Source organism: Petromyzon marinus, chromosome 37, assembly GCF_048934315.1.
Source record: "Petromyzon marinus isolate PM22_M1 ecotype Great Lakes invasive population chromosome 37, UKy_Petmar_22M1.pri1.0, whole genome shotgun sequence".
Classification (NCBI taxonomy): domain Eukaryota; kingdom Metazoa; phylum Chordata; class Hyperoartia; order Petromyzontiformes; family Petromyzontidae; genus Petromyzon; species Petromyzon marinus.
This window is the reverse complement of record NC_133703.1, coordinates 8,396,481-8,468,569: the sequence shown is the minus strand read 5'-3', so window position 1 is coordinate 8,468,569 and position 72,089 is coordinate 8,396,481. Positions and strand designations below refer to the sequence as shown.

General features: G+C 45.2%; 1 protein-coding gene across 48 annotated transcripts; it reads right to left on the bottom strand.

The window, feature by feature from the left end:
- Positions 1-46,973: 46,973 nt before the first annotated feature.
- LOC142930157 (uncharacterized) lies at positions 46,974-71,495 on the bottom strand. Of its 48 annotated transcripts, none has more exons than XR_012946201.1 (13): positions 69,150-69,227; positions 67,509-68,622; positions 65,948-66,050; positions 65,084-65,241; positions 56,253-56,384; positions 53,522-53,598; positions 52,471-52,544; positions 51,835-51,939; positions 51,378-51,595; positions 50,989-51,061; positions 49,944-50,098; positions 48,779-48,898; positions 48,081-48,115 (listed from the first exon to the last, which is right to left on the bottom strand). XR_012946201.1 is itself a non-coding variant. In XM_076072265.1 (11 exons), exons 2-11 carry the CDS (start codon positions 69,216-69,218, stop codon positions 47,943-47,945), a joined length of 1,011 nt encoding a protein of 336 aa, XP_075928380.1. In that variant the 5' UTR covers positions 69,219-69,227; positions 71,210-71,495; the 3' UTR covers positions 46,974-47,942. The 48 variants fall into 48 exon arrangements, 18 of the variants coding, with proteins under 18 accessions (XP_075928380.1, XP_075928382.1, XP_075928376.1 ...); XR_012946203.1 differs by having other exon boundaries at positions 51,835-51,896; XR_012946210.1 differs by lacking the exon at positions 53,522-53,598 and adding an exon at positions 53,206-53,258.
- Positions 71,496-72,089: the final 594 nt, after the last annotated feature.

Genomic DNA, 72,089 nt, shown 5'->3' with positions numbered 1-72,089 from the left:
TCTTTTTTAACCGGTCACTTTTTTTGATGGCCAGCCAGCCAATTTTTTTCACTTTTTTCATGACCATTTTTTTTTTACCAGTCAAATTTATTCATTAATGGCCACTCTTTTTTAACCAGTCACTTTTTTTGATGGCCAATTATCTTTTTTAGTGGCCAATTTTTCAGTTTGACTTTTTTTACCATTTTGAATTAAAGCTTTCGTGACTGCAGGGATTCATATTCTTGGTTCCTTCGGTAAAGTCACGTAGAAGGGAATTTAATTGTATTATGTTTTCATTATTTTTTTTTTTTTACCAGTCAAATTTTTTTATGGCCACTCATCTGTTTTTTACTGGCAATTCTTTTACTGGTCTCTTTTTTTACGGGCCACCTACCTCTTCCGCCTCCTCCTCCTCCTCCGCCTCCTTCTCCGCCTCCTCCTCAGCCTCCTCCTCCTCCGCCTCCTCGTCCGCCTCCTCCTCCGCCTCCTCCTCCTCCTCCGCCTCCTCCTCCGCCTCCTCCTCCGCCTCCTCCTCCAACTCCTCCTCCGCCTCCTCCACCTCACTGTGTGATGAGCAATACATTTTTTTACTGACCAATTTTATTTGACTTGTCTTTCCTTTTTACGGGCCAATTTTTTGTAGTCACCTTTTTTAATGGGCAATTTTTTTAACGGGTCACTTTTTTTGATGGCCACTTATCTTTTTTACTTGCCAATTTTTTTCGACTGCTCTTTTTTAACAGGCCAATTATTTTTTGGTAGGCCACTGTTTTTTTAATGGCCGCTCTTTTTTAACCGGTCGCTTTTTTGGATGGCCATTCATCTTTTTTACCGGCCAATTTTTTTCGACTGGTCTTTTTTTTATGGGCCAATTCTTTTTTGATCGGCCACTTTTTTTTAATGGCCACTCTTTTTTAACCGGTCACTTTTTTTGATGGCCATTTATCTTTTTTGCCAGCCAATTTTTTTCACTTTTTTCATGACCATTTTTTTTTTACCAGTCAAATTTTTTCATTAATGGCCACTCTTTTTTAAGCAGTTACTTTTTTTGATGGCCAATTATCTTTTTTAGTGGCCAATTTTTTCAGTTTGACTTTTTTTACCATTTTGAATTAAAGCTTTCGTGACTGCAGGGATTCATATTCTTGGTTCCTTCGGTAAAGTCACGTAGAAGGGAATTTAATTGTATTATGTTTTCATTATTTTATTTTTTTTACCAGTCAAATTTTTTTATGGCCACTCATCTGTTTTTTACTGGCAATTCTTTTACTGGTCTCTTTTTTTACGGGCCACCTACCTCTTCCGCCTCCTCCTCCTCCTCCGCCTCCTCCTCCGCCTCCTCCTCAGCCTCCTCCTCCTCCGCCTCCTCCTCTGCCTCCTCCTCCGCCTCCTCCTCCGCCTCCTCCTCCAACTCCTCCTCCGCCTCCTCCACCTCACTGTGTGATGAGCAATACATTTTTTTACTGACCAATTTTGTTTGACTTGTCTTTCCTTTTTACGGGCCAATTTTTTGTAGTCACCTTTTTTAATGGGCAATTTTTTTAACGGGTCACTTTTTTTGATGGCCACTTATCTTTTTTACTTGCCAATTTTTTTCGACTGCTCTTTTTTAACAGGCCAATTATTTTTTGGTAGGCCACTGTTTTTTTAATGGCCACTCTTTTTTAACCGGTCACTTTTTTGGATGGCCATTCATCTCTTTTACCGGCCAATTTTTTTCGACTGGTCTTTTTTTTTATGGGCCAATTCTTTTTTGATCGGCCACATTTTTTTAATGGCCACTCTTTTTTAACCGGTCACTTTTTTTGATGGCCATTTATCTTTTTTACCGGCCAATTTTTTTCACTTTTTTCATGGCCATTTTTTTTTTACCAGTGAAATTTTTTCATTAATGGCCACTCTTTTTTAACCAGTCACTTTTTTTGATGGCCAATTATCTTTTTTAGTGGCCAATTTTTTCAGTTTGACTTTTTTACCATTTTGAATTAAAGCTTTCGTGACTGCAGGGATTCATATTCTTGGTTCTTTCGGTAAAGTCACGTAGAAGGGAATTTAATTGTTTTATGTTTTTATTATTTTATTTTTTTTACCAGTCAAATTTTTTTATGGCCACTCATCTTTTTTTACTGGCAATTCTTTTACTGGTCTCTTTTTTTATGGGCCACCTACCTCTTCCGCCTCCTCCTCCGCCTCCTCCTCCGCCTCCGCCTCCTTCTCCGCCTCCTCCTCCTCCGCCTCCTCGTCCGCCTCCTCCTCCGCCTCCTCCTCCGCCTCCTCCTCCTCCTCCGCCTCCTCCTCCACCTCCTCCGCCTCCTCCTCCGCCTCCTCCGCCTACTCCTCCGCCTCCGCCACCTCACTGTGTGATGAGCAATACATTTTTTTACTGACCAATTTTGTTTGACTTGTCTTTCCTTTTTACGGGCCAATTTTTTGTAGTCACCTTTTTTAATGGGCAATTTTTTTTAACGGGTCACTTTTTTTGATGGCCACTTATCTTTTTTACTTGCCAATTTTTTTCGACTGCTCTTTTTTAACAGGCCAATTATTTTTTGGTAGGCCACTGTTTTTTTAATGGCCACTCTTTTTTAACCGGTCACTTTTTTGGATGGCCATTCATCTCTTTTACCGGCCAATTTTTTTCGACTGGTCTTTTTTTTATGGGCCAATTCTTTTTTGATCGGCCACATTTTTTTAATGGCCACTCTTTTTTAACCGGTCACTTTTTTTGATTGCCATTTATCTTTTTTACCGGCCAATTTTTTTCACTTTTTTCATGGCCATTTTTTTTTTACCAGTGAAATTTTTTCATTAATGGCCACTCTTTTTTAACCAGTCACTTTTTTTGATGGCCAATTATCTTTTTTAGTGGCCAATTTTTTCAGTTTGACTTTTTTTACCATTTTGAATTAAAGCTTTCGTGACTGCAGGGATTCATATTCTTGGTTCCTTCGGTAAAGTCACGTAGAAGGGAATTTAATCGTTTTATGTTTTTATTATTATTATTATTATTTTTACCAGTCAAATTTTTTTATGGCCACTCATCTTTTTTTACTGGCAATTCTTTTACTGGTCTCTTTTTTTACGGGCCACCTACCTCTTCCGCCTCCTCCTCCTCCGCCTCCTTCTCCGCTTCCTCCTCAGCCTCCTCCGCCTCCTCGTCCGCCTCCTCCTCCGCCTCCTCGTCCGCCTCCTCCTCCGCCTCCTCCTCCGCCTCCTCCGCCTCCTCCGCCTCCTCCGCCTCCTCCGCCTCCTCCTCCGCCTCCTCCACCTCACTGTGTGATGGCCAATACATTTTTTTACTGACCAATTTTGTTTGACTTGTCTTTCCTTTTTACGGGCCAATTTTTTGTAGTCACTTTTTTTAATGGGCAATTTTTTTAACCGGTCACTTTTTTTGATGGCCACTTATCTTTTTTACTTGCCAATTTTTTTCGACTGCTCTTTTTTTATGGGCCAATTATTTTTTGGTAGGCCACTGTTTTTTTAATGGCCACTCTTTTTTAACCAGTCACTTTTTTGGATGGCCATTCATCTTTTTTACCGGCCAATTTTTTTCGACTGGTCTTTTTTTTATGGGCCAATTCTTTTTTGATCGGCCACTTTTTTTTAATGGCCACTCTTTTTTAACCGGTCACTTTTTTTGATGGCCAATTATCTTTTTTAGTGGCCAATTTTTTCAGTTTGACTTTTTTTACCATTTTGAATTAAAGCTTTCGTGACTGCAGGGATTCATATTCTTGGTTCTTTCGGTAAAGTCACGTAGAAGGGAATTTAATTGTTTTTTTGTTTTTTTTTTACCAGTCAAATTTTTTTATGGCCACTCATCTTTTTTTACTGGCAATTCTTTTACTGGTTTCTTTTTTTACGGGCCACCTACCTCTTCCGCCTCCTCCTCCTCCGCCTCCTCCTCCAACTCCTCCTCCGCCTCCTCCGCCGCCTCCTCCTCCGCCTCCTCCTCCGCCTCCTCTTCCGCCTCCTCCGCCTCCTCCTCCGCCTCCTCCACCTCACTGTGTGATGGCCAATACATTTTTTTACTGACCAATTTTGTTTGACTGGTCTTTCGTTTTTACAGGCCAATTTTTTGTAGTCACTTTTTTAATGGGCAATTTTTTTAACCGTTCACTTTTTTTGATGGCCACTTATCTTTTTTACTGGCCAATTTTTTTCGACTGGTCTTTTTTTACGGGCCAATTATTTTTTGGTAGGCCACTGTTTTTTTAATGGCCACTCTTTTTTAACTGGTCACTTTTTTGGATGGCCATTCATCTTTTTTACCGGCCAATTTTTTTCGACTGGTCTTTTTTTTATGGGCCAATTCTTTTTTGATCGGCCGCTTTTTTTTAATGGCCACTCTTTTTTAACCGGTCACTTTTTTTGATGGCCATTTATCTTTTTTGCCAGCCAATTTTTTTCACTTTTTTCATGACCATTTTTTTTCACCAGTCAAATTTTTTCATTAATGGCCACTCTTTTTTAAGCAGTTACTTTTTTTGATGGCCAATTATCTTTTTTAGTGGCCAATTTTTTCAGTTTGACTTTTTTACCATTTTGAATTAAAGCTTTCGTGACTGCAGGGATTCATATTCTTGGTTCCTTCGGTAAAGTCACGTAGAAGGGAATTTAATTGTTTTATTATTTTTTTTTTTTTACCTTTTACCAGTCAAATTTTTTTATGGCCACTCATCTTTTTTTACTGGCAATTCTTTTACTGGTCTCTTTTTTTACGGGCCACCTACCTCTTCTGCCACCTCCTCCTCTGCCTCCTTCTCCGCCTCCTCCTCAGCGTCCTCCTCGTCCGCCTCCTCCTCCGCCTCCTCCACCTCACTGTGTGATGGCCAATACATTTTTTTACTGACCAATTTTGTTTGACTTGTCTTTCCTTTTTACGGGCCAATTTTTTGTAGTCACTTTTTTTAATGGGCAATTTTTTTAACCGGTCACTTTTTTTGATGGCCACTTATCTTTTTTACTTGCCAATTTTTTTCGACTGGTCTTTTTTTACGGGCCAATTATTTTTTGGTAGGCCACTGTTTTTTTAATGGCCACTCTTTTTTAACCGGTCACTTTTTTGGATGGCCATTCATCTTTTTTACCGGCCAATTTTTTTCAACTGGTCTTTTTTTTATGGGCCAATTCTTTTTTGATCGGCCACATTTTTTTAATGGCCACTCATTTTTAACCGGTCACTTTTTTTGATGGCCATTTATCTTTTTTACCGGCCAATTTTTTTCACTTTTTTCATGACCATTTTTTTTTTACCAGTGAAATTTTTTCATTAATGGCCACTCTTTTTTAACCAATCACTTTTTTTGATGGCCAATTATCTTTTTTAGTGGCCAATTTTTTCAGTTTGACTTTTTTTACCATTTTGAATTAAAGCTTTCGTGACTGCAGAGATTCATATTCTTGGTTCCTTCGGTAAAGTCACGTAGAAGGGAATTTAATCGTTTTATGTTTTTATTATTATTATTATTATTTTTACCAGTCAAATTTTTTTATGGCCACTCATCTTTTTTTACTGGCAATTCTTTTACTGGTCTCTTTTTTTACGGGCCACCTACCTCTTCCGCCTCCTCCTCCTCCGCCTCCTTCTCCGCTTCCTCCTCAGCCTCCTCCGCCTCCTCGTCCGCCTCCTCCTCCGCCTCCTCGTCCGCCTCCTCCTCCGCCTCCTCCTCCGCCTCCTCCTCCGCCTCCTCCGCCTCCTCCGCCTCCTCCGCCTCCTCCGCCTCCTCCTCCGCCTCCTCCACCTCACTGTGTGATGGCCAATACATTTTTTTACTGACCAATTTTGTTTGACTTGTCTTTCCTTTTTACGGGCCAATTTTTTGTAGTCACTTTTTTTAATGGGCAATTTTTTTAACCGGTCACTTTTTTTGATGGCCACTTATCTTTTTTACTTGCCAATTTTTTTCGACTGCTCTTTTTTTATGGGCCAATTATTTTTTGGTAGGCCACTGTTTTTTTAATGGCCACTCTTTTTTAACCAGTCACTTTTTTGGATGGCCATTCATCTTTTTTACCGGCCAATTTTTTTCGACTGGTCTTTTTTTTATGGGCCAATTCTTTTTTGATCGGCCACTTTTTTTTAATGGCCACTCTTTTTTAACCGGTCACTTTTTTTGATGGCCAATTATCTTTTTTAGTGGCCAATTTTTTCAGTTTGACTTTTTTTACCATTTTGAATTAAAGCTTTCGTGACTGCAGGGATTCATATTCTTGGTTCTTTCGGTAAAGTCACGTAGAAGGGAATTTAATTGTTTTTTTGTTTTTTTTTTACCAGTCAAATTTTTTTATGGCCACTCATCTTTTTTTACTGGCAATTCTTTTACTGGTTTCTTTTTTTACGGGCCACCTACCTCTTCCGCCTCCTCCTCCTCCGCCTCCTCCTCCAACTCCTCCTCCGCCTCCTCCGCCGCCTCCTCCTCCGCCTCCTCCTCCGCCTCCTCTTCCGCCTCCTCCGCCTCCTCCTCCGCCTCCTCCACCTCACTGTGTGATGGCCAATACATTTTTTTACTGACCAATTTTGTTTGACTGGTCTTTCGTTTTTACAGGCCAATTTTTTGTAGTCACTTTTTTAATGGGCAATTTTTTTAACCGTTCACTTTTTTTGATGGCCACTTATCTTTTTTACTGGCCAATTTTTTTCGACTGGTCTTTTTTTACGGGCCAATTATTTTTTGGTAGGCCACTGTTTTTTTAATGGCCACTCTTTTTTAACTGGTCACTTTTTTGGATGGCCATTCATCTTTTTTACCGGCCAATTTTTTTCGACTGGTCTTTTTTTTATGGGCCAATTCTTTTTTGATCGGCCGCTTTTTTTTAATGGCCACTCTTTTTTAACCGGTCACTTTTTTTGATGGCCATTTATCTTTTTTGCCAGCCAATTTTTTTCACTTTTTTCATGACCATTTTTTTTCACCAGTCAAATTTTTTCATTAATGGCCACTCTTTTTTAAGCAGTTACTTTTTTTGATGGCCAATTATCTTTTTTAGTGGCCAATTTTTTCAGTTTGACTTTTTTACCATTTTGAATTAAAGCTTTCGTGACTGCAGGGATTCATATTCTTGGTTCCTTCGGTAAAGTCACGTAGAAGGGAATTTAATTGTTTTATTATTTTTTTTTTTTTACCTTTTACCAGTCAAATTTTTTTATGGCCACTCATCTTTTTTTACTGGCAATTCTTTTACTGGTCTCTTTTTTTACGGGCCACCTACCTCTTCTGCCACCTCCTCCTCTGCCTCCTTCTCCGCCTCCTCCTCAGCGTCCTCCTCGTCCGCCTCCTCCTCCGCCTCCTCCACCTCACTGTGTGATGGCCAATACATTTTTTTACTGACCAATTTTGTTTGACTTGTCTTTCCTTTTTACGGGCCAATTTTTTGTAGTCACTTTTTTTAATGGGCAATTTTTTTAACCGGTCACTTTTTTTGATGGCCACTTATCTTTTTTACTTGCCAATTTTTTTCGACTGGTCTTTTTTTACGGGCCAATTATTTTTTGGTAGGCCACTGTTTTTTTAATGGCCACTCTTTTTTAACCGGTCACTTTTTTGGATGGCCATTCATCTTTTTTACCGGCCAATTTTTTTCAACTGGTCTTTTTTTTATGGGCCAATTCTTTTTTGATCGGCCACATTTTTTTAATGGCCACTCATTTTTAACCGGTCACTTTTTTTGATGGCCATTTATCTTTTTTACCGGCCAATTTTTTTCACTTTTTTCATGACCATTTTTTTTTTACCAGTGAAATTTTTTCATTAATGGCCACTCTTTTTTAACCAATCACTTTTTTTGATGGCCAATTATCTTTTTTAGTGGCCAATTTTTTCAGTTTGACTTTTTTTACCATTTTGAATTAAAGCTTTCGTGACTGCAGAGATTCATATTCTTGGTTCCTTCGGTTAAGTCACGTAGAAGGGAATTTAATTGTTTTATGTTTTTATTATATTTTTTTTTTTACCAGTCAAATTTTTTTATGGCCACTCATCTTTTTTTACTGGCAATTCTTTTACTGGTCTCTTTTTTTACGGGCCACCTACCTCTTCCGCCTCCTCCTCCGCCTCCTCCTCCGACTCCTCCTCCGCCTCCTCCGCCGCCTCCGCCTCCTCCTCCGCCTCCTCCTCCTCCGCCTCCTCCGCCTCCTCAGCCTCCTCCACCTCACTGTGTGATGGCCAATACATTTTTTTACTGACCAATTTTGTTTGACTGGTCTTTCGTTTTTACAGGCCAATTTTTTGTAGTAACTTTTTTTATTGGGCAATTTTTTTAACCGGTCACTTTTTTTGATGGCCACTTATCTTTTTAACTGGCCAATTTTTTTCGACTGGTCTTTTTTTACGGGCCAATTATTTTTTGGTAGGCCACTGTTTTTTTAATGGCCATTCTTTTTTAACTGGTCACTTTTTTGGATGGCCATTCATCTTTTTTACCGGCCAATTTTTTTCGACTGGTCTTTTTTTTATGGGCCAATTCTTTTTTGATCGGCCACTTTTTTTTAATGGCCACTCTTTTTTAACCGGTCACTTTTTTTGATGGCCATTTATCTTTTTTGCCAGCCAATTTTTTTCACTTTTTTCATGACCATTTTTTTTCACCAGTCAAATTTTTTCATTAATGGCCACTCTTTTTTAAGCAGTTACTTTTTTTGATGGCCAATTATCTTTTTTAGTGGCCAATTTTTTCAGTTTGACTTTTTTACCATTTTGAATTAAAGCTTTCATGACTGCAGGGATTCATATTCTTGGTTCCTTCGGTAAAGTCACGTAGAAGGGAATTTAATTGTTTTATTATTTTATTTTTTTTACCAGTCAAATTTTTTTATGGCCACTCATCTTTTTTTACTGGCAATTCTTTTACTGGTCTCTTTTTTTACGGGCCACCTACCTCTTCTGCCACCTCCTCCTCCGCCTCCTTCTCCGCCTCCTCCTCAGCCTCCTCCTCGTCCGCCTCCTCCTCCGCCTCCTCCACCTCACTGTGTGATGGCCAATACATTTTTTTACTGACCAATTTTGTTTGACTTGTCTTTCCTTTTTACGGGCCAATTTTTTGTAGTCACTTTTTTTAATGGGCAATTTTTTTAACCGGTCACTTTTTTTGATGGCCACTTATCTTTTTTACTTGCCAATTTTTTTCGACTGGTCTTTTTTTACGGGCCAATTATTTTTTGGTAGGCCACTGTTTTTTTAATGGCCACTCTTTTTTAACTGGTCACTTTTTTGGATGGCCATTCATCTTTTTTACCGGCCAATTTTTTTCGACTGGTCTTTTTTTTATGGGCCAATTCTTTTTTGATCGGCCGCTTTTTTTTAATGGCCACTCTTTTTTAACCGGTCACTTTTTTTGATGGCCATTTATCTTTTTTGCCAGCCAATTTTTTTCACTTTTTTCATGACCATTTTTTTTCACCAGTCAAATTTTTTCATTAATGGCCACTCTTTTTTAAGCAGTTACTTTTTTTGATGGCCAATTATCTTTTTTAGTGGCCAATTTTTTCAGTTTGACTTTTTTTACCATTTTGAATTAAAGCTTTCGTGACTGCAGAGATTCATATTCTTGGTTCCTTCGGTTAAGTCACGTAGAAGGGAATTTAATTGTTTTATGTTTTTATTATTATTTTTTTTACCAGTCAAATTTTTTTATGGCCACTCATCTTTTTTTACTGGCAATTCTTTTACTGGTCTCTTTTTTTACGGGCCACCTACCTCTTCCGCCTCCTCCTCCGCCTCCTCCTCCGACTCCTCCTCCGCCTCCTCCGCCGCCTCCTCCTCCGCCTCCTCCTCCGCCTCCGCCTCCTCCGCCTCCTCCTCCGCCTCCTCCTCCAACTCCTCCTCCGCCTCCTCCACCTCACTGTGTGATGAGCAATACATTTTTTTACTGACCAATTTTGTTTGACTTGTCTTTCCTTTTTACGGGCCAATTTTTTGTAGTCACCTTTTTTAATGGGCAATTTTTTTAACGGGTCACTTTTTTTGATGGCCACTTATCTTTTTTACTTGCCAAGTTTTTTTCGACTGCTCTTTTTTTATGGGCCAATTATTTTTTGGTAGGCCACTGTTTTTTTTAATGGCCACTCTTTTTTAACCGGTCACTTTTTTGGATGGCCATTCATCTTTTTTACCGGCCAATTTTTTTCGACTGGTCTGTTTTTTTATGGGCCAATTCTTTTTTGATCGGCCACTTTTTTTTAATGGCCACTCTTTTTTAACCGGTCACTTTTTTTGATGGCCAGCCAGCCAATTTTTTTCACTTTTTTCATGACCATTTTTTTTTTACCAGTGAAATTTTTTCATTAATGGCCACTCTTTTTTAACCAGTCACTTTTTTTGATGGCCAATTATCTTTTTTAGTGGCCAATTTTTTCAGTTTGACTTTTTTTACCATTTTGAATTAAAGCTTTCGTGACTGCAGGGATTCATATTCTTGGTTCTTTCGGTAAAGTCACGTAGAAGGGAATTTAATTGTTTTATGTTTTTATTATTTTATTTTTTTTACCAGTCAAATTTTTTTATGGCCACTCATCTTTTTTTACTGGCAATTCTTTTACTGGTCTCTTTTTTTATGGGCCACCTACCTCTTCCGCCTCCTCCTCCGCCTCCTCCTCCGCCTCCTTCTCCGCCTCCTCCTCCTCCGCCTCCTCGTCCGCCTCCTCCTCCGCCTCCTCCTCCGCCTCCTCCTCCTCCTCCGCCTCCTCCTCCACCTCCTCCGCCTCCTCCTCCGCCTCCTCCGCCTACTCCTCCGCCTACTCCACCTCACTGTGTGATGAGCAATACATTTTTTTACTGACCAATTTTGTTTGACTTGTCTTTCCTTTTTACGGGCCAATTTTTTGTAGTCACCTTTTTTAATGGGCAATTTTTTTTAACGGGTCACATTTTTTGATGGCCACTTATCTTTTTTACTTGCCAATTTTTTTCGACTGCTCTTTTTTAACAGGCCAATTATTTTTTGGTAGGCCACTGTTTTTTTAATGGCCACTCTTTTTTAACCGGTCACTTTTTTGGATGGCCATACATCTCTTTTACCGGCCAATTTTTTTCGACTGGTCTTTTTTTTTATGGGCCAATTCTTTTTTGATCGGCCACATTTTTTTAATGGCCACTCTTTTTTAACCGGTCACTTTTTTTGATGGCCATTTATCTTTTTTACCGGCCAATTTTTTTCACTTTTTTCATGGCCATTTTTTTTTTACCAGTCAAATTTTTTTATGGCCACTCATCTTTTTTTACTGGCAATTCTTTTACTGGTCTCTTTTTTTATGGGCCACCTACCTCTTCCGCCTCCTCCTCCTCCGCCTCCTTCTCCGCCTCCTCCTCAGCCTCCTCCTCCTCCGCCTCCTCGTCCGCCTCCTCCTCCGCCTCCTCCTCCGCCTCCTCCTCCTCCTCCTCCGCCTCCTCCTCCACCTCCTCCGCCTCCTCCTCCGCCTCCTCCACCTCACTGTGTGATGGCCAATACATTTTTTTACTGACCAATTTTGTTTGACTTGTCTTTCCTTTTTACGGGCCAATTTTTTGTAGTCACTTTTTTTAATGGGCATTTTTTTTTACTGGTCACTTTTTTTGATGGCCACTTATCTTTTTTACTTGCCAAGTTTTTTTCGACTGCTCTTTTTTTATGGGCCAATTATTTTTTGGTAGGCCACTGTTTTTTTTAATGGCCACTCTTTTTTAACCGGTCACTTTTTTGGATGGCCATTCATCTTTTTTACCGGCCAATTTTTTTCGACTGGTCTGTTTTTTTATGGGCCAATTCTTTTTTGATCGGCCACTTTTTTTTAATGGCCACTCTTTTTTAACCGGTCACTTTTTTTGATGGCCAGCCAGCCAATTTTTTTCACTTTTTTCATGACCATTTTTTTTTTACCAGTCAAATTTATTCATTAATGGCCACTCTTTTTTAACCAGTCACTTTTTTTGATGGCCAATTATCTTTTTTAGTGGCCAATTTTTCAGTTTGACTTTTTTTACCATTTTGAATTAAAGCTTTCGTGACTGCAGGGATTCATATTCTTGGTTCCTTCGGTAAAGTCACGTAGAAGGGAATTTAATTGTATTATGTTTTCATTATTTTTTTTTTTTTACCAGTCAAATTTTTTTATGGCCACTCATCTGTTTTTTACTGGCAATTCTTTTACTGGTCTCTTTTTTTACGGGCCACCTACCTCTTCCGCCTCCTCCTCCTCCTCCGCCTCCTTCTCCGCCTCCTCCTCAGCCTCCTCCTCCTCCGCCTCCTCGTCCGCCTCCTCCTCCGCCTCCTCCTCCTCCTCCGCCTCCTCCTCCGCCTCCTCCTCCGCCTCCTCCTCCAACTCCTCCTCCGCCTCCTCCACCTCACTGTGTGATGAGCAATACATTTTTTTACTGACCAATTTTATTTGACTTGTCTTTCCTTTTTACGGGCCAATTTTTTGTAGTCACCTTTTTTAATGGGCAATTTTTTTAACGGGTCACTTTTTTTGATGGCCACTTATCTTTTTTACTTGCCAATTTTTTTCGACTGCTCTTTTTTAACAGGCCAATTATTTTTTGGTAGGCCACTGTTTTTTTAATGGCCGCTCTTTTTTAACCGGTCGCTTTTTTGGATGGCCATTCATCTTTTTTACCGGCCAATTTTTTTCGACTGGTCTTTTTTTTATGGGCCAATTCTTTTTTGATCGGCCACTTTTTTTTAATGGCCACTCTTTTTTAACCGGTCACTTTTTTTGATGGCCATTTATCTTTTTTGCCAGCCAATTTTTTTCACTTTTTTCATGACCATTTTTTTTTTACCAGTCAAATTTTTTCATTAATGGCCACTCTTTTTTAAGCAGTTACTTTTTTTGATGGCCAATTATCTTTTTTAGTGGCCAATTTTTTCAGTTTGACTTTTTTTACCATTTTGAATTAAAGCTTTCGTGACTGCAGGGATTCATATTCTTGGTTCCTTCGGTAAAGTCACGTAGAAGGGAATTTAATTGTATTATGTTTTCATTATTTTATTTTTTTTACCAGTCAAATTTTTTTATGGCCACTCATCTGTTTTTTACTGGCAATTCTTTTACTGGTCTCTTTTTTTACGGGCCACCTACCTCTTCCGCCTCCTCCTCCTCCTCCGCCTCCTCCTCCGCCTCCTCCTCAGCCTCCTCCTCCTCCGCCTCCTCCTCTGCCTCCTCCTCCGCCTCCTCCTCCGCCTCCTCCTCCAACTCCTCCTCCGCCTCCTCCACCTCACTGTGTGATGAGCAATACATTTTTTTACTGACCAATTTTGTTTGACTTGTCTTTCCTTTTTACGGGCCAATTTTTTGTAGTCACCTTTTTTAATGGGCAATTTTTTTAACGGGTCACTTTTTTTGATGGCCACTTATCTTTTTTACTTGCCAATTTTTTTCGACTGCTCTTTTTTAACAGGCCAATTATTTTTTGGTAGGCCACTGTTTTTTTAATGGCCACTCTTTTTTAACCGGTCACTTTTTTGGATGGCCATTCATCTCTTTTACCGGCCAATTTTTTTCGACTGGTCTTTTTTTTTATGGGCCAATTCTTTTTTGATCGGCCACATTTTTTTAATGGCCACTCTTTTTTAACCGGTCACTTTTTTTGATGGCCATTTATCTTTTTTACCGGCCAATTTTTTTCACTTTTTTCATGGCCATTTTTTTTTTACCAGTGAAATTTTTTCATTAATGGCCACTCTTTTTTAACCAGTCACTTTTTTTGATGGCCAATTATCTTTTTTAGTGGCCAATTTTTTCAGTTTGACTTTTTTACCATTTTGAATTAAAGCTTTCGTGACTGCAGGGATTCATATTCTTGGTTCTTTCGGTAAAGTCACGTAGAAGGGAATTTAATTGTTTTATGTTTTTATTATTTTATTTTTTTTACCAGTCAAATTTTTTTATGGCCACTCATCTTTTTTTACTGGCAATTCTTTTACTGGTCTCTTTTTTTATGGGCCACCTACCTCTTCCGCCTCCTCCTCCGCCTCCTCCTCCGCCTCCGCCTCCTTCTCCGCCTCCTCCTCCTCCGCCTCCTCGTCCGCCTCCTCCTCCGCCTCCTCCTCCGCCTCCTCCTCCTCCTCCGCCTCCTCCTCCACCTCCTCCGCCTCCTCCTCCGCCTCCTCCGCCTACTCCTCCGCCTCCTCCACCTCACTGTGTGATGAGCAATACATTTTTTTACTGACCAATTTTGTTTGACTTGTCTTTCCTTTTTACGGGCCAATTTTTTGTAGTCACCTTTTTTAATGGGCAATTTTTTTTAACGGGTCACTTTTTTTGATGGCCACTTATCTTTTTTACTTGCCAATTTTTTTCGACTGCTCTTTTTTAACAGGCCAATTATTTTTTGGTAGGCCACTGTTTTTTTAATGGCCACTCTTTTTTAACCGGTCACTTTTTTGGATGGCCATTCATCTCTTTTACCGGCCAATTTTTTTCGACTGGTCTTTTTTTTATGGGCCAATTCTTTTTTGATCGGCCACATTTTTTTAATGGCCACTCTTTTTTAACCGGTCACTTTTTTTGATTGCCATTTATCTTTTTTACCGGCCAATTTTTTTCACTTTTTTCATGGCCATTTTTTTTTTACCAGTGAAATTTTTTCATTAATGGCCACTCTTTTTTAACCAGTCACTTTTTTTGATGGCCAATTATCTTTTTTAGTGGCCAATTTTTTCAGTTTGACTTTTTTTACCATTTTGAATTAAAGCTTTCGTGACTGCAGGGATTCATATTCTTGGTTCTTTCCGTAAAGTCACGTAGAAGGGAATTTAATTGTTTTATGTTTTTATTATTTTTTTTTTTTACCAGTCAAATTTTTTTATGGCCACTCATCTTTTTATACTGGCAATTCTTTTACTGGTCTCTTTTTTTATGGGCCACCTACCTCTTCCGCCTCCTCCTCCTCCGCCTCCTTCTCCGCCTCCTCCTCAGCCTCCTCCTCCTCTGCCTCCTCGTCCGCCTCCTCCTCCGCCTCCTCCTCCACCTCCTCCTCCTCCGCCTCCTCCTCCACCTCCTCCACCTCCTCCTCCGCCTCCTCCTCCGCCTCCTCCACCTCACTGTGTGATGGCCAATACATTTTTTTACTGACCAATTTTGTTTGACTTGTCTTTCCTTTTTACGGGCCAATTTTTTGTAGTCACTTTTTTAATGGGCAATTTTTTTTACTGGTCACTTTTTTTGATGGCCACTTATCTTTTTTACTTGCCAATTTTTTTCGACTGCTCTTTTTTTATGGGCCAATTATTTTTTGGTAGGCCACTGTTTTTTTAATGGCCACTCTTTTTTAACCGGTCACTTTTTTGGATGGCCATTCATCTTTTTTACCGGCCAATTTTTTTCGACTGGTCTTTTTTTTATGGGCCAATTCTTTTTTGATCGGCCACTTTTTTTTAATGGCCACTCTTTTTTAACCGGTCACTTTTTTTGATGGCCATTTATGTTTTTTGCCAGCCAATTTTTTTCACTTTTTTCATGACCATTTTTTTTTTACCAGTCAAATTTTTTCATTAATGGCCACTCTTTTTTAAGCAGTTACTTTTTTGGATGGCCAATTATCTTTTTTAGTGGCCAATTTTTTCAGTTTGACTTTTTTTACCATTTTGAATTAAAGCTTTCGTGACTGCAGGGATTCATATTCTTGGTTCCTTCGGTAAAGTCACGTAGAAGGGAATTTAATTGTATTATGTTTTCATTTTTTTTTTTTTTTACCAGTCAAATTTTTTTATGGCCACTCATCTGTTTTTTACTGGCAATTCTTTTACTGGTCTCTTTTTTTACGGGCCACCTACCTCTTCCGCCTCCTCCTCCTCCTCCGCCTCCTTCTCCGCCTCCTCCTCAGCCTCCTCCTCCTCCGCCTCCTCGTCCGCCTCCTCCTCCGCCTCCTCCTCCTCCGACTCCTCCTCCGCCTCTTCCACCTCACTGTGTGATGAGCAATACATTTTTTTACTGACCAATTTTGTTTGACTTGTCTTTCCTTTTTACGGGCCAATTTTTTGTAGTCACCTTTTTTAATGGGCAATTTTTTTAACGGGTCACTTTTTTTGATGGCCACTTATCTTTTTTACTTGCCAATTTTTTTCGACTGCTCTTTTTTAACAGGCCAATTATTTTTTGGTAGGCCACTGTTTTTTTAATGGCCACTCTTTTTTAACCGGTCACTTTTTTGGATGGCCATTCATCTCTTTTACCGGCCAATTTTTTTCGACTGGTCTTTTTTTTTATGGGCCAATTCTTTTTTGATCGGCCACATTTTTTTAATGGCCACTCTTTTTTAACCGGTCACTTTTTTTGATGGCCATTTATCTTTTTTACCGGCCAATTTTTTTCACTTTTTTCATGGCCATTTTTTTTTTACCAGTGAAATTTTTTCATTAATGGCCACTCTTTTTTAACCAGTCACTTTTTTTGATGGCCAATTATCTTTTTTAGTGGCCAATTTTTTCAGTTTGACTTTTTTTACCATTTTGAATTAAAGCTTTCGTGACTGCAAGGATTCATATTCTTGGTTCTTTCGGTAAAGTCACGTAGAAGGGAATTTAATTGTTTTATGTTTTTATTATTTTATTTTTTTTACCAGTCAAATTTTTTTATGGCCACTCATCTTTTTTTACTGGCAATTCTTTTACTGGTCTCTTTTTTTATGGGCCACCTACCTCTTCCGCCTCCTCCTCCGCCTCCTTCTCCGCCTCCTCCTCAGCCTCCTCCACCTCCTCGTCCGCCTCCTCCTCTGCCTCCTCCTCCTCCGCCTCCTCCTCCACCTCCTCCGCCTCCTCCTCCGCCTACTCCTCCGCCTACTCCTCCGCCTCCTCCACCTCACTGTGTGATGGCCAATACATTTTTTTTACTGACCAATTTTGTTTGACTTGTCTTTCCTTTTTACGGGCCAATTTTTTGTAGTCACTTTTTTTAATGGGCAATTTTTTTTACCGGTCACTTTTTTTGATAACCACTTATCTTTTTTACTTGCCAATTTTTTTCGACTGCTCTTTTTTATGGGCCAATTATTTTTTGGTAGGCCACTGTTTTTTTAATGGCCACTCTTTTTTAACCGGTCACTTTTTTGGATGGCCATTCATCTTTTTTACCGGCCAATTTTTTTCGACTGGTCTTTTTTTTATGGGCCAATTCTTTTTTGATCGGCCACTTTTTTTTAATGGCCACTCTTTTTTAACCGGTCACTTTTTTTGATGGCCATTTATCTTTTTTGCCAGCCAATTTTTTTCACTTTTTTCATGACCATTTTTTTTTTACCAGTCAAATTTTTTCATTAATGGCCACTCTTTTTTAAGCAGTTACTTTTTTTGATGGCCAATTATCTTTTTTAGTGGCCAATTTTTTCAGTTTGACTTTTTTTACCATTTTGAATTAAAGCTTTCGTGACTGCAGGGATTCATATTCTTGGTTCCTTCAGTAAAGTCACGTAGAAGGGAATTTAATTGTATTATGTTTTCATTATTTTATTTTTTTTACCAGTCAAATTTTTTCATGGCCACTCATCTGTTTTTTACTGGCAATTCTTTTACTGGTCTCTTTTTTTATGGGCCACCTACCTCTTCCGCCTCCTCCTCCTCCACCTCCTTCTCCGCCTCCTCCTCAGCCTCCTCCTCCTCCGCCTCCTCGTCCGCCTCCTCCTCCGCCTCCTCCTCCTCCGCCTCCTCCTCCACCTCCTCCACCTCCTCCTCCGCCTCCTCCGCCTACTCCTCCGCCTCCTCCACCTCACTGTGTGATGGCCAATACATTTTTTTACTGACCAATTTTGTTTGACTTGTCTTTCCTTTTTACGGGCCAATTTTTTGTAGTCACTTTTTTTAATGGGCAATTTTTTTTACCGGTCACTTTTTTTGATGGCCACTTATCTTTTTTACTTGCCAATTTTTTTCGACTGCTCTTTTTTTATGGGCCAATTATTTTTTGGTAGGCCACTGTTTTTTTAATGGCCACTCTTTTTTAACCGGTCACTTTTTTGGATGGCCATTCATCTTTTTTACCGGCCAATTTTTTTCGACTGGTCTTTTTTTTTTATGGGCCAATTCTTTTTTGATCGGCCACTTTTTTTTAATGGCCACTCTTTTTTAACCGGTCACTTTTTTTGATGGCCATTTATCTTTTTTGCCAGCCAATTTTTTTCACTTTTTTCATGACCATTTTTTTTTTACCAGTCAAATTTTTTCATTAATGTCCACTCTTTTTTAACCAGTCACTTTTTTTGATGGCCAATTATCTTTTTTACTGGCCAATTTTTTCAGTTTGACTTTCTTTACCATTTTGAATTAAAGCTTTCGTGACTGCAAGGATTCATATTCTTGGTTCTTTCGGTAAAGCCACGTAGAAGGGAATTTAATTGTTTTGTATATATATATTTTTACCAGTCAAACTTTTTCATGGCCACTCATCTTTTTTTACTGGCCAATTATTTTACTGGTCTCTTTTTTTACAGGCCACCTACCTCTTCCGCCTCCTCCTCCTCCTCCTCCTCCTCCGCCTCCTCCGCCTCCTCCACCTCACTGTGTGATGGCCAATACATTTTTTTACTGACCAATTTTGCTTGACTGGTCTTTCCTTTTTTACGGGCCAATTTTTTGTAGTCATTTTTTTTAATGGGCAATTTTTTTAACCGGTCACTTTTTTTGATGGCCACTTATCTTTTTTACTGGCCAATTTTTTTCGACTGGTCTTTTTTTACGGGCCAATTATTTTTTGGTAGGTCACTGTTTTTTTAATGGCCACTCTTTTTTAACCGGTCACTTTTTTGGATGGCCTTTCATCTTTTTTACCGGCCAATTTTTTTCGATTGGTATTTTTTTTATGGGCCAATTCTTTTTTGATCGGCCACTTTTTTAATGGCCACTGATTTTTTAACCGGTCACTTTTATTGATGGCCATTTATCTTTTTACCGGCCAAATTTTTTCACTTTTTTCATGACCATTTTTTTTTACCAGTCAGATTTTTTCAATAATGGCCACTCTTTTTTAACCAGTCACTTTTTTTGATGGCCAATTATCTTTTTTACTGGCCAATTTTTTCAGTTTAACTTTTTTACCATTTTGAATTAAAGCTTTCGTGACTGCAGGGATTCATATTCTTGGTTCTTTCGGTAAAGTCACGTAGAAGGGAATTTAATTGTTTTATATATATATTTTTTACCAGTCAAACTTTTTTTATGGCCACTCATCTTTTTTTTCCTGGCAATTATTTTACTGGTCTCTTTTTTTATGGGCCACCTACCTCTTCCGCCTCATCCTCCTCCTGCGCCTCCTCCTCCGCCTCCGCCTTCTCCTCCGCCGCCTCCTCCTCCGCCTCCTCCGCCTCCTCCGCCTCCTCCACCTCACTGTGTGATGGCCAATACATTTTTCTACTGACCAATTTTGTTTGACTGGTTTTTCCTTTTTACGGGCCAATTTTTTGTAGTCACTTTTTTTAATGGGCAATTTTTTTAACCGGTCACTTTTTTTGATGGCCACATATCTTTTTAACTGGCCAATTTTTTTCGACTGGTCTCTTTTTTACGGGCCAATTATTTTTTGGTAGGCCACTGTTTTTTTAATGGCCACTCTTTTTTAACCGGTCACTTTTTTGGATGGCCATTCATCTTTTTTACCGGCCAATTTTTTTTCGACTGGTCTTTTTTTTATGGGCCAATTCTTTTCTGATCGGCCACTTTTTTAATGGCCACTGATTTTTTAACCGGTCACTTTCATTGATGGCCATTTATCTTTTTTACCGGCCAAATTTTTTCACTTTTTTCATGACCATTTTTTTTTACCAGTCAGATTTTTTCAATAATGGCCACTCTTTTTTAACCAGTCACTTTTTTTGATGGCCAATTATCTTTTTTACTGGCCAATTTTTTCAGTTTAACTTTTTTACCATTTTGAATTAAAGCTTTCGTGACTGCAGGGATTCATATTCTTGGTTCTTTCGGTAAAGTCACGTAGAAGGGAATTTAATTGTTTTATATATATATTTTTTACCAGTCAAATTTTTTTTATGGCCACTCATCTTTTTTTTCCTGGCAATTATTTTACTGGTCTCTTTTTTTATGGGCCACCTACCTCTTCCGCCTCATCCTCCTCCTCCGCCTCCGCCTCCTCCTCCGCCGCCTCCTCCTCCGCCTCCTCCGCCTCCTCCTCCGCCTCCTCCACCTCACTGTGTGATGGCCAATACATTTTTCTACTGACCAATTTTGTTTGACTGGTTTTTCCTTTTTACGGGCCAATTTTTTGTAGTCACTTTTTTTAATGGGCAATTTTTTTAACCGGTCACTTTTTTTGATGGCCACATATCTTTTTAACTGGCCAATTTTTTTCGACTGGTCTTTTTTTACGGGCCAATTATTTTTTGGTAGGCCACTTTTTTAATCGCCACTGTGGCCAATTTTTTTCAACTGGTCTTTTTTTACGGGCCAATTATTTTTTGGTAGGCCACTGTTTTTTTAATGGCCACTCTTTTTTAACTGGTCACTTTTTTGGATGGCCATTCATCTTTTTTATCGTCCAATTTTTTTCGACTGGTCTTTTTTTTATGGGTCAATTCTTTTTTGATCGGCCACTTTTTTTAATGGTCACCCTTTTTTAGCCAGTCACTTTTTTTGATGGCCAATTATCTTTTTTACTGGCCAATTTTTTCAGTTTGACCTTCTTTACCATTTTGAATTAAAGCTTTCGTGACTGCAAGGATTCATATTCTTGGTTCTTTCGGTAAAGTAACGCGTGTAACACTCACACGAGTGTAACACTCACACGAGTGAAACACTCGCACGAGTTTAACACTCGCACGAGCGTAACACTCGCACGAGTGAAACACTCACAATAGTGTAACACTCACACGAGTGTAGCACTCACACGAGTGTAGCACTCACACGAATGAAACACTCACACTAGTGTTACACTCACACGAGTGTAGCACTCACACGAGTGTAGCACTCACACGAGTGTAGCACTTACACGAGTGTTACACTCACACGAGTGTTACACTCACACGAGTGTTACACTCACACGAGTATTACACTCACACGAGTGTAACACTCACACTAGTGAAACACTCACACGAGTGTAACACTAACACTAGTGTAACACTCACACGAGTGAAACGCTCACACGAGTGAAACACTCACTCGAATGTAACACTCACTCGAGTGAAACACTCACACGAGCGAAACACTAACTCGAGTGAAACACTCACACGAGTGTAACACTCACACGAGTGAACGTGACACTCACACGACTGAAACACTCACTCGACTGACACACTCACACGAGTGAAACACTCACTCGACTGAAACACTCACATGAGTGTAACACTCACTCGAGTGAAACACTCACACGAGTGAAACACTCACTCGATTGTAACACTCACACGAGTGAAACACTCACTCGAAAGAAACACTCACACGAGCGAAACACTAACTCGAGTGAAACACTCAAACGAGTGTAACACTCACACGAGTGAACGTGACACTCACACGAGTGAAACACTCACACGAGTGTAGCACTCACTCGAGTGAAACACTCACTCGACTGAAACAATCACACGAGTGAAACACTCACACGAGTGAAACTCACACGAGTCGCTCTAACACTCAGATGAGTGAAACACTCACTCGAGTGAACCTCACACGAGTCGCTCAAACACTCACATGAGTGAAACACTCACTCGAGTGAAACACTCACTCGAGTGTAACACTCACTCGACTGTAACACTCACTCGACTGTAACACTCACTCGACTGTAACACTCACACGAGTCGCTCTAACACTCACACGAGTGAAACACTCACACGAGTGAAACACTCACACGAGTAAAACACTCACACGAGTGTAACACTCGCACAAGTGTAACACTCGCACGAGTGTAACACTCGCACGAGTGAAACACTCGCACTAGTGTAACACTCGCACTAGTGTAACACTCACACGAGTGTAACACTCGCACGAGTGAAACACTCGCACGAGTGTAACACTCGCACGAGTGTTACACTCGCACGAGTGTAACACTCGCACGAGTGTAACACTCACTAGTGAAACACTCAAAATAGTGAAACACTCACACAAGTGTAACATTCACTCGACTGAAACACTCACACGAGTGAAACACTCACTCGACTGAAACACTCACACGAGTGTAACACTCACACGAGTGAAACACTCACACGAGTCGCTCTAACACTCACATGAGTGAAACACTCACACAAGTGAAACACTCACACGAGTGTAACACTCACACGAGTCGCTCTAACACTCACACGAGTGAAACACTCACACTAGTGTTACACTCTCACGAGTGTTACACTCATACGAGTGAAACACTCACACTAGTGTAACACTCACACGAGTGTAACACTCGCACGAGTGTAACACTCACACTAGTGAAAGTGATACAAACACGAGTGAAACACTCACACGAGTGTTACACTCACACGAGTGTAACACTCACACGAGTGTTACACTCACACGAGTGAAACACTCACACGAGTGTTACACTCACACGAGTGAAACACTCGCGCAAGTGAAACACTTACACGAGTGTTACACTCACACGAGTGTAGCACTCACACGAGTGTTACACTCACACGAGTGAAACACTCACACGAGTAAAACACTCACACTAGTGTTACACTCACCCTAGTGTTACACTCCCACTAGTGTTACACTCACACGAGTGTAGCACTCACACGAGTGTTACACTCACACTAGTGTTACACTCACACGAGTGTTACACTCACACGAGTGTTACACTCACACGAGTGTAGCACTCACACGAATGAAACACTCACACTAGTGTTACACTCACACGAGTGTAGCACTCACACGAGTGTTACACTCACACGAGTGTTACACTCACACGAGGGTAGCACTCACACGAGTGAAACACTCACACGAGTGTTACACTCATATGAGTGTTACACTCACACGAGTGAAACACTCAAACGAGTGTTACACTCACACGAGTGTAACACTCACACTAGTGTAACACTCACACGAGTGTAGCACTTACACGAATGTTACACTCACACGAGTGTAGCACTCACACGAGTGTTACTCACACGAGTGTTACACTCACACTAGTGTAACACTCACACTAGTTTTACACTCACACGAGTATTACACTCACACGAGTGTAGCACTCGCACGAGTGTAACACTCACTAGTGAAACACTCACACTAGTGTTACACTCACCCTAGTGTTACACTCATACTAGTGTTACACTCATACGTGTGTAGCACTCACACGAGTGAAACACTCACACGAGTGTAACACTCACACGAGTGAAACACTCACACGAGTGTTACACTCACACGAGTGTAACACTCACACTAGTGTAACACTCACACGAGTGTTACACTCACACGAGTGTTACACTCACACGAGTGTAGCACTCACACGAGTGTTACACTCACACGAGTGTAGCACTCACACGAATGAAACACTCACACTAGTGTTACACTCACACGAGTGTAGCACTCACACGAATGAAACACTCACACTAGTGTTACACTCACACGAGTGTAGCGCTCACACGAGTGTTACACTCACACGAGTGTTACACTCACACGAGTGTTACACTCACACGAGTGTAGCAATCACACGAGCATTACACTCACACGAGTGTTACACTCACACGATTGAAACACTCGCGCAAGTTAAACACTTACACGAGTGTTACACTCACACGAGTGTAGCACTCACACGAGTGTTACACTCACACGAGTGAAACACTCACACGAGTGAAACACTCACACTAGTGTTACACTCACCCTAGTGTTACACTCACACTAGTGTTACACTCACACGAGTGTTACACTCACACGAGTGTAGCACTCGCACGAGTGTAACACTCACTAGTGAAACACTCACACGAGTGAAACACTCACTCGACTGAAACACTCACACGAGTGTAACACTCACACGAGTGAAACACTCACACGAGTAGCTCTAACACTCACATGAGTGAAACACTCACACAAGTGAAACACACACAAGTGAAACACTCACACGAGTGTAACACTCACACGAGTCGCTCTAAAACTCACACGAGTGAAACACTCACACTAGTGTTACACTCACCCTAGTGTTACACTCACACTAGTGTTACACTCACACGAGTGTAGCACTCACACGAGTGAAACACTCACACTAGTGTTACACTCACACGAGTGTAGCACTCACACGAGAGTTACTCACACGAGTGTTACACTCACACGAGTGTTACACTCACACGAGTGTAGCACTCACACGAGTGTTACACTCACACGAGTGTAGCACTCACACGAGTGTAGCACTCACACGAATGAAACACTCACACTAGTGTTACACTCACACGAGTGTAGCACTCACACGAATGAAACACTCACACTAGTGTTACACTCACACGAGTGTAGCACTCACACGAGTGTTACACTCACACGAGTGTTACACTCACACGAGTGCAGCACTCACACGAGTGAAACACTCACACGAGTGTTACACTCATATGAGTGTTACACTCACACGAGTGAAACACTCACACGAGTGTTACACTCACACGAGTGTAACACTCACACTAGTGTAACACTCACACTAGTGTTACACTCACACGAGTGTTACACTCACACGAGTGTAGCACTCACACGAGTGTTACACTCACATGAGTGTAACACTCACGAGTGAAAAACTCACACGAGTGTTACAATCACACGAGTGTAACACTCACACTAGTGTAACACTCACACTAGTTTTACACTCACACGAGTGTTACACTCACACGAGTGTAGCAATCACACGAGTGTAACACTCACTAGTGAAACACTCACACTAGTGTTACACTCACCCTAGTGTTACACTCATACTAGTGTTACACTCACACGAGTGTAGCACTCACACGAGTGAAACACTCACACGAGTGTAACACTCACACTAGTGAAACACTCACACGAGTGTTACTCACACGAGTGTTACACTCACACGAGTGTTACACTCACACGAGTGTTACACTCACACGAGTGTAGCACTCACACGAGTGTAGCACTCACACGAATGAAACACTCACACTAGTGTTACACTTACACGAGTGTAGCACTCACACGAGTGTAGCACTCACACGAGTGTAGCACTCACACGAATGAAACACTCACACTAGTGTTTCACTCACACGAGTGTAGCACTCACACGAGTGTTACACTCACACGAGTGTTACACTCACACGAGTGTTACACTCACACGAGTGTAGCACTCACACGAGTGTTACACTCACACGAGTGTTACACTCACACGAGTGTTACACTCACACGAGTGAAACACTCACACGAGTGTTACACTCACACGAGTGTAACACTCACACTAGTGTAACACTCACACTAGTGTTACACTCACACGAGTGTAGCACTCACACGAGTGTTACACTCACACGAGTGTAGCACTCACACGAGTGTTACCCTCACACGAGTGTAGCACTCACACGAGTGTTACACTCACACGAGTGTAACACTCACACTAGTGTAACACTCACACTAGTGTTACACTCACACGAGTGTTACACTCACACGAGTGTAGCACTCACACGAGTGTTACTTTCACACGAGTGTAACACTCACTAGTGAAACACTCATACCAGTGTAACACTCACACCAGTGTAACACTTACACCAGTGTAACACTCACACCAGTGTAACACTCACACTAGTGTAACACTCACACTAGTGCTACACTCACACTAGTGTTACACTCACACGAGTGTAGCACTAACACGAGTGTTACACTCACACGAGTGTAGCACTCACACGAGTCTAGCACTCACACGAGTGAAACACTCACACTAGTGTTACACTCACACGAGTGTAGCACTCACACGAGTGTTACTCACACGAGTGTTACACTCACACGAGTGTAGCACTCACACGAGTGTTACACTCACACGAGTGTAGCACTCACACGAATGAAACACTCACACTAGTGTTACACTCACACGAGTGTAGCACTCACACGAGTGTTACACTCACACGAGTGTTACACTCACACGAGTGTAGCAATCACACGAGCATTACACTCACACGAGTATTACACTCACACGAGTGTTACACTCACACGAGTGTTACACTCACACGAGTGAAACACTCACACGAGTGTTACACTCACACGAGTGTAACACTCGCACGAGTGTAACACTCACTAGTGAAACACTCACGATAGTGAAACACTCACTCGACTGAAACACTCACACGAGTGTAACACTCACACGAGTCGCTCTAACACTCACATGAGTGAAACACTCACACAAGTGAAACACTCACACAAGTGAAACACTCACACGAGTCGCTCTAACACTCACACGAGTGAAACACTCACACTAGTGTTACACTCACACGAGTGTTACACTCATACGAGTGAAACACTCACACTAGTGTAACACTCACACGAGTGTAACACTCGCACGAGTGTAACACTCACACTAATGAACGTGACACAAACACGAGTGAAACACTCACACGAGTGTTACACTCACACGAGTGTAGCACTCACACGAGTGTTACACTCACACGAGTGTAGCAATCACACGAGCATTACACTCACACGAGTATTACACTCACACGAGTGAAACACTCACACGAGTGTTACACTCACACGAGTGAAACACTCACACGAGTGTTACACTCACACGAGTGTAACACTCACACTAGTGTAACACTCACACTAGTTTTACACTCACACGAGTGTTACACTCACACGAGTGTAGCACTCGCACGAGTGTAACACTCACTAGTGAAACACTCACGATAGTGAAACACTCACACAAGTGTAACACTCACTCGACTGAAACACTCACACGAGTGAAACACTCACTCGACTGAAACACTCACACGAGTGTAACACTCACACGAGTGAAACACTCACACGAGTCGCTCTAACACTCACATGAGTGAAACACTCACACTAGTGTTACACTCACACGAGTGTAGCACTCACACGAATGAAACACTCACACTAGTGTTACACTCACACGAGTGTAGCACTCACACGAGTGTTACACTCACACGAGTGTTACACTCACACGAGTGTTACACTCACACGAGTGAAACACTCACACGAGTGTTACACTCACACGAGTGTTACACTCACACGAGTGTAGCACTCACACGAGTGTTACACTCACACGAGTGTAACACTCACACTAGTTTTACACTCACACGAGTGTTACACTCACACGAGTGTAGCAATCACACGAGTGTAACACTCACTAGTGAAACACTCACACTAGTGTTACACTCACCCTAGTGTTACACTCATACTAGTGTTACACTCACACGAGTGTAGCACTCACACGAGTGAAACACTCACACGAGTGTAACACTCACACTAGTGAAACACTCACACGAGTGTTACTCACACGAGTGTTACACTCACACGAGTGTTACACTCACACGAGTGTTACACTCACACGAGTGTAGCACTCACACGAGTGTAGCACTCACACGAATGAAACACTCACACTAGTGTTACACTTACACGAGTGTAGCACTCACACGAGTGTAGCACTCACACGAGTGTAGCACTCACACGAATGAAACACTCACACTAGTGTTTCACTCACACGAGTGTAGCACTCACACGAGTGTTACACTCACACGAGTGTTACACTCACACGAGTGTTACACTCACACGAGTGTAGCACTCACACGAGTGTTACACTCACACGAGTGTTACACTCACACGAGTGTTACACTCACACGAGTGAAACACTCACACGAGTGTTACACTCACACGAGTGTAACACTCACACTAGTGTAACACTCACACTAGTGTTACACTCACACGAGTGTAGCACTCACACGAGTGTTACACTCACACGAGTGTAGCACTCACACGAGTGTTACCCTCACACGAGTGTAGCACTCACACGAGTGTTACACTCACACGAGTGTAACACTCACACTAGTGTAACACTCACACTAGTGTTACACTCACACGAGTGTTACACTCACACGAGTGTAGCACTCACACGAGTGTTACTTTCACACGAGTGTAACACTCACTAGTGAAACACTCATACCAGTGTAACACTCACACCAGTGTAACACTTACACCAGTGTAACACTCACACCAGTGTAACACTCACACTAGTGTAACACTCACACTAGTGCTACACTCACACTAGTGTTACACTCACACGAGTGTAGCACTAACACGAGTGTTACACTCACACGAGTGTAGCACTCACACGAGTCTAGCACTCACACGAGTGAAACACTCACACTAGTGTTACACTCACACGAGTGTAGCACTCACACGAGTGTTACTCACACGAGTGTTACACTCACACGAGTGTAGCACTCACACGAGTGTTACACTCACACGAGTGTAGCACTCACACGAATGAAACACTCACACTAGTGTTACACTCACACGAGTGTAGCACTCACACGAGTGTTACACTCACACGAGTGTTACACTCACACGAGTGTAGCAATCACACGAGCATTACACTCACACGAGTATTACACTCACACGAGTGTTACACTCACACGAGTGTTACACTCACACGAGTGAAACACTCACACGAGTGTTACACTCACACGAGTGTAACACTCGCACGAGTGTAACACTCACTAGTGAAACACTCACGATAGTGAAACACTCACTCGACTGAAACACTCACACGAGTGTAACACTCACACGAGTCGCTCTAACACTCACATGAGTGAAACACTCACACAAGTGAAACACTCACACAAGTGAAACACTCACACGAGTCGCTCTAACACTCACACGAGTGAAACACTCACACTAGTGTTACACTCACACGAGTGTTACACTCATACGAGTGAAACACTCACACTAGTGTAACACTCACACGAGTGTAACACTCGCACGAGTGTAACACTCACACTAATGAACGTGACACAAACACGAGTGAAACACTCACACGAGTGTTACACTCACACGAGTGTAGCACTCACACGAGTGTTACACTCACACGAGTGTAGCAATCACACGAGCATTACACTCACACGAGTATTACACTCACACGAGTGAAACACTCACACGAGTGTTACACTCACACGAGTGAAACACTCACACGAGTGTTACACTCACACGAGTGTAACACTCACACTAGTGTAACACTCACACTAGTTTTACACTCACACGAGTGTTACACTCACACGAGTGTAGCACTCGCACGAGTGTAACACTCACTAGTGAAACACTCACGATAGTGAAACACTCACACAAGTGTAACACTCACTCGACTGAAACACTCACACGAGTGAAACACTCACTCGACTGAAACACTCACACGAGTGTAACACTCACACGAGTGAAACACTCACACGAGTCGCTCTAACACTCACATGAGTGAAACACTCACACTAGTGTTACACTCACACGAGTGTAGCACTCACACGAATGAAACACTCACACTAGTGTTACACTCACACGAGTGTAGCACTCACACGAGTGTTACACTCACACGAGTGTTACACTCACACGAGTGTTACACTCACACGAGTGAAACACTCACACGAGTGTTACACTCACACGAGTGTTACACTCACACGAGTGTAGCACTCACACGAGTGTTACACTCACACGAGTGTAACACTCACACTAGTTTTACACTCACACGAGTGTTACACTCACACGAGTGTAGCACTCGCACGAGTGTAACACTCACTAGTGAAACACTCACGATAGTGAAACACTCACTCGACTGAAACACTCACACGAGTGTAACACTCACACGAGTGAAACACTCACACGAGTCGCTCTAACACTCACATGAGTGAAACACTCACACAAGTGAAACACTCACACAAGTGAAACACTCACACGAGTCGCTCTAACACTCACACGAGTGAAACACTCACACTAGTGTTACACTCACACGAGTGTTACACTCATACGAGTGAAACACTCACACTAGTGTAACACTCACACGAGTGTAACACTCGCACGAGTGTAACACTCACACTAGTGATCGTGACACAAACACGAGTGAAACACTCACACGAGTGTTACACTCACACGAGTGTAGCACTCACACGAGTGTTACACTCACACGAGTGTTACACTCACACGAGTGTAGCAATCACACGAGCATTACACTCACACGAGTATTACACTCACACGAGTGAAACACTCACACGAGTGTTACACTCACACGAGTGAAACACTCACACGAGTGTTACACTCACACGAGTGTAACACTCACACGAGTGTTACTCACACGAGTGTTACACTCACACGAGTGTAGCACTCACACGAGTGTTACACTCACACGAGTGTAGCACTCACACGAATGAAACACTCACACTAGTGTTACACTCACACGAGTGTAGCACTCACACGAGTGTTACACTCACACGAGTGTTACACTCACACGAGTGTAGCAATCACACGAGCATTACACTCACACGAGTGTTACACTCACACGAGTGTTACACTCACACGAGTGAAACACTCACACGAGTGTTACACTCACACGAGTGTAACACTCGCACGAGTGTAACACTCACTAGTGAAACACTCACGATAGTGAAACACTCACTCGACTGAAACACTCACACGAGTGTAACACTCACACGAGTCGCTCTAACACTCACATGAGTGAAACACTCACACAAGTGAAACACTCACACAAGTGAAACACTCACTCGACTGAAACACTCACACGAGTGTAACACTCACACGAGTGAAACACTCACACGAGTCGCTCTAACACTCACATGAGTGAAACACTCACACAAGTGAAACACTCACACAAGTGAAACACTCACACGAGTCGCTCTAACACTCACACGAGTGAAACACTCACACTAGTGTTACACTCACACGAGTGTTACACTCATACGAGTGAAACACTCACACTAGTGTAACACTCACACGAGTGTAACACTCGCACGAGTGTAACACTCACACTAGTGATCGTGACACAAACACGAGTGAAACACTCACACGAGTGTTACACTCACACGAGTGTAGCACTCACACGAGTGTTACACTCACACGAGTGTAGCAATCACACGAGCATTACACTCACACGAGTGTTACACTCACACGAGTGAAACACTCACACGAGTGTTACACTCACACGAGTGTAACACTCGCACGAGTGTAACACTCACTAGTGAAACACTCACGATAGTGAAACACTCACTCGACTGAAACACTCACACGAGTGTAACACTCACACGAGTCGCTCTAACACTCACATGAGTGAAACACTCACACAAGTGAAACACTCACACAAGTGAAACACTCACACGAGTCGCTCTAACACTCACACGAGTGAAACACTCACACTAGTGTTACACTCACACGAGTGTTACACTCATACGAGTGAAACACTCACACTAGTGTAACACTCACACGAGTGTAACACTCGCACGAGTGTAACACTCACACTAGTGAACGTGACACAAACACGAGTGAAACACTCACACGAGTGTTACACTCACACGAGTGTAGCACTCACACGAGTGTTACACTCACACGAGTGTTACACTCACACGAGTGTAACACTCACACTAGTGTAACACTCACACTAGTTTTACACTCACACGAGTGTTACACTCACACGAGTGTAGCACTCGCACGAGTGTAACACTCACTAGTGAAACACTCACGATAGTGAAACACTCACACAAGTGTAACACTCACTCGACTGAAACACTCACACGAGTGAAACACTCACTCGACTGAAACACTCACACGAGTGTAACACTCACACGAGTGAAACACTCACACGAGTCGCTCTAACACTCACATGAGTGAAACACTCACACTAGTGTTACACTCACACGAGTGTAGCACTCACACGAATGAAACACTCACACTAGTGTTACACTCACACGAGTGTAGCACTCACACGAGTGTTACACTCACACGAGTGTTACACTCACACGAGTGTTACACTCACACGAGTGCAGCACTCACACGAGTGAAACACTCACACGAGTGTTACACTCATATGAGTGTTACACTCACACGAGTGAAACACTCACACGAGTGTTACACTCACACGAGTGTAACACTCACACGAGTGTAACACTCACACTAGTGTAACACTCACACTAGTGTTACACTCACACGAGTGTTACACTCACACGAGTGTAGCACTCACACGAGTGTTACACTCACACGAGTGTAACACTCACACTAGTTTTACACTCACACGAGTGTTACACTCACACGAGTGTAGCACTCGCACGAGTGTAACACTCACTAGTGAAACACTCACGATAGTGAAACACTCACTCGACTGAAACACTCACACGAGTGTAACACTCACACGAGTGAAACACTCACACGAGTCGCTCTAACACTCACATGAGTGAAACACTCACACAAGTGAAACACTCACACAAGTGAAACACTCACACGAGTCGCTCTAACACTCACACGAGTGAAACACTCACACTAGTGTTACACTCACACGAGTGTTACACTCATACGAGTGAAACACTCACACTAGTGTAACACTCACACGAGTGTAACACTCGCACGAGTGTAACACTCACACTAGTGATCGTGACACAAACACGAGTGAAACACTCACACGAGTGTTACACTCACACGAGTGTAGCACTCACACGAGTGTTACACTCACACGAGTGTTACACTCACACGAGTGTAGCAATCACACGAGCATTACACTCACACGAGTATTACACTCACACGAGTGAAACACTCACACGAGTGTTACACTCACACGAGTGAAACACTCACACGAGTGTTACACTCACACGAGTGTAACACTCACACTAGTGTAACACTCACACTAGTTTTACACTCACACGAGTGTTACACTCACACGAGTGTAACACTCACACTAGTGTAACACTCACACTAGTTTTACACTCACACGAGTGTTACACTCACACGAGTGTAGCACTCGCACGAGTGTAACACTCACTAGTGAAACACTCACGATAGTGAAACACTCACACAAGTGTAACACTCACTCGACTGAAACACTCACACGAGTGAAACACTCACACGAGTGTAACACTCACACGAGTGAAACACTCACACGAGTCGCTCTAACACTCACATGAGTGAAACACTCACACAAGTGAAACACTCACACAAGTGAAACACTCACACGAGTGTAACACTCACACGAGTCGCTCTAACACTCACACGAGTGAAACACTCACACTAGTGTTACACTCACACGAGTGTTACACTCATACGAGTGAAACACTCACACGAGTGTTATACTCACACGAGTGTAACACTCACACGAGTGTTACACTCACACGAGTGAAACACTCGCGCAAGTGAAACACTTACACGAGTGTTACACTCACACGAGTGTAGCACTCACACGAGTGTAGCACTCACACGAGTGAAACACTCACACTAGTGTTACACTCACACGAGTGTAGCACTCACACAAGAGTTACTCACACGAGTGTTACACTCACACGAGTGTAGCACTCACACGAGTGTTACACTCACACGAGTGTAGCACTCACACGAGTGTAGCACTCACACGAATGAAACACTCACACTAGTGTTACACTCACACGAGTGTAGCACTCACACGAATGAAACACTCACACTAGTGTTACACTCACACGAGTGTAGCACTCACACGAGTGTTACACTCACACGAGTGTTACACTCACACGAGTGCAGCACTCACACGAGTGAAACACTCACACGAGTGTTACACTCATATGAGTGTTACACTCACACGAGTGAAACACTCACACGAGTGTTACACTCACACGAGTGTAACACTCACACTAGTGTAACACTCACACTAGTGTTACACTCACACGAGTGTTACACTCACACGAGTGTAGCACTCACACGAGTGTTACACTCACATGAGTGTAACACTCACTAGTGAAACACTCACACCAGTGTAACACTCACACTAGTGTAACACTCACACTAGTGTAACACTCACACTAGTGTTACACTCACACGAGTGTAGCACTAACACGAGTGATACACTCACACGAGTGTAGCACTCACACGAGTGTAGCACTCACACGAGTCTAGCACTCACACGAGTGAAACACTCACACTAGTGTTACACTCACACGAGTGTAGCACTCACACGAGTGTTACTCACACGAGTGTTACACTCACACGAGTGTTACACTCACAAGAGTGTAGCACTCACACGAGTGTAGCACTCACACGAATGAAACACTCACACTAGTGTTACACTCACACGAGTGTAGCACTCACACGAGTGTTACACTCACACGAGTGTTACACTCACACGAGTGAAACACTCACACGAGTGTTACACTCACACGAGTGTAACACTCGCACGAGTGTAACACTCACTAGTGAAACACTCACGATAGTGAAACACTCACACAAGTGTAACACTCACTCGACTGAAACACTCACACGAGTGTAACACTCACACGAGTGAAACACTCACACGAGTCGCTCTAACACTCACATGAGTGAAACACTCACACAAGTGAAACACTCACACAAGTGAAACACTCACACAAGTGAAACACTCACACGAGTGTAACACTCACACGAGTCGCTCTAACACTCACACGAGTGAAACACTCACACTAGTGTTACACTCACACGAGTGTTACACTCATACGAATGAAACACTCACACTAGTGTAACACTCACACGAGTGTAACACTAGCACGAGTGTAACACTCACACTAGTGAACGTTACACAAACACGAGTGAAACACTCACACGAGTGTTACACTCACACGAGTGTAGCACTCACACGAGTGTTACACTCACACGAGTGTTACACTCACACGAGTGTAGCAATCACACGAGCATTACACTCACACGAGTGTTACACTCACACGAGTGTTACACTCACACGAGTGAAACACCCACACGAGTGTTACACTCACACGAGTGAAACACTCACACGAGTGTTACACTCACACGAGTGTAACACTCACACTAGTGTAACACTCACACTAGTTTTACACTCACACGAGTGTTACACTCACACGAGTGTAGCACTCGCACGAGTGTAACACTCACACGAGTGAAACACTCACACGAGTGAAACACTCACTCGACTGAAACACTCACACGAGTGTAACACTCACACGAGTGAAACACTCACACGAGTCGCTCTAACACTCACATGAGTGAAACACTCACACAAGTGAAACACTCACACAAGTGAAACACTCACACGAGTGTAACACTCACACGAGTCGCTCTAACACTCACACGAGTGAAACACTCGCGCAAGTGAAACACTTACACGAGTGTTACACTCACACGAGTGTAGCACTCACACGAGTGTTACACTCACACGAGTGAAACACTCACACGAGTGAAACACTCACACTAGTGTTACACTCACCCTAGTGTTACACTCACACTAGTGTTACACTCACACGAGTGTAGCACTCACACGAGTGAAACACTCACACTAGTGTTACACTCACACGAGTGTAGCACTCACTAGTGAAACACTCACACCAGTGTAACACTCACACCAGTGTAACACTCACACCAGTGTAACACTCACACCAGTGTAACACTCACACTAGTGTAACACTCACACTAGTGCTACACTCAAACTAGTGTTACACTCACACGAGTGTAGCACTAACACGAGTGTTACACTCACACGAGTGTAGCACTCACACGAGTCTAGCACTCACACGAGTGAAACACTCACACTAGTGTTACACTCACACGAGTGTAGCCTCGCACGAGTGTTACTCACACGAGTGTTACACTCACACGAGTGTAGCACTCACACGAGTGTTACACTCACACGAGTGTAGCACTCACACGAATGAAACACTCACACTAGTGTTACACTCACACGAGTGTAGCACTCACACGAGTGTTACACTCACACGAGTGTTACACTCACACGAGTGTAGCAATCACACGAGCATTACACTCACACGAGTATTACACTCACACGAGTGTTACACTCACACGAGTGTTACACTCACACGAGTGAAACACTCACACGAGTGTTACACTCACACGAGTGTAACACTCGCACGAGTGTAACACTCACTAGTGAAACACTCACGATAGTGAAACACTCACACAAGTGTAACACTCACTCGACTGAAACACTCACACGAGTGAAACACTCACTCGACTGAAACACTCACACGAGTGTAACACTCACACGAGTGAAACACTCACACGAGTCGCTTTAACACTCACATGAGTGAAACACTCACACAAGTGAAACACTCACACAAGTGAAACACTCACACGAGTGTAACACTCACACGAGTCGCTCTAACACTCACACGAGTGAAACACTCACACTAGTGTTACACTCACACGAGTGTTACACTCATACGAGTGAAACACTCACACTAGTGTAACACTCACACGAGTGTAACACTCGCACGAGTGTAACACTCACACTAGTGAACGTGACACAAACACGAGTGAAACACTCACACGAGTGTTACACTCACGCGAGTGTAGCCCTCACACGAGTGTTACACTCACACGAGTGTTACACTCACACGAGTGTAGCAATCACACGAGTGTTACACTCACACGAGTATTACACTCACACGAGTGTAGCAATCACACGAGCATTACACTCACACGAGTGAAACACTCACACGAGTGTTACACTCACACGAGTGTAACACTCGCACGAGTGTAACACTCACTAGTGAAACACTCACGATAGTGAAACACTCACACAAGTGTAACACTCACTCGACTGAAACACTCACATGAGTGAAACACTCACTCGACTGAAACACTCACACGAGTGTAACACTCACACGAGTGAAACACTCACACGAGTCGCTCTAACACTCACATGAGTGAAACACTCACACAAGTGAAACACTCACACAAGTGAAACACTCACACAAGTGAAACACTCACACGAGTGTAACACTCACACGAGTCGCTCTAACACTCACACGAGTGAAACACTCACACTAGTGTTACACTCACACGAGTGTTACACTCATACGAGTGAAACACTCACACTAGTGTAACACTCACACGAGTGTAACACTAGCACGAGTGTAACACTCACACTAGTGAACGTTACACAAACACGAGTGAAACACTCACACGAGTGTTACACTCACACGAGTGTAGCACTCACACGAGTGTTACACTCACACGAGTATTACACTCACACGAGTGTTACACTCACACGAGTGTTACACTCACACGAGTGAAACACCCACACGAGTGTTACACTCAAACGAGTGAAACACTCACACGAGTGTTACACTCACACGAGTGTAACACTCACACTAGTGTAACACTCACACTAGTTTTACACTCACACGAGTGTTACACTCACACGAGTGTAGCACTCGCACGAGTGTAACACTCACTAGTGAAACACTCACGATAGTGAAACACTCACACAAGTGTAACACTCACTCGACTGAAACACTCACACGAGTGAAACACTCACTCGACTGAAACACTCACACGAGTGTAACACTCACACGAGTGAAACACTCACACGAGTCGCTCTAACACTCACATGAGTGAAACACTCACACAAGTGAAACACTCACACAAGTGAAACACTCACACGAGTGTAACACTCACACGAGTCGCTCTAACACTCACACGAGTGAAACACTCGCGCAAGTGAAACACTTACACGAGTGTTAGACTCACACGAGTGTAGCACTCACACGAGTGTTACACTCACACGAGTGAAACACTCACACGAGTGAAACACTCACACTAGTGTTACACTCACCCTAGTGTTACACTCACACTAGTGTTACACTCACACGAGTGTAGCACTCACACGAGTGAAACACTCACACTAGTGCTACACTCAAACTAGTGTTACACTCACACGAGTGTAGCACTCACACGAGTGTTACACTCACACGAGTGTTACACTCACACGAGTGAAACACTCACACGAGTGTTACACTCACACGAGTGTAACACTCGCACGAGTGTAACACTCACTAGTGAAACACTCACGATAGTGAAACACTCACACAAGTGTAACACTCACTCGACTGAAACACTCACACGAGTGAAACACTCACTCGACTGAAACACTCACACGAGTGTAACACTCACACGAGTGTAACACTCACACGAGTCGCTCTAACACTCACATGAGTGAAACACTCACACAAGTGAAACACTCACACAAGTGAAACACTCACACGAGTGTAACACTCACACGAGTCGCTCTAACACTCACACGAGTGAAACACTCACACTAGTGTTACACTCACACGAGTGTTACACTCATACGAGTGAAACACTCACACTAGTGTAACACTCACACGAGTGTAACACTCGCACGAGTGTAACACTCACACTAGTGAACGTGACACAAACACGAGTGAAACACTCACACGAGTGTTACACTCACGCGAGTGTAGCCTTCACACGAGTGTTACACTCACACGAGTGTTACACTCACACGAGTGAAACACTCACACGAGTGTTACACTCACACGAGTGAAACACTCACACGAGTGTTACACTCACATGAGTGTAACACTCACACTAGTGTAACACTCACACTAGTTTTACACTCACACGAGTGTTACACTCACACGAGTGTAGCACTCGCACGAGTGTAACACTCACTAGTGAAACACTCACGATAGTGAAACACTCACACAAGTGTAACACTCACTCGACTGAAACACACACGAGTGAAACACTCACTCGACTGAAACACTCACACGAGTGTAGCACTCACACGAGTGAAACACTCACACGAGTCGCTCTAACACTCACATGAGTGAAACACTCACACAAGTGAAACACTCACACAAGTGAAACACTCACACGAGTGTTACACTCATACGAGTGAAACACTCACACGAGTGTTACACTCACACGAGTGAAACACTCACACGAGTGAAACACTCACACTAGTGTTACACTCACCCTAGTGTTACACTCACACTAGTGTTACACTCACACGAGTGTAGCACTCACACGAGTGAAACACTCACACTAGTGTTACACTCACACGAGTGTAGCACTCACACGAGAGTTACTCACACGAGTGTTACACTCACACGAGTGTTACACTCACACGAGTGAAACACTCACACGAGTGAAACACTCACACTAGTGTTACACTCACCCTAGTGTTACACTCACACTAGTGTTACACTCACACGAGTGTAGCACTCACACGAGTGAAACACTCACACTAGTGTTACACTCACACGAGTGTAGCACTCACACGAGAGTTACTCACACGAGTGTTACACTCACACGAGTGTTACACTCACACGAGTGTAGCACTCACACGAGTGTAGCACTCACACGAGTGTTACACTCACACGAGTGTAGCACTCACACGAATGAAACACTCACACTAGTGTTACACTCACACGAGTGTAGCACTCACACGAATGAAACACTCACACTAGTGTTACACTCACACGAGTGTAGCACTCACACGAGTGTTACACTCACACGAGTGTTACACTCATATGAGTGTTACACTCACACGAGTGAAACACTCACACGAGTGTTACACTCACACGAGTGTAACACTCACACTAGTGTAACACTCACACTAGTGTTACACTCACACGAGTGTTACACTCACACGAGTGTAGCACTCACACGAGTGTTACACTCACATGAGTGTAACACTCACTAGTGAAACACTCACACCAGTGTAACACTCACACTCGTGTAACACTCACACTAGTGTAACACTCACACTAGTGTTACACTCACACTAGTGTTACACTCACACGAGTGTTACACTCACACGAGTGTAGCACTAACACGAGTGTTACACTCACACGAGTGTAGCACTCACACGAGTGTAGCACTCTCACGAGTCTAGCACTCACACGAGTGAAACACTCACACCAGTGTTACACTCACACGAGTGTAGCACTCACACGAGTGTTACTCACACGAGTGTTACACTCACACGAGTGTTACACTCACACGAGTGTAGCACTCACACGAGTGTTACACTCACACGAGTGTAGCACTCACACGAATTAAACACTCACACTAGTGTTACACTCACACGAGTGTAGCACTCACACGAGTGTTACACTCACACGAGTGTTACACTCACACGAGTGTAGCAATCACACGAGCATTACACTCACACGAGCATTACACTCACACGAGTGTTACACTCACACGAGTGTTACACTCACACGAGTGAAACACTCACACGAGTGTTACACTCACACGAGTGTAACACTCGCACGAGTGTAACACTCACTAGTGAAACACTCACTAGTGAAACACTCACGATAGTGAAACACTCACACGAGTGAAACACTCACTCGACTGAAACACTCACACGAGTGTAACACTCACACGAGTGAAGCACTCACAAGAGTCGCTCTAACACTCACATGAGTGAAACACTCACACAAGTGAAACACTCACACAAGTGAAACACTCACACGAGTGTAACACTCACACGAGTGTAACACTCACACGAGTGAAACACTCACACTAGTGTTACACTCACACGAGTGTTACACTCATACGAGTGAAACACTCACACTAGTGTAACACTCACACGAGTGTAACACTAGCACGAGTGTAACACTCACACTAGTGAACGTTACACAAACACGAGTGAAACACTCACACGAGTGTTACACTCACGCGAGTGTAGCCCTCACACGAGTGTTACACTCACACGAGTGTTACACTCACACGAGTGTAGCAATCACACGAGTGTTACACTCACACGAGTATTACACTCACACGAGTGTAGCAATCACACGAGCATTACACTCACACGAGTATTACACTCACACGAGTGTTACACTCACACGAGTGTTACACTCACACGAGTGAAACACTCACACGAGTGTTACACTCACACGAGTGTAACACTCGCACGAGTGTAACACTCACTAGTGAAACACTCACGATAGTGAAACACTCACACAAGTGTAACACTCACTCGACTGAAACACTCACATGAGTGAAACACTCACTCGACTGAAACACTCACACGAGTGTAACACTCACACGAGTGAAACACTCACACGAGTCGCTCTAACACTCACATGAGTGAAACACTCACACAAGTGAAACACTCACACAAGTGAAACACTCACACAAGTGAAACACTCACACGAGTGTAACACTCACACGAGTCGCTCTAACGAGTGAAACACTCACACGAGTGAAACACTCACACTAGTGTTACACTCACCCTAGTGTTACACTCACACTAGTGTTACACTCACACGAGTGTAGCACTCACACGAGTGAAACACTCACACTAGTGTTACACTCACACGAGTGTAGCACTCACACGAGAGTTACTCACACGAGTGTTACACTCACACGAGTTTTACACTCACACGAGTGTTACACTCACACGAGTGTTACACTCACACGAGTGAAACACTCACACGAGTGAAACACTCACACTAGTGTTACACTCACCCTAGTGTTACACTCACACTAGTGTTACACTCACACGAGTGTAGCACTCACACGAGTGAAACACTCACACTAGTGTTACACTCACACAAATGTAGCACTCACACGAGAGTTACTCACACGAGTGTTACACTCACACGAGTGTTACACTCACACGAGTGTTACACTCACACGAGTGTAGCACTCACACGAGTGTAGCACTCACACGAGTGTTACACTCACACGAGTGTAGCACTCACACGAATGAAACACTCACACTAGTGTTACACTCACACGAGTGTAGCACTCACACGAATGAAACACTCACACTAGTGTTACACTCACACGAGTGTAGCACTCACACGAGTGTTACACTCACACGAGTGTTACACTCATATGAGTGTTACACTCACACGAGTGAAACACTCACACGAGTGTTACACTCACACGAGTGTAACACTCACACTAGTGTAACACTCACACTAGTGTTACACTCACACGAGTGTTACACTCACACGAGTGTAGCACTCACACGAGTGTTACACTCACATGAGTGTAACACTCACTAGTGAAACACTCACACCAGTGTAACACTCACACTCGTGTAACACTCACACTAGTGTAACACTCACACTAGTGTTACACTCACACTAGTGTTACACTCACACGAGTGTTACACTCACACGAGTGTAGCACTAACACGAGTGTTACACTCACACGAGTGTAGCACTCACACGAGTGTAGCACTCTCACGAGTCTAGCACTCACACGAGTGAAACACTCACACTAGTGTTACACTCACACGAGTGTAGCACTCACACGAGTGTTACTCACACGAGTGTTACACTCACACGAGTGTTACACTCACACGAGTGTAGCACTCACACGAGTGTTACACTCACACGAGTGTAGCACTCACACGAATGAAACACTCACACTAGTGTTACACTCACACGAGTGTAGCACTCACACGAGTGTTACACTCACACGAGTGTTACACTCACACGAGTGTAGCACTCACACGAGTGTTACACTCACACGAGTGTAGCACTCACACGAATGAAACACTCACACGAGTGTAGCACTCACACGAATGAAACACTCACACTAGTGTTACACTCACACGAGTGTAGCACTCACACGAGTGTTACACTCACACGAGTGTTACACTCACACGAGTGTAGCAATCACACGAGCATTACACTCACACGAGCGTTACACTCACACGAGCGTTACACTCACACGAGTGAAACACTCACACGAGTGTTGCACTCACACGAGTGTAACACTCGCACGAGTGTAACACTCACTAGTGAAACACTCACTAGTGAAACACTCACGATAGTGAAACACTCACACGAGTGAAACACTCACTCGACTGAAACACTCACACGAGTGTAACACTCACACGAGTGAAACACTCACAAGAGTCGCTCTAACACTCACATGAGTGAAACACTCACACAAGTGAAACACTCACACAAGTGAAACACTCACACGAGTGTAACACTCACACGAGTGTAACACTCACACGAGTGTTACACTCACACGAGTGAAACACTCACACGAGTGTTACACTCACACTAGTGTAACACTCGCACGAGTGTTACACTCACACGAGTGTAACACTCACACGAGTGTAACACTCACACGAGTGAAACACTCGCGCAAGTGAAACACTTACACGAGTGTTACACTCACACGAGTGTAGCACTCACACGAGTGTTACACTCACACGAGTGAAACACTCACACGAGTGAAACACTCACACTAGTGTTACACTCACCCTAGTGTTACACTCACACTAGTGTTACACTCACACGAGTGTAGCACTCACACGATTGAAACACTCACACGAGTGAAACACTCACACTAGTGTTACACTCACACGAGTGTAACACTCACACGAGAGTTACTCACACGAGTGTTACACTCACACGAGTGTTACACTCACACGAGTGTAGCACTCACACGAGTGTAGCACTCACACGAGTGTAGCACTCACACGAATGAAACACTCACACTAGTGTTACACTCACACGAGTGTAGCACTCACACTAGTGTAACACTCACACTAGTGTTACACTCAAACGAGTGTTACAATCACACGAGTGTAACACTCGCACGAGTGTAACTCACACTAGTGAACGTGACACAAACACGAGTGAAACACTCACACGAGTGTTACACTCACACGAGTGTAGCACTCACACGAGTGTTACACTCACACGAGTGTAGCAATCACACGAGCATTACACTCACACGAGTATTACACTCACACGAGTGAAACACTCACACGAGTGTTACACTCACACGAGTGAAACACTCACACGAGTGTTACACTCACACGAGTGTAACACTCACACTAGTGTAACACTCACACTAGTTTTACACTCACACGAGTGTTACACTCACACGAGTGTAGCACTCGCACGAGTGTAACACTCACTAGTGAAACACTCACGATAGTGAAACACTCACACAAGTGTAATACTCACTCGACTGAAACACTCACACGAGTGAAACACTCACTCGACTGAAACACTCACACGAGTGTAACACTCACACGAGTGAAACACTCACACGAGTCGCTCTAACACTCACATGAGTGAAACACTCACACAAGTGAAACACTCACACAAGTGAAACACTCACACGAGTGTAACACTCACACGAGTCGCTCTAACACTCACACGAGTGAAACACTCACACTAGTGTTACACTCACACGAGTGTTACACTCATACGAGTGAAACACTCACACGAGTGTTACACTCACACGAGTGAAACACTCACACGAGTGAAACACTCACACTAGTGTTACACTCACCCTAGTGTTACACTCACACTAGTGTTACACTCACACGAGTGTAGCACTCACACGAGTGAAACACTCACACTAGTGTTACACTCACACGAGAGTTACTCTCACACGAGTGTTACACTCACACGAGTGTTACACTCACACGAGTGTTACACTCACACGAGTGTTACACTCACACGAGTGTAGCACTCACACGAGTGTTACACTCACACGAGTGTAGCACTCACACGAGTGTAGCACTCACACGAATGAAACACTCACACTAGTGTTACACTCACACGAGTGTAGCACTCACACGAATGAAACACTCACACTAGTGTTACACTCACACGAGTGTAGCACTCACACGAGTGTTACACTCACACGAGTGTTACACTCACACGAGTGCAGCACTCACACGAATGAAACACTCACACGAGTGTTACACTCATATGAGTGTTACACTCACACGAGTGAAACACTCACACGAGTGTTACACTCACACTAGTGTTACACTCACACGAGTGTTACACTCACACGAGTGTAGCACTCACACGAGTGTTACACTCACACGAGTGTTACACTCACACGAGTGTAACACTCACACCGGTGTAACACTCACACTCGTGTAACACTCACACTAGTGAAACACTCACACTAGTGAAACACTCACACTAGTGAAACACTCACACTAGTGAAACACTCACACCAGTGTAACACTCACACCAGTGTTACACTCACACGAGTGTTACACTCACACGAGTGTAGCACTCACACGAGTGTAGCACTCACACGAGTGTAGCACTCACACGAATGAAACACTCACACTAGTGTTACACTCACACGAGTGTAGCACTCACACGAGTGTTACACTCACACGAGTGTTACACTCACACGAGTGTAGCACTCACACGAGTGTAGCACTCACACGAGTGTTACACTCACAGGAGTGTTACACTCACACGAGTGTTACACTCACACGAGTGTTACACTCACACGAGTGTTACACTCACACGAGTGTTACACTCACACGAGTGTTACACTCACACGAGTGAAACACTCACACGAGTGAAACACTCACACGAGTGAAACACTCACACGAGTGTACAGCCTTAGCGCCGGCATTCCTAGTATCGGCTGGCCATAGCAAATGTTGTGGTAAAGCGGTGTCTAGTTGTGCGGTCGTGGTGGAAGTGTACAGCGTGTTAATAGTCGTGTGGTAGTGTTGTGGTACAGTGCAGTCGTGAGGCGGAGCGCAGTTGAGCCAACTTGAAATTGATGTCGCCTTAAGTTTGACCCGCACCGCACTTTCACCCGCCCCTCGATGTCCGTCGACTCCACTCGAGGCTCAAACCGCGTGCGTGCGGAGAGACGCCCAAAGACTTGGCGCTCTCCGCCGCGACGTAATAAGAGGGCGTGGTAGACGTCGCCCCCTTCCTTCACGCCCATAAACGCAAAGGGCGCTGTACGAAACGTTGCAGCGCAACAACCACACGAGCAGACGTGACACAAACACGACTGTAACGTACGGAGCCCGGCGGTCGCTTGACCGTTGGTCCAGCCTTAGCGACGGCGTCCCTAGCAACGGCCGGGTATAGCAAACGGCGTGATTAAGCGGTATAGAATGTAGTGTATTCGTACAACGTAATAAGTCGCAGTGGTAGCGCAATTGTAGCTACTTGTAATTGATGATGTATCCTTCAACGTGACCTGATTCACACGTACTCACCCGTATCTGCTCCGCCACTTGGATGTCTGTCGTTTCGAATGTCGACAGAGCTTAAAACCGCGTCCGTGCGGCGAGACGACTTCGTGCTGCCGCAGCTGCCGCAACTTCCGCCGTTGTGCATTCTGTTGCTAGGCGACGTAGTAGGGAAGGGGGCGTGGTGAACAAGGCCACGCCCATCGACTCGAGGAATGGTCACGTGCCCGCTCATAAACATCGCCAGTAAACGATGCACGCACTACCGCCATTCACCACTAGGTGTCGGCGCCGATAACAACGGCGAAGTGCACAACATACCCAGGTGCCGTGGGCTGAGATGACTGACTGGAAGACACACCATGGTCCCAACTGCTAACCTGGGTTTGAACCGTATAGCGCTCGGCTCGTTGTCACTGGAGGGCGACTGCCTCCAACTCCCCAGCGGCGTCCTTCACGAACCTCCTCCACAGTGGCCGATCTTGACACCGCTGGTACCAGTAATCGGCAGTCCAATCAGCTCCGCATCCTTCTGCACCACTGTATTCCATCTCCCTAGTATGTGCCACACCCATTTAGCCCTATCTATCTGGCCAAACAGAAGCTGGCATGCAGTGGCTAGGTATGCAGGCTACATGTCACCGATGGAAGTGTCCAGATCTTTCAAGGTTCTGTGGGTTCCTCGCACAATCCAGTCTGGTTAAATCCAGAATGGATCGTATGGCTAGCCTGAAGGTTTAAAAGTTACGCAGATGTTCCATTAAGAGGGCTACACGTTTCACAAGCATAGAGGGCATAACAAGCCAGGTAGCTTCTACATAGCGTTACACAGCTGATGAAAAGATGTCGCTCGACTGATTCAGAGACCTCGGCTGCCAAACCAGAGCTGGTCATAAGCGCACTGCCCAAGTACAGAGACTTCTCTACTCTCCCCACAACTCTCCCATCACTTATGAGGAGTTAATGGAGGGGAGCATGTGATGACATAAAATACCCAGGCAGGTACTTTGTTTTTGTGGGGCCAATGGCAAGGCGCTATTTCTGAAGTAGCATGCTCCAGGTTCAGCAGTAGGATCTGCAACTCTTTCTCAGTGGGAAGCAATCGCCAGATAATCCGCATACGTAGTATGGTTGACACAGACATGTAGACATGCAAAGATTCCCCCAACTCATGTACTGTACCACTAGGACTGCACTAAACAGCATCTTGGATGAAATACAATTTTATACAAAACTGTGTTGCCTTTAAGGACTAGCCTTATTCAAAATCAGTCAAATTCACTACGGGGTTGCACAAAACTTTCAACATGCAAACCATAGGATATCACATAATCCACATTCATAATTCTCAAAAAATTAATACTCAATTGAAAGTGTGCACTATTGACTTTTTAGGCTGAATTTGAAGAAATATTCTGACACAGCAGGTTGCTGGACGTATGTGGAACGTCTTTCGTACCATACATATCCAACCATGCTAATAAGTACTTAAATCAGTTCTAAATAATGTTAGTTAATGCTGGAGCACCTGGATGTAACATCTTTCAAAAACAGATATCTTGGGCCGTCATCATCCTCTTCCACACAAAAGAGAGAATAGTGCGTGAGCAACATCTTCCATTTTTAAACCATGAGACTTTCTTTAAAGTAGCAATCACAGTACAAACGTGTAGGGACTGTGTTGGATACCGTCTCCTTTACTAAAACAGATGCTCCCTGCTTCCCCATCTCAATCTCTCCACTGTCAAGTGGTTCAGATGGACAAGCCTCTGAAGGAACCGGAATGGCGCAAGGGTCACGTGCGGCTGCACCGAGCCCTGCTGCAGAGAACATGGGAGAGCCCTCGTCTGCATAGACTGGCTGCTCAACACTTTTAAGATGCCCGGCGCTTGCTGTACACCTTTGTGATCAAGCCATTAGTGCGGGTTCCATCCAAGGGTGAGGCGATGGGGGTGATCGCATCCCCCTTGAGACGCCAAAATAGCTTTTCTAGTGTTATTTCTTCTATCTACGTGGCTTTCCCAAAAGACCCAAATAATCTTTTATTGATATTTACCAGTAAGACGTGTTTTAAGCAGCTTAAAATGTCGGCGCTACCGTCTCTCCCGTTACGAAGTTTATAGACCCGCCTCTGCACTACTGTGCACTGCAACTCTAATCCAGTGTTGTTGCGCTGCTAGGTGTCATTCAGTGGGCAGGCAGGAACATCGAGACGTCGCTGCTGGGGTTCACTCGAAGTGTGCAGCGCGTGTGGTCCTCGGTGGAGAATGGGGGTCTGGGACAAGTCCGTCGTCCACATCTTCACAGAAGAGGAATACTGTTTGGAATCGGAGACGTCCACATACGAATCTGCCAGCATCACAAAACAAATATTGGCGATGAGTAAAATTCCATCTTTGGTCACAAATTTTCTTTTGAAATGTGAAAATAAGTACATTTAACTTCACATTGTTTTAGTGTAAGTGCTCATCTCAGAAATATCCACATGCAGCTGATTGCTCACACCATTGCCGGCAGAAGGAACTCAACTGGGGGAGCTCTGGAGAGCTCCTCGAGGATTATCAATTATCTTTAAAGATGGACAGGCGTCTTGGAAAGGAAGTACCCACATGCGTATTGCCGATAAACTCGTTGCAGTGCGCCTATTTTACTGCTGGGTGGACAGGCACTGTGAATTTAGGAAACATGCTTTCACCTTTAGGTCAACCCAGCCTTAAATTAGTCTGAACCTATACTAGGTCTCCCCTAGGTCAAATCAGCCTTAAGTTAATACAAACCTAAATTGGCCCTCCCTTATGGTTTACTTTGGATACATACAAGGCACAATTATTACAACTAATACTCATAACCATACTATCCACCCTACCCCTAAATCTATTCCGAACATTTGCTCCTGTCTGTAGCCGGAAGGTTACACTTCATATGAAAGTGTATGTGCTTGTATTTTAGATGTAAATTTGCAGCATGGGTCTTGCAACGTTGTCATGTACACTCAATGGGGAGAAAACTCGCCACGCAGGAAGTTGCCCATGGTGGAAATGGAACGATGAGATGGGCTGTGTGCAGGGGACGGGTCCTGGCATCACAGGACAATGCAGGGTGGTAAGTGGCCTTGATCAGTGACCATCATGGCTGCTGATTGAGAGCATACAGTAATGTTTCACGACGGATTACCACAACATTTTTTCTTAATAGTAGAGTTTTGTTATGGGTATAGTGCAACAAAACATTCCGTAAAAGTAATCTTCCTACAATATATACATTGCAAGCAGTATTTGAACATGACTTTCTCTAATTTTGTACAAACTTTTTGTGTTTAAAAAGGAAAACATTTCATTTCAATGTTTGTTTGCAATCTGTCCCTTTGAATATTATACGTATGGAAATTAACCAGAGAAAGCCCACAGAAACCACGGGATAACACTCAAGCTAAGTCATTCAGTACTACGTCGCATATCCGACTTGCTGGGGAGTGTGGTATAGGCATATCGGTGAAACGTTTGTATGTGACTGAACATCTATATACAATGACAGTCAATACATGCAAAGATGCTGCACTGGGTGTGGCCGGTGAATTGATCAGGACGAACATGCAACGTACTCTATGTCAAGCATTCTTGCTGTACCAAATCCTACAGGTACCATCCCATCACCCTGCAGGCGCGTGCCCCCAGCAAACACGATGGCTCCATCTCCACAAATCCCACCAAACCCCAACTACAAACCACTGGTTCACAGGCTCATGTCACAGTGGTTATCATGCTGATTTACCCAGCAAAGCGTCACTGAGCAGTGACTATTTTTCAGAAGAGTCTTGCCAGGTTCTCACAGGAGGGGGTTACGATTGCTATGTATATTCCCAATTGAATCATTCGGGCACAATTGTTCATGAGAATAACATGACTCATGATGCCGCCACACAATGGCCTAACCTTGCGAATGACGTCACAAGATCTTTAATGTCCACTCTGAAGCAGACTGAGTGTATGTTTACAGTTAATAAACCCGCAGTATCAAATCCGAGCAGCCGCTGGATTCTAACCGCGCACCTTCGTAATAAGCGGCAAACGCACGACTGCTAGGCGGTCACCGCCCATTTGATTTTCGACCTCCCATTATCTTTGCATGAAAACAAATCACTTTGTTGACGTTTGTTTTCGCCACTAATTTCACGAACCAAATGAACCGTGACCCGGTGAATGTCACCGGAGCGCAGTGGCGACAATGGAGCCTCCAGACGGCGCTCTGCCAGAAGCGCGGAGCGAGTCCCGTGAGCCAGGCCGGCTCCAGTGCCATCACTTTCCTCACGAAGAAGCGAGACGTCTGCACCATCTCGTTCAACACCACCCAAACGCGCGTGCACAAAAGCACGCAGAGAGTGACCTTCGTTTAGAATTAAATACTGGAGGGGGCTGCTGTGGTGCAATGCCTAGCACGCTGGCCTGGCAACAGAGAGGTTGCTCGTTAGACCCTCTGGCACAGCAGTTGAAACAAATGGTCAAGTAATCTTAAATTCCCCTGCCTATCTACCAAGCGGTAAAACATATGACCAGTGTGGAAGAGTAGACCAAATATTTTGTAAAGGGGCTCTCACATGAGCATCCTCGTGGAAATTCTTTCTGCCAGCAGAGGCATGAGAAAAAGCAATATCATGACTGTGCCACAGCTCCACAATCCCAATTGTTTTGGCAAAGTGGTCAAAGAATGTTGCTAATTAAAAAGGTTGCTTATGTATTTAACACGTGGGTGTTTAGAGGCCAGAGCACTGAACTGGCACCACCGAGTACCTGAGTTTGAATCCAGGCAGCTGCCTGTGATTAAAGCGGGTTCTCAAATCGAGTGAGTTAATGGTCTCAGTCCGGTCGTCATTGACTGCACAAAATAATGCATCACATTACTGTCACTCTGCACTTTATTGGGATATATTTCCAGCTATGAGAAGTCACAACATTATTACGACTAACATTACTCCCATATGAGGAACGGGTGGGAAAGTCCTGCCCTTTACTATGTGGACGAAAGGTCAATTTAAAGGGTACAAAGTAGCTCTGTGATATCAGATTTAGTGGGCTATGATCTAACACAAGGCTTGTATTGCTCTGTAAGACACGAATGACTACTTGGGGACCCATGACATGATGGCGAGAGCACAGTCGCGGTAAATTGGGAAAATATGGAAAAAAATGCAGGTTTACGAATAAAAAACATTGCGGGTTTATTACCAATACAGTGGCTTCTTGGCATTGAGCACGGAGGTGGGTGTGGATGTGGAGCTGAAAGTCATCTCATACCTTCCTGTTCCAATAAAAAGTGTAAAATCAGAGTACTAGTCAACAGACGTCTACTGCCATTAATATCAACAAAAAATATATAACACACACATTTGCATGAAATTGTCCACGTCTACAACATGGCCGTGATGAACCCAGTGAGACAGTCAAAGCTGGGGACAGCATGAAGAATCTCAGTACTGTTAGATCAGTTTCTCTGGCAAAGACACTGACACAGAAGCATGTACACATACAAAGACAAAGATACCCCATATAGCCTTTACCAAACTTTTGGAACAAGTGGTGTTTTTGCAAGAACCCATGAAGTCCGGCTGGCATACTTGGAGCTGGGTGGCCAGCACCACGCCCGGCCGCCTTCGTCTCCCAAGTGGGTATGTTTACACACCGCACCAGGTACTGATTTCAGGTTGAGTCGACATAGAGGAGGCCGAAGACCGGTTCGGATAATCGTCACTGGTGTTGGCCATGAGCGGGACCGAACTCGGGTCACCAGGTTCGTAGTGCAGCTCGCTAAGCGCTACAATACCACTCCCCACCACTGCACACATACGTACACTCACACACAAAACAAAAACACAAAGAGTCACATCGTTTATACAGGCTGCCAGGCAAGTGCTGCTGGTATGTGCCTATTAAGACTGGCAATGTGCACAAGGGGGTGGTGGGGCCAGTTCCAAGCCTAGCTCCCTTTGCTGATGTTAATACACGCTGAAACATGCACTTATTTGGAGCGGAGTCTACATACAGGAGACTCGAATTGGTTAAGATATCACTCACCACTGATGTGAGCCATGGCACGGAATCAAACTTAGGTCGCTGGATTTGTAGCCACTAGCCTCCTGCAACACATACGCCAATTTCTACACACGTACACTCAGACCCCTGAAAAAACAAACAGAAATTACCAGGGATCCAACCTCAGGTGTCAACAGTGCCAGCGTAGTGTATCTGACCCTGGCCATTGTGAACTCTTTCAGAGCAGCAGGTAGATACCCCTCTTAATCCAGGAGCTCAGCAGTGCTCACTTCATGTAGGACATAGCCATTCTGATTGCCCTGAACCACACAACCAACTTTTCTTATTCCAAGCCAAACGTTCCATTATTGCATGTAGTCAGCTGCTTCTATTTCCTTTCTCCGTGAGCTTCCATTCCGTGCCTCTTTTCTCGTCATATCCACCGTCCTCGTGTCTCGTGCCACCGCAGCCTCCCATCTCCCCCTCGGTCGCGCTCTACTCCTTTGGTGCTGCATCGGTAGCATCTCCATAGCAACTTTCCCTTACACCTCCTTTGTCTCTTCTCAACACATACCATCAAAGTCTAACCTCTCTAACCTTCGCGATAATCTCAAAAACCCCTAAGGCACATGACCACTTCGTCACATTAAAACATGAGGCAGGATGGAGAAACTGCACCTGTAAGATTCACTGTGGTGCAGTTTGGCAGCATTGGTGAAGAAACCGGACACAATGCACGGGGTTGGCATCTCCTACTCATGCAGATGGAGCGGAAAACAAGACACACAACACACACATTGGGAATAGTGACTCAAATCCAATTCTTTGGTTCTTTCAGTAAAGTCACGAAGACAGAAAAATAAAACAAAAAAATAATATATCACGACGTTAGGATCGCAACACAAGCGCTGCTTCAGCAGTTCCGCTGCTGGATTATTTTTTCTGCCTGAGGACGACCGCTTGTGTTGCGATCGAAACGTGATATATATTTTTTAATTTTCTACCTACGTGACTTCACTGAAATAACCAAAGAGTATGGATTCCTGCAGTCACGAAAGACTCAAATAAAAATTAAAATCCAATTATCTGTGATTCAATTTTCGCCTTATCTGTATTTGTCCACGGGTAAGAGCAGATAATGAGAAAGTTGGCAATGTGGGAAATATCCTGGGTCAGCTGGGGATTTGATGAAGATAACGCTGCAAATAAAAATGGAAAGGAGAAGGGGAAGAGGGAGGAACTGATCAGTTGGTGGAAAAATGTGAACAGTTAGACGGGACTCTCCATGAGAAGAGCCTGAAGATCACGAAAGATGAAGAGCATCGTTCTTGGGCATCAACCCTCGGTTATAACGACGACAAGAGATGGACAAGAGCAATGAGATAAGAGTTGTCATGCAACATGTAACATTACATTTGGTTTTGCACTTCAGCCAGGCAGAGGTGGCGCAAGCCTGTGATCCAGTACTGTGGAGGCAAGAGTTGGCGTCACACAAATGTTTGTTAGAATGCAGCACAGCACAAATCTTGACGCCACCTGTTCCATCTGTATGGGAAGGAATGTTGCACTCCTCCGCACTCAGAGACTGATCTAGGCAACCATACTAAAGGAAAGTGTGCTACTTGAAGGTGAATTGCGAATAAAATTACGATGAACGCTTACAAACCACTGCATTGACATAGTTGGGAACCCAGGTAACCGCAACTACCGGTCAACCCGATATGTTTACCTGTGACACTTGGATCGGACTCGCACGAGTTCAGCCCGTGAGTCTGTCACTCCACATGGTCTCAAAGTGCCCCTAGCCTGGGCAGAAGCAGACATCGTCGGGAAGTCATCTGTACTTGTAGAACATCTCTGAGAGATGGTTGCATCCCTCCACGGTTAGGACGGTGCTCGTGTACTTGTGGTTGAAGAGCTTTGGAATTTCTGGATTAAAAGTAGAAAGTCATGGTGCAGTTCTACAATTATTTGCTTGTGTCACTGCTGGCAGAAGGGCCTCCACTCGAGAGACCGTGCAGTGGCTGGTGCACCAAGCAGTGGCGAGGCCTTTGTGTTCCTGAGGTTGGTGATCATCAGTGTTGATTTCGTCAGCATTTCACTCGTTTAGTATTCGTCTACAATAACCTGCAACATTTTAGTCAACCCATCATCTGTTTTATTTAGCCATTAAAATAAACATGCCAACTAAATGAAATCCACAGAATAAGACGTTACGTAAATTCCACAGGTATTTGGTAACTAACAAAATTAACGCTCCTGTTGATACATCAGAAGCCACCGACTACTTTTACTCAGAGTTGACCTACAATAATGGGAACAAAGCAGCATGGGTCAGTATAACCGTAGCACTGAGAACCAACACGGCCTGCTCATCACATGCAATAGCACGGCATCGATACTTGCATTTTAAAGCCACGCTAGCATCAACCACACAATCAACTCAAACCTCTATATCAAAAGTAGCAGATGTAATAATCCTCAGCTCTTCTCTCTTCTTCTTGATTTGCCAATAAAAAGAATACCATGTGTAAGTATGTATGTTGAAACTTCTTTTGCACCATTCAAAGTCAACTGTGCTAATCGGAGGTGTGGAAATTTAAGGTGAATTGTGAATAAAAGTATGAAATAAAGACAATTAGGGCAGGAGATAGTGCTTTTGGAATATCGATTTGATCATCAAAAGCAGCACGACAAAGTGCCTGAATAATAAAGGTTGTTTCCAATCGGTACACATTACCCACTGTGAAAATGATCAGAAAACAATGACACTAAGCTGAAACTTATGCAAAGAACAGAGTTGCATTCTTGGGATTGCAGTGAAAGACAGATAGGGGAACATGTGATTCAGGGAACAAACAGAATCAGAGAAATCTTATTGTAGATGTAGAGGTGCTAACTACTCACTGTTCGGTAACCTGCATTGCCACTAGGTATCAAAGGGGCAGTGCAGCGCTACCTCTGTGTGAATAACGGTTGGGGTCAGACGAGGTGAACTGGATCGTAGCCACAGTTTGGTAACAACCAATCAGACAGTTCCACGTGGGAATGTGGGATTGGTTACACCTGGCCACAAACGGGTATAAGAAGGGTGAGCGCGCGAAGCGCGGGGAGTTCTCTCCCTACACGAAGACCGAAGCCCGGGCTGAAGATAGCCAGGACCCTGGACCCAGCCTTCCAGCCCTTCTGAGGGCTAAGGCTCAGCGTATCCAATGGTCAAGACCCACCGGGCCAGCAGTGGGTCAGATAGCCTCCCCTAGGTCCCAGCCGGAGGACTCTAGGATAGCGGTAGACTCGAGAGTAAGTCCCGCCAAGACAGGAAGCTGTACTTCCTTAGGTTAGCAAGAGACCTGTGTAGGTCCCGCTAAGTCTAGAGGCTGTACCTCCTTAGGTTAGCAAGAGACCTGTGTGTAGGTCCCGCTAAGTCTGGAGGCTGTGCCTCCTTAGGTTAGGAAGAGACCTGTGGGTAGGTCCCGCTAAGTCTGGAGGCTGTGCCTCCTTAGGTTAGCAAGAGACCTGTGTGTAGGTCCCGCTAAGTCTGGAGGCTGTGCCTCCTTAGGTTAGGAAGAGACCTGTGGGTAGGTCCCGCTAAGTCTAGAGGCTGTACCTTCTTAGGTGAGGGGACCGTATACCCCTTTGTGTGTTAAGGACTGTGTAAGAGAAGACAATAAAGAGTGTGCCTCATAAGAAGTGTATTTATCATTATAAACACTACATATGTATGTACAACTTCTTTCGTACAGTATAAAGCCAACCACGCCAATCAAACTGTTAAGAAAAGCAAGGAGGGGCTTAGGCTGGACACCACTCGATGGGATGATAGCCGATGGACAAAACCGGTGCCGGAATTGCAGCCAAAGAAGAAAACAAGGGCAAGACAGAGCGATGAGATTAGTTCAAGAGCGCGATGGATTGTGGCACCGCGCAGGGCAATGAGGGATGCCGATGGCATGGGGATCTGTTCATTCAGCAGTGCAGATACCAGGGCTGATGTTGACAATGTACATTTACATATACAGTACATTGACGATTAATTCTGTACAGAAAGTACAGCTGTTCCATTACGATTACTGTCAATCTTAGCTCATTACACCGAGGTTAAAACGTTCCCATATAAATAAGGTAAATTGTTCTAACTTTCTCAGCAGCCCAAGCGTAATGAATATTGGTGTACAGTGTCCACTCATGTGCTTCATCAAATATAATGGCATAGCGGGCACAAAAAACAAAACTCAATTAACCCTCGCACAGCACTCACTAAACACTACACCAGGAAGCAGAGTGCATTAGACACATTGTTTAAGGGAGGATGAGATACAATCCTGAACTGTATGACTGAAACCACTGCTGGCTGCAGGGCCTCAACTAGAGGGAACCCTAGAGAGGTGAGTGTGACAGTGAGACAGACCAAGGTGAGTGAGCAAGCGCGTGAGTCGCGAGCAAGGCAGCGTCCCTCTCACCGTTGCGTGGGGGGTCGGGCACGAGGCTGTGGCTGCCACTGCAGGTCGTGCACCCCCACGCGTAGCTCCATCGTGTGGCTGGCAAAGATAGTTGTCACCGATGGTGGCCGTGAGCAGGAATCCACCTACACCCTACACATACATAGACAGAGTTGTCATTAAAATGGATCCTCGAGTTGTATTGATTTCATGGTTTCAGCACAGCCACCAATGATTTACATCAAGACCCAGTGTGTCGCACAAGACACCCATAAGCGCACATAGAGACACAGACTCCCAATGAGTTGTGATTAAACCTGATCCTCCATTTCAGTGAGTTGATGGTCTCAGCTCAATCACCGATGACTTACGTAAAGAACAATAGACTATTCTGGAGATACGACTCCTCTACTTAGCCTGGCACCATCAGTAAACCTCATGGCACCTGGGTTTCCCCCGTGACCTTCTGCACCTAGCCTGGCACCATCAGTAAACCTCATGGCACCTGGGCTTCCCCCGTGACCTTCTGCACCTAGCCTGGCACCATCAGTAAACCTCATGGCACCTGGGTTTCCCCCGTGACCTCCTGCACCTAGCCTGGCACAATCATTAAACCCCTTGGCACCTGGGTCTGTCATATGACCTGCTGCACATTGCCTGGTAACATCAGTTAACCCATAACACCTAGGTCTGTCACGAAACCTCCTGCACCTAGCCTGGCACCATCACTCAAACCCGTGGCACCTGGGCCTGCAGAATGACCTTCTGCACCTTGCCTGGCATCATCAGTAAACCCCTTGGCACATGTGTCTGTCCAATGACCTCCTACACCAACCATGTCACAATCAGACAACCCAAAGTACCTGGGTCTATCCTGTGATCTTCTGCAGCACATAGCCTGGCATTTTCAACAACCCCTTGGCACCTGGGGTTGTCCTGTGACATCCGGTACTTAGCCTGGCACCACCAGTTAACACCTTGACACCTGGGTCTGTAGCGTGACCTCCTGCACATAGCCTCGCACAATCTATAAACCCCATGGCACAAGGATCTACCAGTTACATCCTGCACCTGGTCTGGCACCATAAGTCAACCCCTTGACACCTGGGTGTGTCCTGTGATATCCTGCACATAGCCTGGCACCACCAGTCAACCCCATGGCACAAAAGTCTGACATGTGACCTTCAGCACCACTCTTCCTGCCTGTACCCTCTCATCTCACTCTACCTCCCTCCACACACTCACCTGTCTCTCATCTCACTTTACTCCCCTCCACAAAGTGACTTGTCTCCCATTCTAGATTTGAAGTTTTCGTGACTGCAAAGATCCATACTCTTTAGTTCTTTCGGTAAAGTCACGTAGGTAAAAAATAAAATAAAACAAAAAGTGAAAACTAAATCAAATCACGGCGTTTCGGAGGCAGCACAAGCTTCCGTCATCAGGTGGCAACAGTCACAGCAAAATTACTGTGGTGAGTCGAGAGAGCTGTTTGTGACAAGAGATTATATCGGGTAAGAAGGGGGGAGGAGCCAGGGAGGACGGATGCAGGGTGGGGGGGTGTTGGGGGACGGAGATTAGAGAAGCTCCTGGGCATGGTACTCATGTACCACGGATGGGGGGGGGGGGAGAGTGGGATGAGGGACAAATTTGCACGACTGAAACATTGCACGTCAAATTTCATAGTGATGGTAGTGTGTAAGGCTGGGAGTAAAAGACCAGAGATATGAATATAAACTATAAGGCAGTTAAAGTTTAACTTGGTTAATAACATCCTTCCAATGATTGCTCAATTGCTCAACACTCTCGTCCACTCACCTACCTCTCCCCTCTCATATCACTCTAGTCCACACGCTCACCTGTTTCTCCCCTCTCCTCAATCTACTTCCCTCCACAAACTCATCCGTCTCTCCCCACTCACCCTACTCGACTCCCCTTCACACTAACCTGTCTCTCCCCTTTCATCTCTCTACGCCCCTCCACACACTCACTGTCACTCCCCTCTAATCCGACTTTACTCCCTCCACATACTCTGCTGCCTGTCCCCTCTCATCTCACTCTACTCAACTCCACATACACAACTATCGTCCACTCTCATCCCATTGTACTCCCCTCCCCACACACACAATCACTTCCCCCTCATCTCACTCTAGGCCACAATCACCTGTCTCTCTCCTTTCATCTCATTCTACTCGTCTCCCCACTCACTGTCACTCCCCTCTCATACCACTGTAGTCCCCTCCACACACTCACCTGTCTCACACCTCTCATCCCACTCTGCTCACCTCAATACACTCATCCATCTCTCCCCGCTCATCGCACTCGAAACCCTCCACACACTATCCTGCCTCTCTCCCCTCTCTTCTAACTCTACTCCCCTCCACAAACTCACCTGTCTCTCCCTTATCGTCTAACTATACTACACTCCACACTCACCAGTCTCTCCCCTCATTTCCATGTACTCCCCTCCACACACTCACTGTCGCTCCTCTTGAATCCCCCTCTACGCCGCTCCACAAACTCCGCTTCCTCTGTACTCTCTCATCCACTGTGCTCCCCTCCCCACACTCACTAGGCTCTCACCTTTCATCTCACTCTACTCCCCTCACACACTAATCCATCTCTCTCCCCTCATCTCACTCTAGGCCACATTCAGCTGTCTCTCTCCCCTCTCATCTTACTCTAGGCCACACTCAGCTGTCTCTCTCTCCTCTCACTCGAGGCCACACTCAGCTGTCTCTCTCTCCTCTCATCTCATTCTACTCCTCTCCCCACACTCACTGTCACTCCCCTCGCATACCACTGCAGTCCCCTCCACACACTCCCCTGCCTCTACCCTTTCACCTCACTCGACTCCACTCCACACACTCACCTGTCTCGCCTCTTTCATCTAACTCTACTCCCTACCATACACTAACCTGTCTCCCCCTCTCATCCCACTCTACTCCCCTCCACGAACTCACTTGTCTCTCCCGTCTCATTTCACTCTAGTCCACACTCATCTGTATCTCCCATCTCATCTCACTACTCCTCTCCATACACTCACTGTCACTCCCCTCTCATCCCACTCTACTCCCCTGCCTCTCCCCTTTCATCTAGCACAACTACCCTCGACACTCACCTGTCTCCTCTCATACCACTCGACTCCGCTCCACACTCACCTAACCCCTCTCATCCCACTCTACTCCCTCAACAAACTCACATGACCCTCTCATCTCACTCTACTCACCTTCACACACTCACCCGTCTCTCCCCTCTCATCTCACTCTACTCCCCTCCACACTCACCAGTCTCTCCCCTCATCCTAATGTTCTCCCCTCCACACACTCAGTCACTCCTCTCTCATCCCACTGTACTCTCCTCCACACACTCACCTGCCTCTCCACTTCCAACTTACTCTACTCCTCTCCACACACTCACCTGTCTCGCCCCTTTTATCTAACTCTACTCCCTACCATACACTAACCTGTTTCTCCCCTCTCATCTCACTCTAGGCCACAATCACCTGTCTCTCTCCTTTCATCTCATTCTACTCCTCTCCCCACTCACTGTCATTCCCCTCTCATACCACTGTAGTCCCCTCCACACACTCACCTGTCTCACCCCTCTCATCCCACTCTGCTCACCTCAATACACTCATCCATCTCTCCCTGCTCATTGCACTCGAAACCCTCCACACACTATCCTGCCTCTCTCCCCTCTCTTCTAACTCTACTCCCCTCCACAAACTCACCTGTCTCTCCCTTATCGTCTAACTATACTACACTCCATACTCACCAGTCTCTCCCCTCATTTCCATGTACTCCCCTCCACACACTCATTGTCGCTCCTCTTGAATCCCCCTCTACGCCGCTCCACAAACTCCGCTTCCTCTGTACTCTCTCATCCACTGTGCTCCCCACCCCACACTCACTAGGCTCTCCCCTTTCATCTCACTACTCGCCTCCACACACTAATCCATCTCTCTCCCGTCATCTCACTTTAGGCCACACTCAGCTGTCTCTCTCCTCTCTCATCTCACTCGAGGCCGCACTCAGCTGTCTCTCTCCTCTCTCATCTCACTCTAGGCCACACTCAGCTGTCTCTCCCCTCATCTCACTCTAGGCCACACTCAGCTGTCTCTCTCCCCTCATCTCACTCTAGGCCACACTCAGCTGTCTCTCTCCTTCATCTCATTCTACACCTCTCCCCACATTCACTGTCACTCCCCTCTCATACCACTATAGTCCCCTCCACACACTCCCCTGCCTCTACCCTTTCACCTCACTCGACTCCACTCCACACACTCACCTGTCTCGCCCCTTTCATCTAACTCTAATCCCTACCATACACTAACTTGTCTCCCCCTCTCATCCCACTCTACTCCCCTCCACGAACTCACTTGTCTCTCCCCTCTCATCTCACTCTAGTCCACACTCATCTGTATCTCCCATCTCATCTCACTACTCCTCTCCATACACTCACTGTCACTCCCCTCTCATCCCACTGTACTCCCCTCCACAAACTCACCCATCTCTCCCCTCTCATCTCACTCAAATCTGCTCCACACTCACCTGTCTCTCCCCTCATCTCAATGTACTCCTCTCCACACACTCACAGTCACTAACCTCTCATCCCACTGTACTCCCCCCCCCCCCCAACACACTCCCCTGCCTCTCCCCTTTGACCTCACTCTACTCCACTCCACATACTCACCTGTCTCCCCCTCGCATCCCAATCTACTCCCCTCCACAAAGTCACCCGTCTCTCCCCGCTCATCTCTCTCTACTCCTCTCCACACACTATCCTGCCTCTCTCCCCTCTCCTCTAACTCTACTCCCCTCCACAAACTCACCTGTCTCTACCCTCTCTTCTCACTCCACTCTGCTCCACACTCACCAGTCTCTCCCCTCAATTCAATGTACTCACCTCCACACACTCACTGTCGCTCCTCTCGAATCCCACTCTACGCCCCTCCACACACTCTGCTTCCTATGTCCCCTATCATCCACTGTACTCCTCTCCACACACTCACCTATCTCTCCCCTCTCATCTCACTACTCCTCACAACACACTGCCCTGTCTCCCCCTCTCATCCCATTCTACTCCCCTTAATAAACTCATCCCTCTCTCCCCGCTCATCCCCCTCTACGCCCCTCCACACACTCTGCTTCCTCTGTCCCCTCTCATCCACTGTACTCCACCTCCACACACTTCCCTGCCTCTTCCCTTTCACCTCACTCTTCTCCACTCCAGACTCACCTGTCTCCCCCTCTCAACCCACTCGACTCCGCTCCACACACTCACCTTTCTCACCCACCTCATTCCAGTCCATGCCCCTCCACACACTCCTCTGCCTCCTACCTCTCATCTCACTCTACTGCTCTCCATAAATTCACTTGTCTCTCCCCAATCAACCCATTCACTCTACTCCCCATCACATGCAAGAACCTGTCTCTACCCTCTCATCTCACTCTAGGCCACACTCGCCTGTTTTTACCCTCATCCCACTGTACTCCCCTCCCCACACTCACCGTCACTCCCCTCTTATCCAACTGTACTACTCTCCACACACTCCCCTGCCTCTCTTTGAACTCTACTCCCCTCCACAAACTCACCTGTGTCTCCCTTATCATCTAACTATACTACACTCCACACTCACCAGTCTCTCCCCTCATTTCCATGTACTCCCCTCCACACACTCACTGTCGCTCCTCTTGAATCCCCCTCAACGCCGCTCCACAAACTCCGCTTCCTCTGTACTCTCTCATCCACTGTGCTCCCCTCCCCACACTCACTAGTCTCTCCCCTTTCATCTCACTCTACTCCCCTCACACACTAATCCATCTCTCTCCCCTCATCTCACTCTAGGCCACACTCAGCTGTCTCTCTCCCCTCTCATCTTACTCTAGGCCACACTCAGCTGTCTCTCTCTCCTCTCATCTCACTCGAGGCCACACTCAGCTGTCTCTCTCTCCTCTCATCTCATTCTACTCCTCTCCCCACACTCACTGTCACTCCCCTCTCATACCACTGCAGTCCCCTCCACACACTCCCCTGCCTCTACCCTTTCACCTCACTCGACTCCACTCCACACACTCACCTGTCTCGCCTCTTTCATCTAACTCTACTCCCTACCATACACTAACCTGTCTCCCCCTCTCATCCCACTCTACTCCCTTCCACGAACTCACTTGTCTCTCCCGTCTCATCTCACTCTAGTCCACACTCATCTGTATCTCCCATCTCATCTCACTACTCCTCTCCATACACTCACTGTCACTCCCCTCTCATCCCACTCTACTCCCCTGCCTCTCCCCTTTCATCTAGCGCTACTACCCTCGACACTCACGTGTCTCCTCCTCTCATACCACTCGACTCCGCTCCACACTCACCTAACCCCTCTCATCCCACTCTACTCCCTCAACAAACTCACCTGACCCTCTCATCTCACTCTACTCACCTTCACACACTCACCCGTCTCTCCCCTCTCATCTCACTCTACTCCCCTCCACACTCACCAGTCTCTCCCCTCATCCTAATGTTCTCCCCTCCACACACTCAGTCACTCCTCTCTCATCCCACTGTACTCTCCTTCACACACTCACCTGCCTCTCCACTTCCAACTTACTCTACTCCTCTCCACACACTCACCTGTCTCGCCCCTTTTATCTAACTCTACTCCCTACCATACACTAACCTGTCTCCCCCTCTCATCTCACTCTAGGCCACAATCACCTGTCTCTCTCCTTTCATCTCATTCTACTCCTCTCCCCATTCACTGTCACTCCCCTCTCATACCACTGTAGTCCCCTCCACACACTCACCTGTCTCACCCCTCTCATCTCACTCTACTCCCCTCACACACCAATCCATCTCTCTCCCCTCATCTCACTTTAGGCCACACTCAGCTGTCTCTCTCCTCTCATCTCACTCTAGGCCACACTCAGCTGTCTCTCTCCTCTCTCATCTCACTCGAGGCCACACTCAGCTGTCTCTCTCTCCTCTCATCTCACTCGAGGCCGCACTCAGCTGTCTCTCTCCCCTCTCATCTTACTCTAGGCCGCACTCAGCTGTCTCTCTCCTCTCTCATCTCTAGGCCACACTCAGCTGTCTCTCTCCCCTCTCATCTCACTCGAGGCCACACTCAGCTGTCTCTCTCCTCTCTCATCTCTAGGCCACACTCAGCTGTCTCTCTCTCCTCTCATCTCACTCGAGGCCACACTCAGCTGTCTCTCTCCCCTCTCATCTCACTCTAGGTCACACTCAGCTGTCTCTCTCCTTCATCTCATTCTACTCCTCTCCCCACACTCACTGTCACTCCCCTCTCATACCACTGCAGTCCCCTCCACACTCCCCTGCCTCTACCCTTTCACCTCACTCGACTCCACTCCACACACTCGCATGTCTCGCCCCTTTCATCTAACTCTACTCCCTACCATACACTAACCTGTCTCCCCCTCTCATCCCACTCTACTCCCCTCCACGAACTCACTTGTCTCTCCCGTCTCATCTCACTCTAGTTCACACTCATCTGTATCTCCCATCTCATCTCACTACTCCTCTCCATACACTCACTGTCACTCCCCTCTCATCCCACTCTACTCCCCTCCACAAACTCACCCATCTCTCCCCTCTCATCTCACTCAAATCCGCTCCACACTCACCTGTCTCTCCCCTCATCTCAATGTACTCCTCTCCACACACTCACAGTCACTAACCTGTCATCCCACTGTACTCCCCTCACACACTCCCCTGCCTCTCCCCTTTGACCTCACTCTACTCCACTCCACATACTCATCTGTCTCCCCCTCTCATCCCAATCTACTCCCCTCCACAAAGTCACCCGTCTCTCCGCGCGCATCTCTCTCTACTCCTCTCCACACACTATCCTGCCTCTCTCCCCTCTCTTCTAACTCTACTCTGCTCCACACTCACCAGTCTCTCCCCTCATTTCAATGTACTCACCTCCACACACTCACTGTCGCTCCTCTCGAATCCCACTCTACGCCCCTCCACACACTCTGCTTCCTATGTCCCCTATCATCCACTGTACTCCTCTCCACACACTCACCTATCTCTCCCCTCTCATCTCACTACTCCTCACAACACACTGCCCTGTCTCCCCCTCTCATCCCACTCTATTCCCCTCAATAAACTCATCCCTCTCTCCCCGCTCATCCCTCTCTACGCCCCTCCACACACTCTCCTTCCTCTGTCCCCTCTCATCCACTGTACTCCACCTCCACACACTTCCCTGACTCTCCCCTTCTATCTTACGCTACTCCTCTCCAAACACTCACCTGTCACCCACTCTCGTCCCACTCGACACCTCTCCACACACTCCCCTGTCTCTCCCCTCTCATCCCACTCGATTCGCCCCCACAAACTCACCTGTCGCTCCCCTCTAATCCCACTAGACTCCCATCCACACAATTGTATCTTACCTCTCATCTCACTGTACCCCTCCACACACTCCCCTGCCTCTCCCTTTTCACCTCCCTCGAATCAGCTCCACACACTCACCTGTCTCACCCCTCTCATTCCCCTCTACTCCCCTCAGAAAAATCACCTGTCTCCTCTCATCTCACTCTACTCTCCTCCACACACTCAACTGCCTCTCCTCTCTCATCCCACTCTACTCCCCTCCACAAACTCACCCGTCTCTCCCCGCTCATCTCACTCTACTCAGCTCTACACTCACCAGTCTCTCCCCTCATCTCAATGTACTCCCCTCCACACACTCACTGTCGCTCCTCTGGAATCCCACTCTACGCCCCTCCACACACTCTGCTTCCTCTGTCCCCGCCCATCCCACTCTACTCTCCTCCACACACTCCCCTTCCATCTTACTCTACTCCCCTCCACAAACTCACCTGTTTCTTCCCTGCGAGTTTGCGTTGCATTGTAGCCATGCCAGCTGCCCCGGGGAGCGCCAGGACCTGCGCGCAGTTCCAGGTAGGCGAGTGGCGCCGCTGGTGTTGAGTTCCCACCACACTCGCCGCGCCACAGCTGGGTGCAGACCCCAGCTGCGCTGTAGGGGCGGGGGGCAGACACAGAGAGAAGCAGATGCTCGCCGATTGATTCGCTGCTGGGTGGACGACGTGGCAGCGCATCGACGTGCAGAGGGGGAGCGCAGGAGGGAGGAACAGGATCAGGATCTGCCCGAGCAGACTCCCACCACAGGGAGTTCATGGAATATTCTTGATTCCTCACAGGATACGGTTGTTCTTGCTCTATTTCACCCTTGCAAATGCTTCCAAGCTCCTCTCTCGAGTCCTCACCTGGTGACATAAAATCAACTCTGGGACACTTAAGAATCGTGTCTGGTTCACAGGTGTGTTTCTGGGTCGTGCCGCGAGGCGTGGTTCAGCACGATGAGCGACGTCTTGCTCCACGTGTTGGGAGCTCGTGCAGGAACTGTGGGGAAGGCGGTGTTGGTGGGCGGGGACAATCGGGGTGGGACGGCTTCACGAGTAGCGAGACAACATATAATGAGGACGCCTGTCTCCACGGCTGCATCGCATCGTAACAGCAATGCCGGCGATTGAACTAAGACACCGTGAGGCGGGTGCCGCCACATTTGGATGTTTGACGACAAATTCCATTACTCGTCACAGATTAGCATCATGTGGGAGGAAACCGGAGACCCCGGGAGAAAACCTGCCATGTGTAAGTGGAGACAAGAGGCTGATATTTAGGAATCCACTGCACATGTATCACGTGTCGCTGTGCACCACCTGCCCTTCCCGCACGCGTTCTGGGAGTAGTCGGTGAGCCGGTGGCTCCACGCGCCGGCGACGATCGTGCAGATCGACTCTCCGCCACCGGGGGGTCCTGGTCCTGAAACAACAACAACAAACACGAAGATTCCCCCATAGCCTCAATGCTACGTTGGGGCAAGTGCCGAGTTGAAACCACGTGCTGAGTTTGTATGGTGTCTCCCTTTTTTGCAGAGTGTAGAGTGTGAGCGAGTATATATGTGTTTGGGAGCGTGTCTGAGTGTGTGATAATGTACAAGTGTTTGCGAGTGGGGAGCAGTAGCGTAGTGGCGTGAACCCAGCGAACCGAGTTCTATTCCTGCTCACGACCATTATCAGTGACAAATATACAAACCTGTTCCGAGCCTCCCCTAAATCAGCCTTAAATGAGTACAGGCAGTTCCTGGGTTACGGAAGACCCGACTTTATGAAAATGAAATTTGATTTAAAGCTTTCGTGACTGCAGGGATTCATATTCTTGGTTCTTTTAGTGAGAATTTTATTGTTTTATGAAAATGCTCTGATAAATGCATAAAAAAATTAAGATGCAGAAATGTTTGCATAAGTTAAGCGCAAATAGTGCAGCGCGGTGAGGTTGCGGATGAATACCGCGGAGGGACGCATAAGGCACGCCGCCTTACGCCTCACTCCACCAAAACGCCTCCTTCACCAAGCCCCACCACGATTATGGGCAATGTAATTTTTGTATACCATTACATTATTGTTTGTTCTCTATGCTTCGAATTATCTTTTCCCCCATGTTTCTATTGTTAGGTTTTTACTGTATTTAATGTGCGTGCATGTGTGTGCGTGTGTATGTAAAGTCTAGGCCTAGCCTAATGCACGGTAAACAAACATTCGGAAGTGACTGCTTTCTGTTAACGATTTTTATTAAAATGTTTCCTGGTATGCATAAACAATTGGATCCAGAATATGTCCCATTAGTTTAATTATGGGTAGTGTTATTCGATTAAATGAAAAACGAATATGAAGTGCAGAGTATGTAGAGCAATAGAATATAGGTAGCAATAGAAAACAGCACAATACAGTCCTGAGGGAAAACGAACTAGTATTCAGGTAGGGGAGGCACAACTATTTCTGGCTATTGGATTTTAGCTTTAATTCAGGGACAAATTGTTCAATTACTGACATATGGAAAATTCGGGTTACGGATCGTTCTCAGGAACCTAACCCTTTCGTAACCCGGGGACGACATGTACCTGGTGCTGTGTGTAAAACATCAGCACTGGGGAGACTAAGCCAGGTGTGGTGTTGGCCACCCACCCTCTCGTGTGATGTGTCGACCTTCACAGGTGCTCTCGAACAGCACTTTTCCCAGGTAGCGTGTGTCTGCAGATTGCCCGATATGATATAATCACAACTTTCTGGACCACAGAGGACACGTGCTGCAGGATTGGAAGGATACCTTAGTGGTCCCCCTCTATAAGGGGGACCGTACTACCGGAGCATCTTCCTACTCAGCGTGCCGGGAAAGGTCCTAGCAAAAAAATGTTCAACATCGCCCTCTCGCCAAACACACCGAGGAAAGGCTTGCAGTGCCCGAGTGTGGCTTCAGACGGGGCGGCCTGCACGGATGTAGTATTCTCTGTCCGTCTGCTATAGCAGCAGCAGCAGCAGATGCAGCCAAAGCAGCTCCACTTCTCAGGAAGAAATGTGAACTTGGCTTCCGATGAGGTGGACTCGCCATGTTCATGATGCAGGTGGTGTCCACCTCCATGAAAACAACCCCTCAGTGTAATAGGGTTTTTCCCCTTTTTTCTGGCACCGAAACTGAAACCTATTTACAAGGATTCATGTCTGGTCGAGCACCAATTGGGTCGAGGCTCGAAAGAAAGCCGTCCCTTGGTGTGGACCAATCAGTTTCAAGGACAATGCATATATTATCATAGTATGTTTTCCTGTTTGCATTTTGACTGCAAGTATTGTGGTTAATGCAGACATGGATCCTTGTAAAAAGGTTTCAGTTTCGTTGCCAAAAAAAAGGGGAAAAACCCTATTATTATATTTTGGTACTGGCAAAGGAGGTCTAATGATGAAGATGCTAACCCCTCAGTGTTTAGTGGCAGCAGTAGTAGAGGAAGGCACGCCATAAAGGAGCGCGCGTGACAGAGGGGAGCACAGAAATTGTTATAACAGTTTATTATAGTCATGAATAATGTTACCACCTTCGAAATATTATCGTTGTTTATCAAGTAGAATGCAATGTTGTTAATTTTATCATAGTTTATTGTTCTAAACAATGTTAAGAATGTTATAAAGGTTGTCAATGTTGATATAGAAGAATGCAATGTTGTTAATGTCGATTTAGTTCATAATACAGTTGACTCAATTATCCGCTTGCGTTTTATCCCATTTGAGGATTAACCACGCACCTGATATTGACACAAATTAATAACTCATGGATGTTTCCCTTAATCCCAAATTAATAATCTAAAAACAGTGATACACTTATTCATGGAAATGTTTATTACAAGTCACGTGCTCCGGTTAATCTGAAATCCATGTGATCGCCCCTACGGTACTTTAGTTGCATATCTTTACAACAGTGGGCGGAGTTTGATGTTGATTGGCGTGGCTCTGCTTCTGTCCACTTAGTGGGCCGAGTCTTCTGCGCGGGAGCAGGAAAGTTATCCCTGAGCATGTGCATCGTTCGGTCGATCGTTAGCATTCGTTCTAAATCAAATACTTTTGTAACAAAAAACAAGATCAATACATTCTTTACTAAAAAAATGTTGTTCATTAACAAACTCAATTTCCTTAACTTAAACATAATGTATATCTATATTAGTGGTTTTTGGCAAAGAGATCCACGTAAAATGGATATTTTTGGATGGTCCGCAATTTTTTATTAGCCATGGCTGTCCTCGGCATTAGCACGGATAGTCAAGAGGCTACTGTATTGTAATATATGTTACCATTTATCAATGTTGATATAGTAAAATGCAATGTTAATGGGGGAGAACATACAAACTCCACGCTCTCTTATACTCACTCTTATATTCACTCACTCAACCTCTTGCATACTCACACTGCGGAATAGCGGGCGAACATACAGAATCCACATGCTCTGATACTCACTCGCACACACACACACGCTCTTACCAAATAAATACATTAATTTTAAAAATGTAAAGGTGCAACCCTGGAATTGCTTGCTCACGTCACTGTTGGTGGAAGGGGCCTCCAGTAGAAGGAGCTCTAGTAGGAAAGCCGTGATCCAGCAGTACATTGAACATCGCTGTAAATAGAAATGTGGCACCCATGAAATCATAGAAGTCATGTTACCGGCTTCCTGGACTACCTGGGACAGCTTTCCCTGACACTCCCCACCGGCTCGCGGTTGACGACGCACTGACAAACCAGAGTGACTATGCCAATATAGTAAACCTTCTCTATTCACGAGGGTTACAGCCTTGTGTTGCAGTCGAAACGTCGCGAGAATTTTATTGTTTTATATATATTTTATTGTTTCCCTTCAACGTGACTTTACCGAAAGAACCAAGAATATGTAGAAATCTTGTTCACAGTAAAAATGTGATAGTTATTGATAAGAGAACACAGCACTGGGGGGCGATAGCCGCAACACTTTCCCTGATTGCATTCGCCTCATTCTTGATGGATCTCACAGTCCACGCCAAAATGTCGGCCTATCACAGACGTGCTCTCGAGTGCTAAAATGATAACTGTGCGTTGTTGTTATCAAACACCTGCATCTCCCGATGAGTCGTCCACCTGAATTCCTCACCATCTCCATTGTCATCAAATCATCATGAAAGGTAATAAAAACGAATTGTCATTCATATTTTATTATTTATTGTAGTCAGTGGTATTAAACATTTACTATTCCCCCCTATGTTCACTCGTGCCAGGAACGCAACCCCATTTTTCCTGGTCAACAAGGTTTCTACATTCGCGCGCGTTTTCAAGAACATAACCCTTGTGGTTTGAGAGGGTTTACTGTCCATATTTTATCCTGGAAGAAGCCAGTGTTATTGACGAATGCGTCCATGTATTTGTTGTTGTGCTTGTGTACCACTGCCAAAGTAGAAACACCAAGTCATTCGCTGTGCGGTGTGTACATGAGAGCAAACAGTCGGTGCGGTAGACCAAAATTGTTAACATGGGTGAGGGAATGAATCTGACTGCTCACCCTTCATCTAGATGAATCATCGATTGTGCATTTCATATATTGTACCGTCAAAATACACGACTGCATTCTTCTTCAGGGTCATTGTCAATGACGCGACACAACTGGGTGGGATCGTTTTGCATTAGTTCACCGATTTCAGGCTCACAGCCTTGCAGGTCAATGCCGCGCAAAGAACACATTGGCAGTTCAAACGTCTTTTGTGCATTCCATGTCGCCTTGGGTCTCATAAAGCCATCCTCACTGTCGATGTGATGGTAATGTCTGTCACTAATGGCTTCTCTAGACCAGTGGTTCGCAACCGGGGGGGGGGGGAGTACGTGAGGTGATTTATAAATGTGTGAAATTATAGCAAACATGAGTCACTGGTGAATAATCACGTATGAATCTGCCAATAGAAAATTACGACGCTAACATCGAAGTCCATATCGTGACCTAGATCGGTATAAAAGACCTTTCTAAATAAATTATCAACAATGTTGTTTCCAAAAGTAACCAGCGAGCGCGAACAAATTACGCCGTTGGTTTGTTTATTCGCTTACAAGTTACTGGCTAGTTAGGGATACCTCACAAAATGGACAACTGGTTAACATTGACGTCCATTAGTCATACATTTATTTCTCAGAGCCGTGATGGGTCAGGCAAGCGAGGGTAATCGGTTGAAACACAATTCTAAAAGAGGGCTAATAGTAGCCAGAGAAGGTTGCATTCTTTTTAAACGAATCTAGACAGAATATATTCAAACCTACGAACATAAATGTACAAAAGACACTTAAATTGACGACTTGGTTAAGTTTGACTTTTAAACGCTTATCTTAACACTTGTTTTCGATAGAAAGTAAAATAAACATTGAGTGAACCTCTAGGTGGGGGGAGGGGGTAACGCGCAAAACGATTCTGTGATATTTCCATTTGTCCCGCCAAAATACTGTACACGTGAGTTTTACTCAAACTTGCCGCTACCAAAAACTGCAGCCCTTAAGCGTCGGGCACAAAGAGAAGACTACATACCTGATATATAAAATCTATATGTAACACAACAATAATATATGCATAGTCAAGAGCTTACTTACCGACCGCTGTTGTTTGCGAGGGCTGGCAATTTGCGATGGCGGCCCCGCCCGCCGATCCTCGGGTGTGGGTGGGGTGGCTCACACCACGCCCGGCCGCCTTTGTCTCCCCGGTGGCGATGTTTACACACCGTACTCATTTGATGCCGAGTCGACCTCGGAGTGTCCCAGGACCACCTCGTACAATCGTCACCCGTGTTGGCCGTGAGCGGGAGTCGCGAGTAGCTCCCCACGCGCCGCCATGACAGTGCCGCCACCAACACCACGTGGCCCCCACCTGGGTCACGTGCTCAGGCGGCGCGTGCTCCGGCGGCACGCGCAGCACAGGAGATTGAGAATCTGATGGCTGGGCGTAGGGAACGTGGTAATACGATCCCATTGTTGTAGCGTAGCGGCCCTTGCCAACACGGGACGCGTTTGGTTGATCGGCCTCCGCTTGTTTCGGGAACATGTTCTCGTGTTGCGAACAAATTGAGAGTTATAGCAGACTCTCGTGAAGGAGAACGCTCGTTAAGCGAGACGCGCCTGTGGTTGGGAAACGAAACGACGTGAATGCAAATGTTGCAATGAAACCACAAATATACAAATGAGCGATCAAATCACAGCATCCGTGAGAGATGGTGTGTGCAAGATGAGTTTGTTGAAGTTGAACTGCCGGCTCCACTCAATTTCCAAAGTGTCTTTCCACTTGGGCGAAGACTCACCACCTCAGCTGCCTGGACGCACACTTCGCAACCAATTTCCCTGATTTCGACGTGAAAAGGTGTCACTAGGCACGAAACCCATTTCAATGCCCAGCCTAAAACAATGGATGTGACCGCGGCTGAAACGAAACAACTCGTTGAAATGTCACGTGATGAGTTTTTTTTTCTCACGGAAAAGA

Bases quoted from the DNA above. Each gene is read 5' to 3' on its own strand.
- LOC142930157 (XM_076072261.1), bottom strand. From the start codon at position 67,706: ATGGAGGTGGACACCACCTGCATCATGAACATGGCGAGTCCACCTCAT. The intron at 65,242-65,947 runs GTGGTGCACAGC...CCGCCCCTACAG, and splicing joins AACGCGTGCGGGAAGGGCAG to CGCAGCTGGGGTCTGCACCC. The intron at 56,385-65,083 runs GTGAGTTTGTGG...ATGTATGTGTAG, and splicing joins AACTCGCAGGGAAGAAACAG to GGTGTAGGTGGATTCCTGCT.